General features: G+C 44.5%; 3 protein-coding genes across 3 annotated transcripts; 2 read left to right on the top strand and 1 right to left on the bottom strand.

The window, feature by feature from the left end:
- Positions 1-3047: 3047 nt before the first annotated feature.
- Positions 3048-19054, top strand: fam53b (family with sequence similarity 53 member B). The gene is made up of 5 exons (XM_071907809.2): positions 3048-3244; positions 10591-10821; positions 11779-11833; positions 13649-14412; positions 17988-19054. Exons 2-5 carry the CDS (start codon positions 10732-10734, stop codon positions 18348-18350), a joined length of 1272 nt encoding a protein of 423 aa, XP_071763910.2. The 5' UTR covers positions 3048-3244; positions 10591-10731; the 3' UTR covers positions 18351-19054.
- Positions 19055-23466: 4412 nt separating this feature from the next.
- On the bottom strand, positions 23467-40352 carry lhpp (phospholysine phosphohistidine inorganic pyrophosphate phosphatase). Its single transcript, XM_071907928.2, has 7 exons — positions 40222-40352; positions 39686-39873; positions 39194-39347; positions 39049-39112; positions 38850-38942; positions 38657-38748; positions 23467-25327 (listed from the first exon to the last, which is right to left on the bottom strand). Exons 1-7 carry the CDS (start codon positions 40350-40352, stop codon positions 25231-25233), a joined length of 819 nt encoding a protein of 272 aa, XP_071764029.2. The 3' UTR covers positions 23467-25230.
- A 440-nt stretch (positions 40353-40792) lies between these two features.
- On the top strand, positions 40793-50837 carry oat (ornithine aminotransferase). The gene is made up of 10 exons (XM_071907743.2): positions 40793-40921; positions 43418-43649; positions 45087-45311; positions 45453-45548; positions 45667-45794; positions 46586-46708; positions 48741-48869; positions 49054-49167; positions 49447-49591; positions 49940-50837. Exons 2-10 carry the CDS (start codon positions 43436-43438, stop codon positions 50098-50100), a joined length of 1335 nt encoding a protein of 444 aa, XP_071763844.1. The 5' UTR covers positions 40793-40921; positions 43418-43435; the 3' UTR covers positions 50101-50837.
- The last annotated feature ends 20488 nt before the right edge of the window (positions 50838-71325 follow it).

The following is a 71325-nucleotide window of genomic DNA, read 5'->3' as shown; positions in this document are numbered from 1 at the left end:
GCTTTGTAAAATGTTGACTTCAGTGTGCTGTATGTTGATAATGGATTTGCTGTTGAATCTCAGAGGTTACATGTTGCACATTTGTACCTTTTAAGCATGACTGAACTGACCAAAGAGATAAAACCGCACTGAACAAAGTGGTACAAAAAGGGAAAAGTGACATGGTGTACACGAAATGTTATTCTGAAAATACACTTGAAGTTGCATTATAAGTACGTCTTTGTCTTCACTGTATCAAAGCAAATTGGCATAACCAGCCAAATAACTCCAGACCAACTGTTCTTGAATAAATCTGTCATTCACAGGAGACCATGAAGAACAATTACTCTGCCAGAGACAATGTGCTCTCTGTGTTTCATAGAACGTGGGTGGGCCAAACTTCAGAGCATCAGGCCCTCTCTGTTTCATCTTCACTGAAAGCCGTCAGTGTCTTAAAGGAATGAGGCTCACCACTTCGTCATTAAATGTATAGTCATGTGTGCACTTGATCTGACCAGTGATGCTAGATTTGTGCCTCTACTGTATCCTGAGAAACATTACTCACGCAGAACCTGGGCTCATATTTGCGAAATCTGGAAGAATAGGAAGCCTGATTTAAGATTATTAGTTAGGTGGCATTACCATACAAGACAGAAACTTGTCCCAGGTCAGCACCTCTGTTCTAAAATACTTTACTCATGCAGATCCCCAGCTTACACAGTTGGAGTCGCTCATGAGCAGTTACTGATGGAACAGCTGCACCTCTTTCAAATGCTTGTAAGCTATGAGGGTTTAGTGATGTGCATGCTTTGGCAGAAAGATAGCTTTAGAGCCTCTTAGATGGGGCTCCCAAAATCCATTGAGACGTGCCAGTTCAATTAACTTGGATATGAACATTATGGGCTAAGGATTAGTTGGATAAATATGGGTAGTAGCAGTGTAATTTAGATGGTGTTCCATGAAAGCCATATGTTCTTTTCATGTTTCTGACTCTACATTAGTTTCACCACTCTCCCACTGAGCATCAAGCAGAGAATAATTTGCACAATATCCTGTACTGCAAGCTGCAACAAGTAAATTTGTAAATGCATGTGCTTCTGCATTTTGTCAAATGGTGTCACTGTTTTTCTTCACTTAGAAGTGTCACACTCTTGGCCAAACCGACTTTAAAAGACTTGACTGGCATGTTTGGGATTTGTGTACATTAATGGAAAGCTCATGAATTTCTATGAAAAATACACACAACTACATAGAATAGTTGAACTCCTCTCATAGCTTTGGAATCACTTTACAGCACAGTATTGACAGGGATCAAATGTCTATCTTAATTTAAATTATCATTCATTTATGAATGGAAAACAAACTTCTAAATCTTATGTAATGATCAATTACGTCAGGGATGGAGAGTATTAGCTGTTCTTTAAAGTTGAGAAGGGTTGGCTCCTGTAACAAGAGTCCTGTAGCCATCTGTCTGAGGCCAGTGTGAACCACAGATGGCATACAGCATTCTGCATGGGGTCTCCGGAGTCCGGACTGGGACTTGGAAGCTCACTTCCTATTTACTGTTACCCATATGGTAGCTGCAGGCTACATTTGATCAAAGAGAAACGACAAAAACAAGTAAATGAAGATTTATTATCCCTTGAACACACGCTGATTATGTAGCTATTACAATTCTGTTATATCTTGTGGTCTTTTCATTGCACCAGTAGGTATGATTGGTGAATACTGCCCCCTATGGTTTTGTTAAACACAGCACAGTCACATACTGCCAGACTTGTTGAATGCTGGGACTACTATTCTTGTATGACCGCTTAAGTATTCAAATTGTTTTGATCTCCCTTCCAAAGGGTCATCACTGTCTTTTAAGACTATGGGACACAACAGGCAGTGTTTGCCATGCCACATATTCTATATTTGGTTGGTAAATCTATCAGCCACCTTCCAGACGGGGTCTTGGTAATAACAAGTGGGTAACCCCCCACACTGTAGCCTACATAGTGGAAGAGACAAATCCTTGGTGCCCTTTAACACAAGGGGCAGACAGTCTGAACCTTTTAGGCGGACAGTCTGCCATGCTGGGGGAGATTAGTGGCACACAACAGATGTTACTCTTTGATTAACAATAGTGTCTGCCAGGGGTGAGCCTCAGCTCCCCGCCCCGCTGAGGCCTACTGTCTTAACTTCAATCCCCACAAAGTCAATGAACATATATGATGTGACAGCAAAGATGTTATGAACAAAATATATATGTTTGCTGTTCTTTTCAGTCTTCCACATTACAACTTTGGGGACTGTTCAATTAAGATCCAGTGGTTTTATCTTTTAAGTATGCAAAAATAAGTACAGTAAATGTCATGAGTAAGCTGTATATTGTTTTATTGAAAATCCCAGCTTGTTATAAAGAGTATATAACAGAAGAGTGAGAAAGCAGATGACAGTTGATGTGCAACTGTACAAATGTGATTGAGGTCACAGCATGTTTTGCTCTAATAGTAAATAAGTGCCTCCATAGCAGGCAGATCCATGTATACCATGATAAAAGCACTTTCTTTACTCCCTGGTATGAGAAACATCTGTTTGTAATAAATGTATTTATTTAGGACAGCCCCTTATAATTTGGATACTGGAACTCATTTTGTGTGGGGGAGTTATATGTAAAACACACACACACACACACACACACACACACACACACACACACCCTCTTATCATGTAACACCGTTGTATATTGTGAAAGTTCCTTGTCTATATGCACAGCATAAAACTGTGATTACTTTTCATTACTGCAGCGAGGACCAGACCACTAGTTAGGGGGGAGGCAGGGAAGTAAGTCATGCAAACGTCTCACAGGGATTAATCTTTTACTTTGTACATTTCAACTATATAAACTAAATCAGCGATATTAAAACAATAAACTACACGGAATAAAAGAATACACGTGTGAGTAAATCTTTAGTGTTAGAAACTAAACGGTCGGACCTCACCCCCCTGTAATAAGTGGTATGTCCTGGTGTATGTTGTCACAGCGTCATTAGCGTGCAAAGTTGGACAGTAGTGCACTGGGGCAATGTTGTAGTTGCAGGAGCTGCCTGGAGCAGGACGAGAAGTTACTGCTCGTCTAGCTTCCTGCCTCACGCCTTGTTTTGTCTTTGTGCAAAAAAAGAAAAAGAAAAAAACAACAACAACTCACGATGGTCAAGCGAAACTAACCAGCTGCTGGTGTGTCAGTCGTTGGATCCCCGAGATGTTCACCGTGATGCTTGTGAGTGATAGTTTTTAGCCTTAACGTTAGTTTCTGAGTTGAGTTAACAGTTACCTTAGGAACTGGCAGCCTCTGTGTTTCAGCCCATAGAGTGTGAAGTGTTAAGTTACTCCTTGGTGTTTTGAAAGTATGTGATTCAAATGCATGGCGATATGTACGGTGAGAGTTTGTGACAAGAAATAAACTAGTCGTCCACGATAGCAGCGGGGTGAAAACATGGGTGAAAAGTATCAACTAGCTTTGTGGGAATTGAACCTAGCTCGCGTTCACGCTTAGCAAGTTTTCCTCATGTGTCCACTGCCTTTGCTTTGTCCCCTTTTTGTCTTGTATGGGTAAAGAGGTTACTGCCTCTGTTTTATGCCTGCATGGAGGACTTTTTCTGCTCTTTCTTCTTTTATATGTCTGGAATACTATGTCATAGTTTGATAAGGGGATTGTGTGGTGAAAAGTTGCCTGTGTAGGTTCATTTAATAATACAGCACTGCTGTCAAAAGAAGGTTTGCTGAATCTGGAAAAAAAAGTTCAAAACCACAGTCCTAAAGACTTATTCCTGGCAGCTATCAGTTTTTTTCATGTTCATGTAAGTATCATAGCATCCAATGGACAGAGTATTCATCACCTTTGTGTAACCCCAGAAAGTATGCCTGTCTTGTCTAGGCAGCTGACAGTAACTTGTAAGCTTAAATTGTTGAATAAATCAGACTAGATGACAAGCTACTGAGTGTTCTGTGCAGTCTGCAACATGTTGCTCAAAAGCATTTTCCTGTGAACTGGCTTGCCTTGAAGTGCAGACAATCTGGTCTGAACTTGGATTTTCATTCGTGCATTGCACACACATGAAGATGGGTCAGTATACCAGCTACCCGTATAAGAGCTGTTAAATACCTTTTCCACAGCCATCGGGTTCATGGCTCCATATCTGATGCCGCAGTATTTGGCCATGTCATTTAGTCCCTCTTGCTGGTATATTACAGTTTCTGTAAGTTCAGTTGGTTGCAGTGGAATGTTGTCTTATCTCTATCTAGCTAACCTTCCCCTCAGGTATGAAGACAGGCCTGGCTGACATACAATCCAACAGAATCTGCAATTTAAGTGCTCAGTCGGAGCATAAACACAAGAGCTTGCTTAACCTGAACTCCTGTGAGTGTCCCATTGGCCATGACTGCCAAAGTGTATAAGTAGCTCAGAGTGGCAGTTTTTATCCTTAACATACACAAATGTGGTGAAGTGGCATAGAGAAAACATCGTATAGTAGGCTTTATTGTTGGTGTACAGAAGTGTCGATTTACCTTTTGTGGAAGTACATTTCATATTTTGTCATCCGTAGTTTGTGGCCTTTCTCTCGAGTTCAAAATCCTGTTTGCTCTGTAGCCTGCATGTAACATTCTGTGAGCTCCCGTCACACCAATTTGCTTGCCAAACTCATTTCCCTTTCATGAGGGATTTTGGAAAAGGAGTTTAAGGGACTGTTTGTGCTGGTTACTTGGACTAGCTCAGTTTTCAGGGCCTTTTCTCCACCTGGAGGTTTGGCAAGCTAATCTGCAAAATTGTTGAAGCAATTTAGTACAAAGCAAGTTGCCTATCAGACTGTGCAGATGATTCCCCCTTCCTTGCCCGTATTGCTGGAAATATTTAGACAATTCTTTGAGGTTCTCTGAGATCCTGTGTATCATAATGCCTAAGTTATGACATTGTTCAAGCACTATCTTGGAAAAAATGCTGTTCCTGTCTTTTTCAAGTTCCTATGTCTGGTCAGTGGAAGTGCAGTGTTGGGGGAGGGATGTGCTCTTTCTCATCAAATTCTTGATTTTGATTGAATGCAAATAGGCCTGTGTCCTGTAGATGTGACTTACTCCTATTTAGGCCTATTAATGTGCAATGTTGTTCTGCTGTGGAAGTAGAGGCATGCTGCGTCTTCGACCCTTTGTGATTAAGAGACTTTGTTAGATTTAGCATTCATGTGGACAACATTTCTCTCCAACTTGGACAGGTTTGCTGAAAGCCATGTTTACAGACCTCAACGAACCTCTTGTTCTGAACAAATGTATACAGTGCAAGTGATTATGTATGAGATAATTAAACAGCAGGCCTTCTTTAAAACGTAGGCCTCCTTGGCTGCCATGCATAGCCTTGCTGAGCCTTTGTGTTTATGGTAAGTGGGCAGCTGCATGCTTGTGAGACCATGGCTCTACCCCAGGCCCTCAACCAAGCTTGGTCACCACTATTGAAGCCTCCCAGCAATGCTCATTTCTGACTATTCACTCACTGCTTTAAATGTAGTGTATGCCTCCCGTTTGACATAGCCTAATTTCTGTGAAAATGCAGGCAGCTGTGGGCTAGCCTACACCCTATAATGTGTTTCATAAATTTCTTTTCAGTCAGTCAGCCGTAGCAAAACTCGATGGGGCCTGCCCTTTGTAGCCACTAATTGATCACAACACTAACAAAGAAGTTTTCAGGTTTCAGAAAATACCTCCATTTTCACAGTGAAAATGATGCGCAGTGCTGCAGAAAAAGCCGAACCGGTTTGCAGTTTTATCATTCAGTCGGTCTTCATGCACCCTTGGTGTCCTGCACTTTGTGATATGCCCTGTCAACACGACATGACATGGGAAACTGCCTGAATGTGCATAAGTCCAAATATGGATCATTCACAAGCCGTGACCACTCAAAGAAATAGGCCACAAGAGCCAATAGCTTGGGGACACAAACTTTTTAGGAACATGCATATTTTCTCTCAGGGAATTATTTTGTGGGGTTGAGCTAAACATGACTGTTACCCAGCATTCTTTTCTCAAGCGGCCCACTGATGAAGAGCAGCACAAATCCTTCAGCTAGGTTTCAGGTTGGGCCGTCTCAGGTGCTCAGCAGATGCTCGGATTACTGAGAGGGCCACAATCCTGGGATTGTTCTGAGCAGGACACAGATCCAACTGCCATGCATGCAGGAATGTCAAAGGAGAATATATGCAAATGCAACCTCAAAATTATGCTATTTGTGGGTGGGGGTGGTAATAAGTGTTTTGTATAGCTTTACACAGATAAAAGATGTAATTAAACTCTAATCTTGAGTTCTAACCTTTAATAGGGCTAAAAAGTCTATTGATGCATTATTGATACAGTCTTGTAACTAGTTAACAAATTGAGTTACTCAGTCAGTAGCCTACATTAGGCCTATAGCCTAATGGGGTACACACAGTGTTGTTTACAACTAGTTCTCCAAGTGCCATAAGATGGATTAGTATTAGCTCTAATTGTCAGAGTCAGACTCAAAGCTGCCAGATCCTTATGTAATGTTGGCCTAACCCATGGGATTACAGTGAGCAATGTATAGAAAAGCTGCTCTAATTGGAAAATTGCATTTTAAAGCTTTCAGGGGTGACTACACTTCAGAAGCCTGTTGTAATATCTAGGCTGAAAGTCTGTACTCTTTCTGGACTAGGAAGAGGCTCATTTACAAGATAGTACTCCTATGTCTGTTTTACAAATACAGAAGTTCAGCCAGTTCAGCCGACTGTAAATTAGGCCTAGGCTTCATACTTGACCCAATCGACTCTGTGGTTTTCCTCTCTTTTCCCATCTAGCATTTATTTATTCTATGCGATAGCTTGCAGTGTTTCCCCTAGGATGGAGTTGTAGCAGTGGAGGTGAAGCACGCACGCTTTTGCACAATTTTTTTTTTTGTGCGCTCGCAAAGCGCGCCCTGCCGGGAGGTTTCTATGTCTGCCGGCACCAGAAGGGCACCTGAGCCCTAAGTACATACAGTACATTTGTGCACAGTAATGAGCAGGGGAAATGTCTGTCTAGCTTACATATGAGGTGTCTCAAGATTTAGGAAAATACACTTTTATTGAACATAATAAAAGTATAATCTTTAAAACAATTATTGACATTTATTGTCAATTATTAATTCTTTCTTCTTTTGATCAGCCAGTCTTTTAAACTCATCTGAAAATTCAAACGTGATTTGACAAACAAGCTATTAGTTTATGTGTGACCCATATCACCCACTGGGTGACCGTTTACATCCACTGGGTGTTAGCTAGCGGCTAGCTAGCTGTCATTCATTCTTCCAATTATTCATTCTTAACTGTCCTTTTTTCCAGAATTAACTTGCATCACCACACTGTTGTATTATCAAACAGTGTTAATTTACTTAAATGTAATGACATTTTCAATGATAAAATAACTTACATTTATGACGTTTCTTTAAGGGAATCCTATCCAAATAATATGTAACGTTAATATGTCTGTGAGGGAATCTGTCAGTTGTCTTTGAGATTGCCAGCTTTCGCGCGTCACGGTGGCCCTCGCGCATAGTAAGGCCCGCCTCCAGGAAGAAGAAAACAATCGGTGCATGTGGAATACCTACTATCTTTGTATCAAGATGGATCTTCCAAATGTTGTTTATTTCACAGATATGTGTTTCCTTGCGTATTCCTATCAAATGATTGCGTTTGCTGTAACATTACTGTGCGATACTCACGTGAAGTTGCAGGACTGTTTTCCCTTTGGCGAATGATAATCCTGAATCCGTGATCAGCATTGCTTGCTTCATTGTTGACATCTACCCGGTGCTTGTTGTTATAATCGTTGTGCTGACATTATCAGGTAAGCGCAAAGTTTCTCGTTTATATGCTTTACTCACAGGTGTGTGAATTGACCTGGATATGAAGCGTCCGTAGCACAAAATAATATAACATTAGTTTCTAAAGAGATAAGACGGAGCCCTCTCCTCTCCTCTCCTCTCCTCTCTCCTTTCCTCTCCTCTCCTCTCCTCTCCTCTCCTCTCCTCTCCTCTCCTCTCTCCTTCCCTCTCCTCTCCTCTCCTCTCTCCTCGTAAAAAAAAATAAAAAATTCCGCCGCTGCTAGGTGCATATAGGGGAAACACTGGCTTGCTTTTGCAACTTTTGACACCCCAAAATAACGCGGGTTGAAAGGCTTGTGGTGACCGCAAAGGAAGTGTGGAGCTCAATCAACTAGTCCAAGATGGCACTATTGTAGTGCTATAAGAAGGCTGCTGTCACTGCTGAGTTCATGGCAGTCAATCTGTCAGTCAGCAGCCTGTTTGCATGTGGTAGAGAGCCAGATCCGAGGGAATGTCCTACAACACTCTTCCCCTACTCAGAGATTAGAGTTCTCAGTTGTCACGGTGGCTGCTGCCCTAACCCAGATAAAGAGCTATCGGCCCCCAGAAGCGTGAAGGTTCTCACTGATTCCAGATAACGGCAGCATCGTTATGAAGTTGAGTCTACCCTGACGTCAGACGGGTAGAAACATCCCTTTGGCAGCAATTCTAATTCCATGAACTAGATACCTCGGTCGACTTCATTGGCATCTTTTAACACAGAAGTGTATGCGATTTGAAGCGAGTGCAGTGGGTGTACCCACCAGGCATTGGAGACGAATGAGGGGCATGTCTTGGTATGCCTCATACGTTTGCTTTACAGTTTCGCCTGTGCAAGAGAAAGCACAGGCCGTTTGCCAAGCCCCAAGGAGAGTGCTTCTCAACACATGCAAGTTTTCCATTCACAAACTGTCACACAAGTTTGAATGGATTTCAAAGGCTGTGGGACTAGGTTAGGCTTTTCTTAATTCTATGTTGTTCAACTTCTGTCATGGAGCCGGGGAATGTTTATAATTACATTATAAACCTCTCCCACTTAAAGCGCTTGGTTTAGATTTGTGGGGAAAAAAACTTCATGCCGTCGCCTGACCGTGAGAAAGATGAGAAAATTGTTGGGATTCTCCTCAACTACAAGTAATGGATCTTGTTTACAGTTTAGAAGAGTGTCAGACTACATTCACTTATAGTAGCCTACATTTTTCATCCCTCTATTGAAGGAAAACAGAAGTGCTCCTCAATGCTCATCATTTGGTGTCGTTTGTGTAGTATAAAGATGGTGTTAAAAAGCTTTTTTACCCCCTCCAACAATGTGGTTTCTTGGGCGAGGTTTCTTTCTTTCCTTGTCAATGCCATCTGCATCCATCACCAAGTCATTACGGGTAATATATAAACGACCGTTTCCTCCACTCCAGCACGTCCCTAGTCTGCCTTGGAACACAGATCTGTGTGGTTAATGGTCACGCACAGTATAGACTGGCCAGACCTATTCCAGCTCCATGCTTTGATCTGTCCTCTTCTATTCAGAGGCCTCCTTGAACTGTATTGCTCTCCTTGTGGAACTCAGTTTATAGCTAAAAACATCCCAGTGTTTAAGTTGTTTTCCTGATGTGATAAGTGTTAGTAATGGAAATCATATGCTGCACGCAAACATCACCTAGTGCCGCCAGTCCGTCAGCCCCCTCAGGGTCTTGTGATGCTGCGTCCCCCCTCAACCCCCCCAACCTCTGATGTTGCCTCTTTTGTTTCCCACGGTGTCTCATCATCTGCACACAGCACTCTTTTGTTTCACAGACACCATCTCTTTCTATTTCTCTCTTCTTTTTTTCTCTCTCTGCAGTTGTTCTGTCATTCAACTGGCTAACAGACACTCTAGCGTCTCTGACCTTGCAGGCCTACCACAATTCTCTGTACACCACACGCTCATTGTTTCATTCCCCTACCTGACTTATCGGGCGGTAGTAGTAAAATCATCTGTGGTGATTATACTCTATAGATTTACATCTGTGGCTAATCAGCTGTTTTACTGTAATCGGTGCGGCACTAATGCGAAGAGGGTTGTTTTGATAACCGCAAGGTCAGCTATTCCCAGCCAGCCCCTGAGGATTCAATTACACAACTTTGACTTTGCTCTGCTCTGCTCTCTGTGTTCCAGTGTGGAACACTTTGAGGAAACTTGCTCTCTCAGATGACCGATAATCTTCCAAATGGACAGGCAAGAGCAAAAACAAGGTATAGAGTTCCACTTTTGGTGACACGGCGGAGAAACCCACGGGCGAAGTGAAAACGCAGCGTAGTTCAACTTACAGACTGCTATATGGTGACATAGGCTATGCTCACACACTGTGACACTGAGTGAGTATTTGCGGGGAATATTTGCTTGCTCACGTGAGAATTAAAGGATGTTGTCAAACCGCCGACCTCCTTTGAATTTCCCCCTTCACAGCCAGCCACGTTAGTAGCTGTTAGAGGGTTTTGCAAGAGTGTTTGTGTGGAGAGTAAACTTCAAATGCCGAAAGACTGAGAGGGATCTGTGTGCACTGAGCTTGAGGACTTAAGAGAGCATTGGGTTTGGTCTGCAGTGATGGTGTGTCTTAGCGCTTGCACCCAGGGGATCCTTGTTCTCCACAATCCAGCTGGATTGCGCTCTGCTTATACGGTAGACAGAATGTTAGAAATGTACCGAATCCTAATCCTTTGCTCATCTTTCTGTGTCTGCCCAGGATTGGACCGAGGAGTGAAGCGCATTCCTTGAGGGGTTGAGGGGTGCTGCCTGTGCATATGAGAAATCAGCCTGCTCACACCATGCCCATCAAGATGGCCTCCAGCCTTATTTGCCTGCACTGGAATGGCTTGGGACAAAGATGTGTGTTGCCATGGTGATCATTTACAAGAAAACACTGGAAAAGAAGGGTGTTGACGATGTAACATCCAAAAGGGCGGATTTGGGCCCGGTGAGAGGTTATTCTCTACTTGTGCATGAATTTTTCAGAGGTTTGTGTTGAGTGTGTGATTGCATGTTTATGTGTATCTCTGCCAACAGGCTTCAGCTGTGCTTGTCAAGGGGGAAAACAACAGGGTGCTGTTATAAATCAAGAAAAATGTTGCCTGCCACATTCATCATGCCACAGCATTTTTATGGCCCTATATTATATTTTCCTATTTTGTCAAAGTTAATCAGAGCTTGAATTTGACAGAGAACCAATAATCAACTTAACTTCCCCTGAGTCAAATTTGTTGGAAAAATCAAACGTGTTGCCTTACGAAATCCCAGGAAATACTGTCAAAAGAATTATTTGGATGTTACGCACTTGACAGAAGGGATGTTTTTGTTGCAATTAATGATGATTGCATTGTAATAGCTCCCAACCGTTATCACCGGGGTGTTTGTCATCTGGTTTGAATCCTCAATGTTCCATTTACTACACTCAAAACAACAATGGAGTATTTTAGTTCCACCCGGCTGGGCAACTCTGACTCATTTTCTAATCAGCATCCATGCAGTAGAAACCTTCTCCCTGCCAGCATAGAGTGAGAAAATTCCCCCAGTAATGTGGACCGTGTTTGCCCTCTCGGCCACGTGAAATGAAGTCATCATGCTCTGGGCTGAGCATCAGTCATAGACATTTATGGTGGAGCTCTCTATCTGTCTCTCTCTGTCTCTCTCTCTCTCTGTTGACTGGCCATGCTTGGTCCTCAGCTCAAAGCAGCTAGTGTCCTCCTTCAACATACACTCTAACGGCACATTTATACATACACAGGCTTTGACTTTGTTAATAGTTTGTGGCTTTTAGACTTTTATTTGTTGATTATTAACTCGTCCCCACAGTGCTGGTAGTTGATGCTAGAATGTCCTATGTTTGCGAGTTTGAGCGGTGAGCTGACGGTGGGTCCTTTCTGCATTTCCGCAGTTCCAGGCACAGACCATGAGCCAGGGGACTGCCCTCTTCTCCTGCGGACTCATGGGTAAGAGTCAGCCCTCTCTGTGACCCCTTTCAGTCAATATACACATTCACACATGCATACACCTCACCCCCTATACTCTCACGTTACATTCGTTCCTTCTTGGCCCATTGTTGTCCTTCATTGTGCCTCACTTCCCATCACAGACTGGGTAAGACCTGTAATTATGTACTCATGACATCCTTCAACAGCTTGCGGGGGCCAGAAAATGTCAGGTGTTTTGCGACAGCCTTGGTTTGGAGGGGTGGTGCTGCATTGTCACCTTTCAGAGAGATGATTGATATAAGAGCAGCCAGCCAGTCCCTGCTGCATCTGGTCGACGATCACACACTATTATGTCAAACATGCCTGACAGGTGTTCCTGCTAAGATGACTGTGCATTAATGACCATGTATTAGCGCCTTATCATTAGCAGCGTTCTCATGGCGCTCCTGCATGCTACAAAGCTGTGGACATTTTGTCACCAAGTTGAATATCTGTTAATGATTTAATTATAGGGTCCCATCCTCCATTCATCTAGCAGTAGTAGGAGTAACAGCCTCTACAGTTTTTGTATTGTAGTTATGTACATGTGGCACATTTCAGATTAATGGTGTTTTATGCTCACAGTAACTTGGCACTGAGTCCATAAGACTGGCAAGGTCCTGGCAGAGAACACCACACAACCAGTAGGTGTTGTTCACGCTGCCCTTTGTTCTTCGCCCTGCCCATGTAAATGGTATTTTGGGGATTTTATCTCCAGAGGAGAAGAATAGACCTTTTGCATACCAGGAGTGGGCAGCGGCCTTGTCGTTCAAGATCTGACTCATGGTTTCTAAAATGGCTGACCCAGTCAGTGATTCAAGAGTGTTTCTGCAAGTGGGGTAGCAGGTGGTGCGCTGTCTGGGCATGGTATCTATGGTGTTGCTGGAGTGGTTAGGGTTAGGGTTAGTGAGTGATGGGTGAGTGATCAGTGTTGGCACATAGCTACCTGGATGGATCTCTGATATAGATCTCTTTAAAAACTGGCTTCCTAGTGCAATTCACACAAGGTAGACTTCACCGATAACCAAGATAATAAGCCTCAGTCACAATGTTTATGATGGGCTATTGACATTTGGTCAACTATGTCTCTGTTGGAACAAGGCTTGATATTGAGTCAGTTAGACATTGAGCCCCATTCTCTTTCCCCAATCAGCTGTGCTGACAGACTGGGTACACACTAAAGCAGTGCCTGGAGCCAGAACAAGCTTTATTTATTCTTGTTTTGGATGCCCTCTCTTCTCTAGGTGGCAGGTGCAGATTACATAAAGCAGTGCATACTGTCAATACAAAGTACACATACTAGGACCAGTGCAGTGACCCAGACTGGAGCAGTCTCTGTCTAATGGGCGTTTTCCATGTTGAGGCTACCACAAATGAAATTAAGTGCACTTGACCTCCCAAGATCATAGAACCCTGGGACTCTGAGCTATTTTCTGTCACCTCAGTTTTGAGGGCAAATGTTGGTCAGACCTCCATACCTAAAATGCTTCTCATACTGAGTTTAACTATTCTAAGCTGGAGAGACCTGCAATTAACTCTCGATCCATAAATCATTTAGGGTATTTGTGGTCGTCGTGTTGATATTCAGGTCAGGATCTTGACTTGTTTGGTCCTCGATCATCTGATCTGATTTTTATTTGGATTGGATTTATTTGGATGGAATTGAATTATTCAAAGTATTACTTTTGCTCTTGTACAAAGGGCACATATGTAAGTGGAGGTTCTCAGTATTTTTCCCTTGTTTTTTAGGATAGTAGGTTATTCAATTGAATTGAATCTGGCTTTTTGTTGCAGAGACGAGCCGGTGGCGTGAGGTGGGTCGGGGCTGTGCCATACAGCAGAGGCCAGTGGGGGCCAGCCTGGAGAGCCTGTGGGACGTCCTGCCAGAGGTGCATCAGAGTCCTGCCCATTGGGGTTGGGAAGTTGGCACTACCTCGAGCACCATCACCAGCTTGCTGCAGGATCTCAGTCTGACTGAGGCCGCGTCCTCGCCCTCCACCGCGCCCCCCAGCAAGCGGCAGTGCCGCTCCCTGTCTTGCTCAGAAGAGCTGGGTGGTTGCCGCTCTGCCTGGCGCCCCCAGGGCTCCCGGGTGTGGACAGCAGTGGAGAAGAGGAGGTGCCACAGCGGGGGCAGCGTCCAGCGCGGCGGTGCCGGGGCCGCGCAGGTCGGCTTCCCGGCCATGCAGCGCAGCTCTAGCTTCAGCCTGCCTGCCCGCTCTAACACCCTTGAGTTGCCGTGCTTCGCCCAGCGGCTGCCCTGCCCCTCTGCCTTCACCGGCCTGACTCCTTCCTCCTCCGTGTCCCTGTCCTCCGAGCCCCCAGCGCAGCCCCTCTACCTCTCTCATGAACAGATCTGCCTCCCTGAGCCCCGCGGGCCCTCGCCGCCCAGCTCCCCTGACTCCACTCCAGAGCTGGAGCGCCGTGGCGGGCAGGGGGGGTTGGCCCGCAGCCGCTCACAACCCTGTGTCCTCAACGACAAGAAGATCGGCATGAAGCGCAGGAGACCGGCCGACACACACAAACAGAGGCCTTCCCTGGACCTGGCCAAGATGACCCAGGTTGGTATTTAAAACTGCAGCTTTTGACTGTAAAACAGATCGTGCAGCAGATAAAGTACAACCTCTGTCAGTTTGTTTTAAAAGGTCAGGAATATATGTATCCTTTGTAACATCATCTGATGCCTGTTATATAATCTTTATTATCTTTTTAAGTTAACAGTATATTTAATGTCGTACCTGAGTATAACATTTTATTTAATTTTCCACAAGCTATCTTCATAGTCCTTTCCATTCCACATTGTAAATGACTTCTTCGTCTGTGACATTTGAACCCGTCATAGTCCTCGTTTCATGGTCTGGGCCAGTTTACCTCTGGATGGCTCTCCTTGGGTCAGAGACAAGACCCTCAGGAAACGGCCAAGCCAGCTGGAAACTCTGCTAGGTCAATCAGTCTCACTAACAAGAGCTAGTAGTTGCAGCAATTTGTTCCTTCCATGTTGGATAAACAAACACTTCAAAGGTCATGCCATTGTGTCCTGTTCTCCCCCAACACACCTCAAAGTGTTTCTGCAGGCACTATCATTAAATGAATGCAATCTTTCATGCAGGCCTGTTCTGGGTCACATTCCATTATGTGGGTGTGTATTTGTACTTGCTGAATTGGACAGAGTGTGAAGTAAAGCATTGCCTTTTTTTTTATTTGTGTTACTGGAGTAAGAAATGGTTCATCAAGATCAAAGTGTCAGCGAAGAGGTAAACAGCAGGACAGATGAGCTTTTGTTCATAAAAAGAGATGTGTGTAGTACTGGATCATCTTGGCACATATTCCTCTGTTTCCTCTTCATGGTGTTATGTAACCAGTGACTGTGCTGAGTTTTATCCACTTATGGAGTAAACCATGTTTCAACCGACAACCTGTTATGTCTGTACATCCTGGCAGGCTTTTGTCTGTTTGCCTCATAAGCACACACACACACACACACACATAGTAATGTTTCACACGTACACTGACTGGATCGTAAACACAGGGCTGGACTTGGCCCCTCTGAGAAAGTCACCCAGAGTTCAGCAGTGTCTTAACAACAGGGCTGCTGTGACACGACAAGCGGACGCCACACACACTCCAAACAGGGAGGAGGTCAGCGTGGAGAAAAGAGGCGAGGCAACCAACAATATTTTTACAGCGAAACTTCAGGGTGCTGAGATTGTTAGCACTGGGTCTTTTCCTGCTGTTCATCATCTCAGTGCAAGGTTATCTGCATTGTTTTTCTCTGTTCCTCTATTTAGAACGCACAGCTGTGACATAGGCTTTCCGCTCAGGTAGGAGAGCGCTGCCTTTGAAACCATGAGACGCCGTTTTATGGCTTCATACGAAATAATCAGATTTGCTTTCATTGATACGATTATGTTTTTTTTCAAAGATCTTCTTTAATTCCTGTCAAGTGACTCTGGTTTTAGAGGCAAGCCCTGGGGAAAATGATTTCCAGACATCTTGGCCCGGATACATGCAACCAAACCCAGAGGAATATACTGTAGCTCTCATCTGGTCTGTAGAGCTACTGTGGCATGCAGCCTTTTAGTCCGGACAGAGTGTTTAAAAGTAGAAATCGGAAAAGTATGCAGCCCTGAATAGCCAGGGGAGTTCAGTGGAAGCAAAAAAGGAGTACATATTAAGATGAGGGTCAACTGTTGGCTAGTCCTATTGTTCATAGCATAAACTTGCTTGTCACTCAACATAAGTGCCTCACTTTTACAAAGTCACCCTACCATTCAAAGATTCGTCATAGTGCTGAGTGTCTCTGAAGTGTCCTCTCATCCACACCCCATGGTGGTATGGTTTACCCAGGGTGAAACTGCTACCCTCTGTGTGGCTGGCTGCGGCTCTGTGAATGTCAGGAAGTAGAGCAGCTGTGGCAGAGATTATAGATCGTCGCACAGGGGATGCGTGTTGGGTAAAGAGATATTGATTTCTGTAAATTCAGCTCAGTGGGTGGATTGCTGCCACAACCGGGCCTCATGAGCTATTGATCAGGTTTTATTGACGGAGAGTCAAGGTCATTATGGATGAGGAGCCTTTCTGCTCTCCTCTCCATTTCACCATTCAAGAGGGATGTGATAGTATGATGCAGGCAAACTGGACACCAGCAGTGTTTGTTAATGACCCTCATTCTAATGTGGTACAGTAACTGTGAGATGAAACTCTATCGAAGAGCATAGCCGTCCCTTTCCTTTGCCCTTAATATCTAAGTATAAAAGCCCAAAACTCTTCCTCTGTAGAACACTTCCTCTGTTGTAAGATAAAAGCTATTCTTGGTATGGCTAAACACAGCATGTTGGTGGCCCTATTTTGCTAAGGCCCGGACTATTCATGGCCTTTATCAGTTTGGTCCCAGGGTCTGGGCCAGAAATCTGACTCTGTCCAGACTGAAGAGCTAATGCAGAGGGCAGCGATGCGATGCTGGCTTGCTCGGTGCTGACAAATGTACCATGTTGACCAGAGCCAAGTAAAACAGCAGGGCTCCTTTGATCTACTGCTGCTCCGGTGCAGAGCCCTTTCTTACTGCTGGTGGCTCTGGGACATGGATCATAACTTTCCACTGACACCTTCCTTCTCCTCCAGCCTTATTCATAGCTCTAGCCAACTCAGTAGTCTTCATATTCCAAGATCTGAGCTATTGACGAGTGATAAATCCTGAATGTGCACACATGGCTCTGCGTGAATGCATTTTACTTTGTTCGTCTGCTTGTCTGTGTCACTCTCCTCAGTGTGAGTTGCATCCCTTACAGCTCCACGCCTGTTGAGTATTACATAAGAACACAAGTGATGGAGGTTTTATAGAGGGCCTATTCTCCTGTGTCCTTTTGGCCTAACACGGTAGAGGTCAGGCATGAGAGACAGCTGTCCTGCCTACTCCACATTAGCTGTCCAGAGTGCATAGGCCTCTGTAATACAGCCTCCCACTCCGCTGAGCCCAGCTGTCGTGGGCCTTGATACGCCTGCAGCAGCGCTGGCACATGTGGATTTGCCTAAGGAATTTGCTGGGTTCCCCAGATGTATGTGTTCATTGTGCAGCACCAGTGAAAGGCCAGCAAAGTCGAAAGGCTGACATGAGTGATGTCTGCCCTCCGGGTATCTGGCCACTTGCTGCCTGGACTCCCGCTGGACCTCAATTTGCACGCTCAGTTCACATTGCTTCACTCATCTAACTACCAGTTGCTCCAGTATGTAATGCAGGCTAAATTTATACCCTAATAGTCTTGTTACTTTTTTTTTTGTATTATATTGGTTGTTGCCAAATGTCCATCTTTGACATGTCGGTCACATACTGTATGCATACAGTAGAGGAATTGTATTCAGAGGATGGCTGAATGCAGTTAGACTTGTGTTTGTGTCCTAGTGAGGGACATAATCTAACATGAGGGAAATATTTTTTTGATTTGCTAACCAAATAAGCCATTACTGTAGAGACCTGTGTGGAAACATGCCAATAGACAGTATGGGGACTGACACTATGCAACATGTTTGATTTCCTACCAGTCCAAAGATTTTACATGCATGTGAAAGTTTATGCTTGCTTCTCTGAGAACCACATAATTATTTTTCTAAACAAATTGTTCTTTCTGCCTTTCCACAGAAACTTCGGAATTTCCACAGCCTTAGCTGCCCTGGAATCACAGGGGAAGACAGCTGCCAGTCAAGCCAGGCCCTCCCCATTCTCAGGAGCACAGCCCAATGTGAGACCGACTTCTTGTCTGTGAGTGAACAGGGCTTGGAGGACGTTCAACCCCGGACCAAAGAGGGCGAGATCATCAGGAGCGGGGCGGCGGACCCCACCATCGAGGAGCTGGACTGGAACTCCCCAGACTACGGCGACGTGACGGCAGGGACAACCAATGGGAAGGACCGTGAGCCCCTGTGGGCGGGGCTGTGTAGCACAAGGAAGGACATGTTTCAGCTGGGAGGCGAGCTTGACATTGAGCAGATTGAGAGGAACTGAGCTGAACTGCCTCCCCTCCAGGGGTTAAGGGACTGTGAAAGTTGATCACTAGGTGGTACAGTCAGTAAACTGTGCTGATAGTCTTAAGGACAAAGCAAGTGGATAGCTAATGCGGGGAGCGCCCCAGCACTTGCCTTGACTTTTTCCTCAAGGAGAGATTGAGCAGGAGCTTTGTGGGGACTGTGTGCAGTCAGAAGCTACTTCCCCCTGTGCAGGATCTCAGATGTGTCTCAGGACAACAAGGAAGTCTGTGGGGTGGGGGGGTGAGGGAACCGTTGTACTGGGGTCTTAAAGCATTTCTCTGTAACCCTGATTACCTGTCATTGTACTAGGTATGGAGAGAATACACAGTAGGTTTGTATAAATTCTCTGCACTAGAAATAGTGAATGTTTCTCTGACGTTCTTCAATAGTACATGGGTACATGATGGACAGACACGGAGACTACTTTGAGAGCTACTGTTAGTAAAGGCCCTTTCACTCTTAACTGAGCAATGAGCTGCACGCACACACAACCCATAAAGTATATTGATGAGCTTAACATTTCACACAGTAACATCGGACTATCCTCCAAGATCTATGCTCCTCTTTGTTTGAGAGAAACTTAGTGATGCTAATAGCGTTAATATTCTTTCTTTTTACAATTTGTAACTACAAAGCTATGTAAAACATGAACATATTTCTATACAAATAAACACAGTTTTAAATGTGTCATTTGTAATCATGTTATTTCAGTGTCTTTACTCACAAAATTTGGGATGCCAAGTGTATGGGCTGTACCTTTTTTTTTTTTTTTTTTTTTTTTTTTTTTAGGGGTTTATGGAGAATGTCTGTATTAGCAGAGCACATGCATTAACAGCAAGGTTATTGTTAGAGATGTCTTTAGTGCAGCAACGCAGGCTGACCCAATTAAGCAGCAGGAAAAGACAACAGTAGTAGTAGTAGTAGCAGTAGTAGTACTGTGAGAGGCCTTCACTTGACGGACACCCTCTGATGAGCCTGTGTTTGTGTGCTGAAGCGGGGAGTCGGCAGGGAGGACGCCAGGCAGGGGTGGGAAGTCCGGTCCCCATTTCTTTTTTTTCTTTTTTCTTTTTTTATGGCGGGGTGGAGTGGTGGAGCTTGAGCGGTGGTTCACCCCAGAGACCTCCCTCCCTCCCTGGGCTGGGAAACAAAAGGGGCTTTTTCTCTGAGGAGCACAGTGACGTGGGAGGCGGCTGTGAATGTGGGCCATGTGTCAGGACTGCTGCTGCTGCTGCTGCTGCACTGTTTCTCTGCTGCCTGTGCAAACCTCTAGCCTTTTACTGTCTCTGGTTTTTGTTTTGTTTTGTATCACTGCTCCACTACAGCTGCTGGTTCAGAAGGTGCCATTGGGGAAACGAAAAAAAAGTCCCCTCATTAAGGACTGGCTGAGTAATTTGAGGACTGGTTGACACACTATACCCCAGGCTCAAATACCACACAAAGCATAATTGTGGGCTTAAACTTGCCTAAAAGGCCAACGTATTCTTGTAATGGACTAGATTATGCTGTCGTCTGGAGTATCTGTATGCCTGCACAGTGAGGACGTCTTTACGCTGTCACCGAGCTGCCTGCGGTGCACACAAGCCGCCTCTTTTCACTGGTTGAGCCTGGTCGGGGTAATGAGTTGAGAAGGAAGCGGGTAAACAGAACCCTTGTAAACGTGCTGCGCTGCAGACAGAGAGACCCGAGGGCCCCCCAACCTTTAATCAGCGGAGTGACAGAAGTGAAAGGAGGCTGTGTTCTGAGAAGAAGATAGGAGCACAACAGGAGGGGCATGCCATGGCGCTGTTCTGCAGCATGTCTGTCCAGGACCCCCACCAGCACTGACAAAACAGGGTGGGGGTCACTGTTGCATTGTTGTTGGGGGGTTATGCACAGTGTTATGTGCTCTGATGAGAATTCGTACCACATTTAATTGAGCTGTTACTGACAATATATACCCCACAGTGCTGATGGGGTCAGATTTGTCAGGTGTATTGATACTACATAACATATTAGCGGTGTTGTAACTACAAAATTGATTACAACAGTTTTCTTCTGCATGGCAACAACTGAAGAGTTCTATTCAAATATGCCACATATCCAGTTAGAAAAAATACAGTACCTGAAGTTCATCAAATCCAATATCTCAAGTACAGACACAGCAGCACCATAATTTGTTTTCATTTTGTGCTATCAGTCATTTTGTAAGAGTAGCTTTTTTTTCATCTCATTTTGGAACTAAACTCTTAACATAAACACAATCAAACGCGTGTATGACATGAAACTGAATGTAGGCCCTGGTTCTTCCCTCATGCGGTCGGGGCGAACAGACACTCTCCGCCAGAACCACCCGGCCACAAAACATTTCCAATTGAGCAAGTGGCGTCTGAAGCTTTTTTCATGAAACTGAGGAGCTGTGTCAGCTGATTCCTGGATGCACACACTCTACCTTGAGCTCCACTGGAGGTCTACTGGATATTTGCCTCCATATACACTGTGGGTAGGATGAGTCATTGAGCATGCACATTAAAAGTCACCGTATGGTTTTTGAAGATAGTTGCTAGTTGCTGCTAGTTTTGATTGGCTCATGCAAGGCCAAACCTGAGACTAAGTGTGAAATTTCACAAAACATTTTTTTTTAAAGTTCAGTCAGTGTTTTGTCTGAACAGCAACAGTCCGCACCCAGAGGCAAGAGATGTGTCAAGGTCATACAAGCCTACTCCCATCAAATGGGGGTTAACTGACACATGCTCTGTTTGATTTGTTGAGTTATCTAGGAGGTGTCCCTTCAGTGAGGGGATTACTGGATCTAGGGTGTGAGCACTCACCTTGAAAGGCTTGGCTTTTACAAAAGGCAATCGGACACCTCCATGGGAGAGAGCAACGCCCCGCCGTATTAGAGATGCAGCCTCAGATCTGAGGTCAGCTCAGCTCTGTTTCAGAGATAAGCCTTCCAACCTCCTGCAGACTGGTGTCTACACTCCCTGGGACAGTTAGTATACACTACACGTGACATATGACCGCCCCCTTCACCCAAATCGTACACACACGCTCAAGGATGACATCACGGGGTCGCGCTTTGTGTCTGGGGAGACGAGTCTCCCAGGCTTCAGTGGACAGTTGAGTAGGGGGTCGTGTCCCTCGAGGGGCCCGTGACGCCCGCGACCATGTCAGCAGAGTACAGACCGCTCTCTGTATGAACTGAGACGCTTCTCAGATTGCTTGTAAAGACACTGAGGGAGAGGGAGGGAGAGAGAGGAGAGGAGAGGAGAGAAGAGGGCAGGGAGGGAATTCGGGCCTCCCATCCAAACCCAAAGAGTTCTGAAGTCTCCTCCTCCCACTCCATAGAGCGTTGTCAAAGTGTTGTTGGCACAGCTGCCCACAAGGGAAGGAGAGTGATGAAATGTGGGGAAACCATGTGGCTTGGCGAGCGAGAGCAGGAGGCCTCCTCATGGACCATTGCTCCACACACAAAAGGGAGGGGACAAATAATGTGCTGCTATCAAAACAAGCGCGTGTTTCCACGGGTAACGGCGGAATCCGAGCTGCAGGTGCGCGCCGCCGTCTGGTCAGCTGACCCGCCGTTTCCTGTGGAACAGGAAGAGCCAAACGAGTGCAGATGAAAGCTCAAGGTAACACACAGCTGGCAGTTGTTAAGGTGGGTGAACGCAGGTGCGTTACAAGAGCAGCAGTGTGCGTGCCGTGTAAAAGGAGCCCAACGCAAACAGATGACATAAAAATATATATGAATGTTGGCTCAAAGACACACTGCAGCAGTGTGTATGCACTCTGCAGACTTGGAGAGCGATCTCCAGGGGCCCCATCTAAAAATGTTTGACTTTATCCTAGATTTCATTGTATAAACATTCCAGCAAATAAAATAAAAACAAATTTAGGTTATATCTATGGCGTTCATACCATGAATAAAGCTCTAAATTAAGTTTAGTTTTGGATATATCGCAAAAATTTTAGAATTTGGATATTGGATTTTAGCATTGACATCTTTTCCACATAAATCACAACTGTTATAAATGAGGCCCCAGGAGAGTGTTAGGGCTAGATGCTGGAGATTAGGCAGGACACATTTAACACAGAGCCACATTCTCCTGTTCCTCCTGAGAGACACGCTACGGGCTCCGTGTCCCCGAGGTGTCAATCAGCATAAAATGGAAATGAGATCATCAGCTTAATGACCTGAGGTTGGAGAGGGGAGAAGAGGAAAGCAAGGGTGGGGATACTCTCACAGACAGAGAGAGTCATACTCGTGTTATGCTATGATTACAGCAGCAGATATTTAAAGATAAACATCTTGCTGAAGTGTGCCCCTACTCAATTCCACTTATTGAGAATGACATTTCTGACGTGAATGCCAATATTGGATCGTGAAGCTGAGAAATTATATATGGTCAGATACAGGAGTTCCCAACTACTGCATTGTATCTGAATACAGACTTTTGTTTAAATTTGCAGATAAAAGAAAAGCTACCCCCCCCTGAGTAACACTAAATAGAACTGTGCGCACTTAGAGGAGGATATGCATGTCAACAGTGAGGTTAACTGCGGTCATATAATAGTGAGTAAACAACGCTCAACAAAATTCTGATGCGAAAAAATGAAGTACAAAGGTCACAAACTCCCAGCAGGAGAATCACCAGAGCAAGAACAAGGGCTACGGTCAGCCGAGGACTGGACCCAGTGTGAAGGCTGTCAATACTGGCCAGTAGCAGTGAGGTCATACATGCCCAGACATGTCCGCCAAAATGAGGTCATCTCTGTTATGTGAAAGGTAATCTTGCCTTCAGTCTACTGTCACAGTGAAGTAATCAATTTGCTGCACTCAAGGAGGAATAGATCACTGTTTACCTGTCATGAAGGGCCTCCAGAGGTAGACTGGCCCCAGTTTGTAACTTTGCTTGTGTGAAATGGGTGGATGTGTGTGTCAGACACCCAGTGATGATGGACCTGCTGAATGTGCACCTAGTGCTGAAAACTGTGGCCTGCATCACTCAGCATTGGTGTCCTCACATAAACTGGAAAAAAACATGAAAAGTTCTGATTTAGCCAAGTGAATTCATTTAAGACCAGTCAACCACATGTTTAATATCTTACAACAACATAATGGACACAACACTGGGTCAAACAATGTGTAATCTGTTAGAATACTGGGTACCACTGTGATGAACAGCTGCTAGTACTTTGCCGTGTACATTAATATTTATTTCCCAATCAGAAATAGGAGTGGTGCTCTAAGGTTACGACCGGGCCCGGCTCAGACGGAGTTTCATAATACTTTGTAGCATTTCATTACCTTTAATTGCCCAATAACATTCATGCTTGTGCCAGCAAATGGTGAAGTGAACCAGAAAGACCTCAATAAATCACTTGGCAATGTTCTTTTGTTCTTGATGAATCTATTTGGTGCGCTGAAACCTTGGGGGCACCGATGGAGAATCATTTGTTTTCTGCCCCAGTTCCAGAGGCCTCAACGACCCAACTGGCGTGGACTGGAGCCCAACAACCAATTTTTTCCCCCCCTTCATTATTTGATTCAACTTCACTGGGGATATTGTGAATGCATTACACTTGCCTATAATTAGTAACAATTAAATTAACAATTAGTAATATAACAATTATATGACAATCCCGGTCTGAAGCTTACAGTGGAGCAGATAAAGGGAAGCAGTTGCAGATTTGCGATGCTACAGTCTGATGACAGAGAGCTCATTTTGTCTTTGTTTTCCAAGTGGGAAACGTGAGCTCAAGGACCGGCATAAATCATCACACTCTGCTGGGTTCTGCCTTTATCGTCTCTCAGCCCCACTCATTTCCCATTCCCAGCGATCTGTTTTTGTAAAACAAAAGCTGCTCTGATATGAATTCCACTAAAAATCAGGGCCAAGGCTATATTTTCCCTTAGCACGTTGAGACCTTGAGCTCTTGTAAAAACGTTCTGTGACAATGGCTCCAACAAAGATTTGGCAAAACAAATCAAAACAATGAGGAGAGAAATATTTTTAACAGCTCAAAATTGCATTGTTCTCCTTTATTTCAATACTCTTCATGGTACTCAAAGTCAAATACACTAAGGACTCTCTCCACTACATTTATTAAGGTTGTGATGATTTGTGTGAAGGGAGTGAGTGATGATTTGACATACATATAATAGGCTGTGACATTGACATTGACATTTAGTATAGGTTCACAATGCTCTACAGCTACATTTTAGTTTGACTTCAAAGAGACGATGATTGAGAAGAAAGATGATTGTCTTTTCATATACAGTAGCTCAGCAAGGAGCTGACTGAGTGACAATTAAGGAGGGACTCCAAACACACATTATTACTTTTCCCTTCTGACTGTCAGTCAACCGGTTATAGGCACATTAAGTAAACATGAGGTATTTTATCTATGCCAATCATCTACTGACAAATGCAGAGTACAGCTCTACAGTGTTCAGGACTATTTCTTCTACCTTTCTCAAATGGCTCTATGTCTAGACCTGGGTATTAGTATTTTGCAAAAAAATAAGTTTATGCTTTTTATAATCTGTTTCTAGATGGGTGGGGTTTTCCATATGGACAATACAATAAGTGCCAGTTTTGACAATTACAGAACTGTAAAACTCATTTTAGGATACTGCTCTGCAATTGACAAGTTACCTGAATTGTCCTGAGACAGTTCACCCTACCCATCTGGCACTGCAATTAGGTTTAAACAAATGCTAAGAACTATTTGCAAATACTATTGGGCCCAAGTCTATGTCACTGGGTCCCACTCGGCCTCCCAGTGTCGAGGACGTAGGGGGAAAGGGGGACGGAGTGAGTGTTGAGGACGAGGGGCTCCAGTGTGGTGTGGCTCCGGACTCCGCTGCCTTGCACTCAGTGTCCCCTCTGACTCAGGATCATGTCCACAGCCTGGGCCAGGTTGTCTACAGTGCCATCGGCCGTCACCGTTGGGTGCCTCTCATCACTGGGCCTGCAGGAGGAGAAGCACGGGCATGCTTTAGGACGAGTCACATAGGAACAAATGGGAACAAACAGCAGCCACACAAGGCAGTAGACAAGGAGGCAAAACAGCCTGATGCAATCAGACACATTAACAATACTGAAGACAGAAACCATCAGAATGGATCAGGATGGGACAGTGTAAGATGGATCAGGATAAGACAAGATGGAACAGAATTGAACAGAATTGCACTACAGAATGGCTTGTTAGCTTATGGGATATGTCCTACAAATGAATGGGGTCTAAATACGTTCACTCAGAATGATTATAAGAGCTCACTTCAGATCAACAAAGAGTGAGCAATGCACTAAAACTGTTATGGCTTTCCAATGTAAATTTTTTCACTGTTGACATCTCCTCACTTAAGAGGTGTCTGTGCAGCTGCCTGCCAAATAGCTCCTGCAGTGCGGTGCATCTGTTTTCTGTCTCTATCGCCCACCCTGTCACACACTGTTCCAGTGTTTTCTAATATGTCTGTAGGCAACTGAAACAGACCAACTGGGAACTTAAATGAGAATTGCTAATTCCAAAAATAGTGATACTAAAAATAGAACTAAAAACGAGAATACTTTTGTGAACTAGGCTAAAAACAATCTGGTTTCAGCCTGGTTTCCCACATAGTGGAAAAGCTGTTACAGGCATCAGGCGGCAGTGCCTATCTCCCCCTGGCTGCTGCCATTGTTTGGCCCAGGCCCCAGTGATGGATGCAGATACGGCTGTTTAATCAGCTGGTAGGGGAAATGTGATCCATTTGGCACGGCACCAGGCCCAGGCCAGCATGCAGGACCCTCTTCCCCCCAATCAGATCAAAAGATGGAGACGCCCACTCCATTCATCTGCAGGACTGCCCAGGTCTCCTGCCCATTTATGAAGTGGCGCCTATAGATCCCCCCCGACCGGGCCCTGTGTGCTGCCTCTGTTCCCCAGTCACGGGCCGTGAGCAGGGCCTCTCCGAGACACAGGAGCTCCAGATGGGGAGGCTTTGTCTGGCCCTGGGCGTGCGGCACACAGCACCATTAATCCTGCCCTCTGAGAGCCTGCATGGGCCACGGCAAATATTTGTGAGCTGCCCGAGTGTAGAGAGGGAGAGAAAAGGCAGGGGGATGAAGAGAGGCGGCGAGGTGCTGAATACTGAGGCGCTGGTGAATATGGAGGAGCTGTGCCATGTGTTTACGCATGTCTGTCAGCCACCAGCGTTGAGGTTATGTGAGCTGCTCCGCTAATGGTCAGGGTGTTATGTCTCCTGTGCTGGATTACTCCCGCACCCTTTTCTACCCGGGGACTGATTGAGTTCACACACACACACACACACACACACACACACACACGCAAGATGGTCAGATGGCTATTGTGTTTCAAGCAGCAAAGCCAAGAGCGTCAACCACACCGTCTCCCTCTCTCTCCGACCTGATGCTCCTCTAAATCTGCCATGGCCTCTTCCTTTAGATATGCATGCATGCCTGTGCGTGTGTGTGTGTGTATGTGTATTCATTTTGCCGCTTTCCTCCCATTGCCATGAATAATGAAGGAGTAACCAGGTCAATGTGACCATGCAAAATTCAGCACAATGCAGCTAGTGTTACTGATGAGGTAATGTTCTGTGGCTCACGGCAGGTCCTCCAGGTCAATGCAATATCAATACACGTGAACAGATAGGCTCGGTCCCCAAGCCTGACTGACACAACACAGGCTCGCTGTCTACACGCAGGGATGAAGTCAACTATGAGGTAAGGTGAGAAGCAGCCAAGAATTTAGTTCAACACAGCTGCCACCATGTTGAAAGACCTCACAACTTTACCAGAAAGTTATCAGTAAATGATCATGGGTTTTAGGGGGGTGTGGGCAAAGGACTGGGGAAGCAATATGGAATTTTGAATGGACTTGGTTTCTGTTGAGGCGTCCGTCCTTTAGGTTATATGTATGGCTGTTAATCATGGGTTGGCTTTCATAGGATGAGACACTACCACTAAAGCCTTCTCATCCCAAACAATCACAAATCAGAAATTCCTGCTCTATCTGGTTGTTATTTCTGGAACAAGACTATCACCCAACAAATCATCTTGATCATTATGCAGTGTGCTACATACGCCCCTAATCCCCTACAAAGGCTACGATATGACAGTGGATTTAACAGTCGTGCCAACTGGCCTTGGGTAAGTGGGTGTGATGTATATACTGCTAAGGCAAGGGTTAGATTATAGTGGCTTAGGGAGTGTCATATGGGTAGATATATACTGTGATACACGGCTCTATAAAACGTTGGCATGCATTTTTATGAGGGCAGACTGTACCTCCTTTGAACGAAAGTGAATAGGAACGGCCCATACAGTCAATGTGTTTGTGTGTGCTAGTCAGCTGGGAGATAGAGAGAGAGACCGAGAGAGAGAGGGGGAGAGAAAGAGAGAGAGAGAGACGTGTGGTGTGGGACAGAAAGAAGGGGGGCGGTGGTATTCAATAGTATGACTTCAGGGCAGCTCCTCCTTTGTTTTCCTCAGTAAGTGATATATTCAGTCCATTGTCAAGGTAGCTGACCGCAGGGTGAAAGGCCTGACAGCCTTCACTTGGGTTATCTGTTAATGCTTAACACACACACACACACACACACACACAAAGATGCACACGTGCTCACACACACATATAAACACAGACAGACACACAGAAGGAAGCAAAACTGTAACGCAACTTACAGTTCCCTCGACCTTTTCACCTTTGCTGAGTATGCTGTTTACTTGACACACCACAGGTGTGATGGGACTACAGATAAAGCATGTCATGAGGGGGCCGGATGCCGGATGATAAGAAAACAGTTCAACCTCAGTCAGCAATACAATACACTTTTAGGTAAATTTGATTGGCAACACAGTCCGTTATGCGGGAGCTGGCTTGGCACACATCGCAACACCTTGTTTTCAGGAAACATTTGAATAGACTTTTGACCCCGTGTCTCACTTTGAATGCCTGTTGCTGAAAGTGTTGACCCAAAACATTGCTTCGTATATCATATAATGATGATGTAAGATCTATGTAAAAATGTAAGATCTATAATATGTCTTTCCTAGTCTGTGCGGTATCCTGGCTTTGCAGTGGGGAATCACATTTATGAGGACCACGATGCTGAAAGGAAAAGAGTCCGCCTGCCAGGGAGAGACGGAAAAACACTCAACCCAGTATGTGTCGTAGAAGTGTGTTTTTCATACCAGGCCAGTGAAGGCACGTTTAGCCAAAACACCGCCTTTTCTCACACGCATGGGTGAACTTTGGCATGAAGCGTGAGATAGAGTCCAATGGGCACCGAGCAGACTGTATAACCATAACACGGGGGAAGGCGAACGCGGCCACGGCCCTTTATGTTCGGCCGAGCCTTGTGGGTGACACCAGATACGAACTAACACGAGACAAAGCTTTCTCTCCCTGCCTGCGGGGGAGAGGAGGTGTGGAACTGCGTGTGTGTTTGCTCCTCCTCCTCCTCCGTGCCGGCGCAGGAGTCTTGGCCTCGAGGGTGAGAATGTGATCACAGTTTGACTTCTCTGTTGTAAATAAAAAGCCACGGGAGAGATTGATGGTGTATCAGGATCCTCGGAGAGAGAGAGGACGACCCCGGCCAGTTAAGATGTTCCAGACTGGTTTTATCATTATCCTCTTCTTCTCTCTTTCCCTCTCTGTCTCTCTCTGCCTGATATTAATAGAACCCATACAACACAGCAATAACACCCGTAAAATATTACAGCAGCTGCAGCCTCTTGAGCAAAACAGCCCAATTGAACTAGAGGAACCACCATATTAGTGTGGATTAGATGCATGTTATGGCAACAACAACAGCAGATGCGAAGCTGGAGCCCTGCGTAGCCTCTAGCGAGTTTGCACCCATGCGGTAACCGTTATGGCTTTACTGTACAAAGGCTATATAATGTTGAGTCATGCCCGGCAAACAGCTGCGCTACGGTTTTCACACATTAGACAGATAACGGTTCTTTCCAATCGAGGAGGACACAAAGGGGGATTCCCCGGTAGCAGCAGTAAATAGAACCACTCGCTTTTTCCATCCCGTAGCTCTCTCTGAAAATCTCTTGTGAGCCTGAGTGGTGCGTGTGTGTGTGTGTGTGTGTGTGACAGAGAGAGAGACACAGAGAGAGAGAGAGAGAGAGAGAGAGAGAGAGAGAGAGAGAGAGAGAGAGGGAGAGGGAGAGAGAGAGCACGCTGAACTATCAAAACCACCTACTGGAAACTTTCTGTCCTTCCCGACCACAAACACATCCGAGGTTGAACGAACAGGAGGTAAAACCTAAGCGTGCTTTCTTCCTCTCCGAGACATTGCACAGTTGCACTTAACACCGACTATTCCTCAGTTTATTCTCAGAAGACAAAATCCCCACAGAACTGAAACTCGTGTCATTATTTTTTTTTTTTTACGGCTGTCCTCTCTGTGTTGCGCTCCTCTATATGCAGGGCCCCGTGTGACCCAGATCAAACCACTCTCTTTTCATCAGCATGTTATTAGCAGAGCTGCTGAAGAACTGCTGAGTGTGTGTGTGAGCATATGAGTTTTGTTTGTAGAGAAGTTAGTGCTAAGGGAATGCTGAATCACCCACCTCCTGCAGAGAGTGCACATCTGAACATTTTGCACACAAATGCACGTGCAACCAAGCTCACACACACACACACACACACACACATACACACACACCATTAGAAAAGAAAAGGCTCCAGCAGAAACCAGGCAAGGGCCCAAGTCCCCCCAGCCCCCCAGCCAAGCAGCCTGCCTATTGGTAATTGCAGGAGGGATTGGATCCCTATTGAAACGGCTAAGGGCCTGTGTTCATGTATTTAAGAGGCAGTGCTACGTTTCAGCCTGCCATCTGTGGGCTTTAGCTCTCCGTTTCTCTTCCTCTACCCCTCTGACTCGCTCTCTTTCTTTCTCTTTCTCTCTCAGGGGTGGAAAAGTACCGTCGGAGGGGCTCGGTGGCGCAGGCCCGCGCTGCTCCTTTGTCTCGCCGTGGGAGTCTGGTCTCACTGTGAAAAAAAGCTCCCGTTAATTATTAATATCTCATTGACTTATAACACACGGCAGGCTTTAGAGGAGCCTGCAGGCGGGGGGAAGCTGTCACCCCGCGGTGGTGAGGGATGGCAGGCCAGGCTCGGGGCACCCAGAGGAGCCTCGTCAAGCTCTTTAACCTCTCCGCGCAGTTAATGCCACATCCATCTCCGATCTGTGCTGGGTCAGCGTCACGTTGTTATCAGAAGTTAGGTTTGATCACAGTTACATCTGATGCAAATTGAAGGTTCAAGACACAGCTAGAAAGAAAAATAGAATGATACTGCCGACACAGAGGGAAGAACTAGTCTATTTACTACTTAAGTTCTTAACTTTGTTGTCCCTTGCTTATTATTAGTAAACTAGACAACATTTTGAAGGCCTAAAATATAAAAATATGAATGTAGGAAGAGAGAGAGAGAGACTGAGGAAATAAAGAGAAGGCGGTGTTGGGTCTGAAGCTGATAATAGAGCGCTGGCTGGATGAGGGAGTCATTCCCAGAATTGATTGTGTTTATATTCAGCACAAAGCTGCCGATTCCGATCCATGGCTACGGCATGAAAACACAGATGAGATTGTATGTAAGTTAATTAGCGGGACTGTATGGAGATGGGATCAATGATGCCCTTGACCACCACTCTCAATGTTATCTCTAGCCTATATGTTCATGGTGAAGAATGAGGCTAATTGCTTTATCTCATGAGCAGACATCTGGACTAGCTGTAGCACATATGACATCAGACAGGAGGAAATGAACCTTGTCTCCTCTTCTCACAAACACATTTGAAAGTCTACTCATTTTTGCCAGGACTTCAATTGCTGCAGCCTTGAGGCGCTACAACACACAGAGATGTTAAACCAAGGACATACTCTCCTCTGGAACCAAAGTGATAATGTGGGCGCATATAGGCCGAGAGCAAACTCAAGGAGAGACAGAGAGAGAGAGAGATCCAACCAACAAAACCCAGCTTTCATCTGGTAAAAACGAGGAAAATCCAGAAGTGGAAATAAAAGCCTTATGCGACATGCATTTCCCTTGACTATTCAAATATCCTGCCTAGACCCAGCTGTTGACTGACAAAAGGAGATGGTGAGAACGGTGAGAGGATGGTCAGAGATCGGTGGACAGGACCGAACAGAGGGGTGATGCAAGAGAGAGATGAGGCAGGTGAAAAGATGGATGATGGATGGAGAGACTGTTTGGATGAAAGACGGATGAATTGGATGGATAAAAAGCAATGCAGTGAGGCTTGTGGCATCCCTCTACTGCCCTGAAGCTGCAGCCCTCTGCCTTGGGGACAGTGACATACCAGACTGTCTGTTTACTCAGTCTGTCTGTTTGCTGCAGCACTAACAAAACCCAGCTTGGTCACAATGCTCTTATTTTGGGTTCTTCTGATGCTCCGGGAGGAATTGGAAACAAAAGAGGCTGCCTGTGGTTCCTGTTTCAGTTCAAAGGCCATATTTCGGACATTGCACGGTTCCCTGGCCTGGTGTGAAAGGTCTCTGGGGTGAAGCCGGGGCAGGCAGACCTCACTGACACATTCAGAAATAGCTGTCGGGCTTACAGGCAGGCTGCAGCCCACGGCCACAGCAGCCGAGGGAGAAAACAGAGTGAAATGAGATAACTTTGCTTCCTTCCCACACAGACAAAACTAATGTGTCAACAGTGGTTAACAGGACAGGGCGTGGGACTGCGCTCTTGTACTACACACTATAACATGCCCAGAGAGAAGCATTTCAGAAAAGGTCAAGACGAAGTAAAGCACACGCTGAAACTGCGAGCAAGTGCTTGGAACTGAAAAGAGCTTCTCCCTAAAACACTTTTTAATATCTCAGTCGGGCCTAACCTGCGCAGGCGTAACCGCAAATGAAATCCAGTTCGACAGGAGTGCGCTCCAACAAGACAGCGAAAGCCATAATCACAACAGAAAGGGATTTCATAATTGTCTGGGTCATAAATAGTTACAAAACAAGGCCTTGAAACACCAGTGCGTCAAATACATTCCAGACTATCACTCCCTGTCTGACGGGCACACACCTGAAACCGTGTATATTATCATAGGGACTGGGGCTACAGGACACCGGTGGAAGGCTGAAAGATAAGCTAGGCTGAAATACAGTATGTACCGAGAGCCATCCCAGGGGCAGCGCTCGGCTTGTAAAGGAGATTAAGCTACAACCACAGCCAACAGAGCATGCACAGAATACATGGCCGCCCTGTCAAGGTTCAGTGTCACAGATCTCCAAAGGACAAAGCCAATCCATAAACCTAACACTACAGCGGTGCGTTCACGCCAACCGGTGTCTGTTTGGTTCAGAAGAACGGCGATATACTGATAGGTTGTTTGTGACAGAAAGGGAGAGCATCACCTTTCCCCACACACAGAGATAGATAATGCAGAGAAATGCTCACTCTCTTCCGTGAAGCAACTACTCCTGGGGGCAAAATTGTATACACATCTCGATATAATGGCACGCTAGTCCAAGCAAATGGTTTGTGTGTAGCTTTCAGAAGCAGGGAATAGGGCCTGTGGTGACTTGAGCAATGAGAAAATAATTAAACCTGCGAAAAGTATTCTGCTTTGACACAATATTGTGGCAGCAATTAAAGATTTATTACACAAATCAAGACCAACATGACATTATGTTAAGCTGAGAGCCTTTCACTGAGGGAGTTGTCCGTCGCCTCCCTTCGAATCTATTTGCTCAGTTGGATGGGACATTTGCTTTCCTAATGAGCTGTCCTTCCTCCTATGCGCTATACTGATAGCGTATGGCGTTATTTGCATGGCTTCATTACAGGGAACAGTGGAAATCTGCTCAGGATATCCCCACTTATCACAGGCTGCATACACAGCATGTCACTCACCCACTCAACCCAGTCTGGGCTGCTGGAGGTGGGTTACATTACTCTTAGCATTTTTGAGAAATGCACTGCACTATCCAGTCCCACTGACTGTTAACTTTAAAGACGACTTAATAGGTCGCATAAGTGGTCTTCAATACGCCATCAAACCACATCCTTTTGGCTTGTATGTATCTTTCATTTCACATCCGTCGCACAGGCCCGCTGATTCTGACGACTCTCTGATTGCATGAATAGCAGTTACAGCGATGGTGGGGTATTTGCATACCGACCATCTGGTGAGAGCTGTGTGTTCTAACTGATGTTAGTGTATGTGTGTGTGTGCATGTGTTTGTGCACGCGTGCAGCAGCTAAAGTGACAAGGTGTGTGCTAACTGCTGCACTTTACACTGCATGCTTACACAGGCCAGTTCACAGCACAGTCATGGGAAAAAACCCACACAGCGCCGAATCAATGCATCACCGGTCGTTGCAGCTGGTGTGGCAGTGTCCCTGCAGGCCTGGTTTTGCAACAGTAATCTGGTAAATGTTTGTTTTTCTCAACTGTGTGAGCTTAGATAGGCAGCGCGACCCAGCCACGCCACAGAGAGATATTGGAGGAAGGCTAATCTGCTTGGTGATCACATGGCTGCTGACCCGTGAGTAAGGGTCACTTCCTGTTGCGTCCCTGAGTGCGGGCTGCAGACAGAAAGGGCCTGAACCAGGGTGGGGTTTCAGCAAGCCAGTTCACAGTTTGTCCCATCGGGGACTAGTTGCCTCCGGAGAGGTTTTTTCTGGCCTGGACTGCTTGGAAAACAACGTTCCAACATTCACGTTAGCAGTGAAGCATGGGCCACAGGGAGAGGTTTACACAGTAAAGCATTTTGAAGATGGTTGCTGCTGTGTGGAAATGTTTGCTGTGCGCTCTCTGCCAGAGTCTAACAGGAATCCAGCAAGAACTTCCTCTAACTCTCTGGCCCTCACTCCAAGAGATAACAGCAATGAAAGGTTTACTGGCTAAGCCTAACAAAATTACAGGAACTTAAGAAAAAACCTATCAATATCGTGTTGGTGTCTCAAACACCACAGTGTTCTCCTCTACAGAATCATATAAATGTCAATAGTGAGGCTGTATCCTAAAATCAAAAGCTTGAGATTCAACTCCTTCTTTGATCCTCACAGAGGGAGATATATTTTCATGGAAGAAGACAGCATTTAAGACCAAACGGTTCAGAAACCATTCCCTTCGGCTAGTAACAGCAATTAAACTGATTTACAAAAAGTGCATGGAGGGACAGTGTGCTGTGAACCTGCTTTCATGAAGCTTCAAAGCTAGCCTGCTCTGTGCCAATGCGGTTCCTTGAAGATAAGAGGACAGAGACAAGAACAGGGGGCCGGTTGCTCCTCAGCTCGCAGACCTTTCATGGGAGGAGATGACTATTTAAAAAGAGAGCATACACGAGTGAGCACCAGGACAGAAAGAACTAGGGCAGCATCCTGGTAATTTGACTGCGCTGCCAGCATCATACACTGGTAACAATTTAACCACGAAGATAAAGAAGTGCGGTGCCGTGACAAGCGTTCAACACACAGCTCCACAGTTGAAAGGGTGAGCGAGGATTGGAGCAGAGGGTAGGCAGATTGTTCCCATGCCGCTGATTAACATCAGCAGTCGGCGCTCCAAACTGCCAGTCTCATTTCCAAGCTCTTTCTGGTGTAGGCCCCCTTACGCAAACCTGTTCTACATTAAAGAGCAAAGGGTTCTCCAGCTCCCCCGAGGGAAGTGCGCTTCGGTTCGCTCATTATTTTAGAACAGGGAAAGTTGACTGCAAGCAGAACAATCTCCATCAGCTATAGAGCTCCACCCGCCCATTACAAGGCCTCCACAGTGTCTAAACAGCCTTTATCTGTAGGCACTCTGATGCCACTTTTCCTGGCCCAGCCCTCAAGTGACTCTAATCTCCTGGATCCATCACGATAACATAACATGCATACACATGTACTGTGCATTAGATGAGAGAGTACAAGGAGCATTAGTGTGTATAATCCTCTGAGAATTCTTACATGATTAGGACAACAGGCATCCATTTAGCCTGGTCTGACATCCTCAGACACTGTACATTTTCCGCTCACTGTAACAGCATAACTATAAAATCAAATTACGTTACATCACATTATCTAAAATGTGAACACGCGTTATGTGCCGTCTGATTAAACCAAGGCATATTCTTTGACACTTTCATTCTGGAGCGACCCACAGAAAGATAGCCTGCAGCTCGTCAATGAAAACAAATGATAAAAATGAACAGCTTGAGTGCCATGTCCAATGCATGAGCACGTGTGAATTTGCCGAAAAGCATTCCAAGTGAAGTTTGTGGAGATTTACCTACTGTAGATTTATTTGTTCCAATGAGAGTTGGCTGTGCAGATGGTAAGAGAGGAGCCAGTGAGAGCGTACTCACTGTGAAAACAACTCTCCCATCTGATAGATCTAAATAAGGCTTAAAGAATTTCATGTCTTATGTGGTGTTTTACTGCTAACACTGTGGCGAGTCAAAAGCCTTTTAATATCGGCTGATATGATTAGATTTGTCTGCGATTTGTATCTCTCTCCCTTCCTGTGTTGTCACTGGGCCTGGGTATTTGAAGCAGTCTTTTCCCCGAGCCTGTGGGGAACTGGAGGCCTGCGCAGCATCTGGTTGACTTGGAAACAGCTGTGTTTTCACAGATCTGACTGAGGTTTATAGCTGCTCTCAGCTAGCCCGGGTTCACTGGGCCTGTTTGGCTAAACAATGTTAAATCTCACGTCTCCCCCTCACTCACAGGCTCACAGAGACACTGTTACTGTCATCATGTCCGTTCGTGTTCTCAGGAAATGTACATAGTCTATCAAGATAACAGATCATTTTAGATGCCACAAATCTAAATTGGACGGAGAACATTGCTTAGCCTATGCTTTAAGAGTGAATCCATAGCAGAGAAATCCGAAAATCTGCACATCCAAAACTAAGTAACATCTGTAATGACTGACTCATGAACACGATGCATCAGTTATTCAAAGCATTTAGGCAGGTAATACGCGTTGATTCATAACATTTGTGTAATCAACGTCTAATATCAAAGGCTCTTTGTTTTGGTGCAATTTGGTAATCTTGTGTTGCCATAACAAGTTTCATGAGATGAGACACTAAAGGCCTAAGGGACTAAAACATTCACAAATGGAACAACTTACAATACATCATTCAAGTTCAACCCCTTGAATGCGGTTCTGCAATAGTACTTAGGGCTTGCTGAATGAAAACACCGCAGCATCATTTTACATTATCTGAAAAATGGAACTGAGTAATAGTAAACACTTCTGCAGCAACTTTTTTATGCGCTGGCGCCTATGCTATGTGTGTGTGTATGCACCGCACAAACTCCACGCACCAATCAGTCCATAAATCTAGACCACCAGAGCTGTAACGCAACACTAGATGTAACACAATATTGATTCCACATATGTTCTTATGTGGGATCCAGCCCACTACTCCCACTGCTTGCTCTCTTCTCCCAGAAACCCATGGGGAAGCAGTAACATGATTTAATCCGGTTTATCTTGTGTGTTAAGTTGAGCATCTTAGACGCTGCTCAGGGTGTTTCCCATGCACACTGGGACAGGCCGGGGCCGAACTGAGCCAGCGGGGGGGCGAGTGTGATGTCATCGAAAGCAGATGGCCGCTGCTCAGTCCACTGAGATTCTGCACTGGACAAAGTTCTGTCTCCTACTCTTCTGCTGACCAAGACAAAGCTTACTGTTGGCTCCCAAATGCATGGACTGATATGCAGAACCACAGGTCACACGCATATTCTCTCTTTCTCTCACACACACACACGCCAGGGACATACAGGTCATACACACACACACATAGACAGTGGATAGGTTTTACAGCATGCAGTGGGCTAGTGTGCTCTCAGTGACAGGATTAGAGCTGAGTGATGCTCAGGCGGATTACTCAGCATTCTCCGGTCACATGACCCAGACCTGCATGCCGGCCCGCAGCAATGGAGCAGGTCATCCAGGGTGGTACACTATTTACAGTAGGACTAATGGGTGCTTCCCAGCCAAACCCAATGGCAGCAGTATTATGCAAGAGTCCTCCACAGAAAGTGGAACTATGCTTGAGTGGGGAAAAATGAAAAGGAATTATCTGGACCAACACAGTATAGATTGGCACCAAATAATCTGACACTAACTCAATGTGTCAATTACAAATCTTCAGGATTTCATCCCAGATCCAGAAATATCTCTGAAGTGCGCATATAAAACTTAGTGCTAACAGTATATATGCAATATTACGTAAAAGAAAAACCAATAAAAACACCACTTATGGCCATGAGCATACATTATACGGCAATATAACATATAGTTCCCTTAACAGCGTCCCCTCCTACTCTCAGTCCCTGTTCTCTTTCCTTCCAGCCATAAGCAGAACATATTTCTTCCTAAATAATTGACCATATGTTTCTGTAGTTACACCATCAGAAGGGCACCCCAGTAATCTCCAGAGTCAGGGCCATAAATCCTTCTGTGACTATGGCCTTGTGGGCGACTGGCATTCAACATGTGGATAGAATAAAGCTATTTTCGGTGTATTCTCAATCAAATAAACAAAGCTGGTAGACTGAGGAGTGAGCTGGTTGGTTCACAGGAAGCCTGTGTGTGTTATGGAGGAAACTTTGATTCACAAGCATGTTGTAAGGGCGTCCTCTTGTGGTAACTACTTGAATAGGTTTTCTCTCGGAATGTAACATAAAAAAAATATTCTCATATACTTCAGAATATGTTTAGAGATACGTTTCACACAATAGAAAAATGAGCAAAAAAATGAATTAGTACATTTTCTTCCTATGTGCTGTTGAGAGCGCATTGTATCTGCAAGTATATCCAAAATATACTTTGGCCACTCAAAATATATTTTGAATAAATGCCATCTATCTGTACAAATGCATTTTTGGCCAGTTGTTTGATATTTTGGATCATATCTCTAAACATATTAAGTATATGTTGAAATGTGTATTTTCTTTGGTTTCCAACACATTTTCAATAATAATGACTTTTCACTATTTCATCTTGATCAAGATTTGTCAGTGTCTACACTGAAATATTGAATGTTTTCATTAAATAGTTGATTTAAATGTTCCAAGTCTTGCTTTGCTTAGCTATCCTTTGGCACTTCCACACAGCAGATTTGTTATTTGGACTATTATTCCTTCAAAAAGGTACAACAGCCAAGCCATTTACAAAAAAATTGGATATGCACTATTTTGCATAACCCTACCAGGCTTGGAGAACACATTTTCCAAATTCCATGACTAGGAACCCTATTTTATTTTATTTATGTGATACTTTAAATTGTATGTAATATCACCACTGACCTGTATTTGCCGGTCCTGACTTGCACGCCTTTCATTCCACAGTGTTGGGCCCCACCCACATCATTCACCAGATCATCTCCAATCATCAGTGCCTGCAAGTGAGGGGGGAGAGAAAGGAAGAGAGCGAAAACATTACACTCCCCTAAAGCCTGGCTACAAGCCTGTAGTCTGGATACATGTCATTGTTTGGTACCTCATGTGGTTGAATCCCCATGTCATTGAGAACACTCTGGAAGAAAACTGAGGCTGGCTTTCCTATTACCTCAGCCTCTACATCGCAGGCATACTGCAGGGAACAAAAGATTAACGATAATTATTCAGTAATTATTCACTTGTACGCAGTCGCTGCTATCAATTCTCAATTCATGTGTCAATGCAAATTAAGCACCCACCTCCAGAGCCTTCATGTAAACCCCTACATCCAGTTTCAAACCATCTGTCTCCTTATAGTACCTCCTATGAAGAGAGTAGCCACAAACGTTTAATTGTCTGGTGTAATTATTATTGACTTGAGAGACAAAGGGAACACCCTCTTACCCTTTGCCCAGAGAGAACAGCACTGGCTTCTCCAGGCCGATAAGCACCCTGAAGGCCTCGTTCAGGTTCTGGTAGGAGAAATTATCGGCCGCGTCTGCTATGACCACACAGTTTGGGCTGGTCTTGTCAACGCTGTCGAACTCGGGGACGAGTCCTGCAGCAAAGCAAGCACACTGTTCACAATCTAACACTGTAAAGTGTCACAGCAGAGACCATATTTAGATCCAAAATGGCTGTCTCATACAGATTTTGGATATCTGGATGACAATTTTGCAGATATTTTACATTTGACATTTGCATGTATTTACATCTGTAATTCAAATGTATAACTGTAGCTGCACAATGTACAGAGTCAAATGGTGATCTGTGGCCATGCTTGGTGGGGTCAGAGAACATACTGGGGCCCCTACAGTGATAATCTGGGCATGTTTAGGTGCTAACAATTGTCAAAAGTTCTTGTTATGTGAGTCTACCAGCAGCAAGAAGCACTACCATCATAGACCAGCAGGTGAGGCCGCAACCCCCTCTCCTTGAGGACAGCTACGGCTGCCGGGGCTGGAGAGAACACCTCAGACACTGAGATGTCAAAGCCCATTCTCTGGAGCTTGGCCACAAACTTCTCCCTGGTGGCCTGGGTCTCATTGGTGCAGAAGCGCAGCTGTAGGTCCGATGCCTTGAGCCTGGAAAGAGTCACAATATGGTTAAAGGATGGAGCAGTCAGTGAGTTTCTGCCAACATGGTGAAACTGTGAGATACAGATAGAATTCTCACAGGCAGTTCAAATGTCCAATCCGAAACAAACATGCACACACACACACACACACACACACACACACACACACCTTATCAAACTTGCCCTAACATGCCCAAACCTGCAACTACCGTAGGCTTGACCCTTACACTAACAACTGCCATTATCCATGTCAACAAAGCAGAGCGGCATGCACCTTACTCTATAAGCTTTGACAGTCAGGTCAACTAGACGTAATATCGATAACAAAGTGTTAAACGACTCGCTAACGACTCACCTTTTCACTGCTTCAACCGAGCCAGGAATGGGAACCCCGCCGCCCTCTCCGCTGTCATATAAAACGCCACACATGTCTAAAATGACACCTTTCAAACTCTTTGCAGAATCTGCCCAGCTTGTGTCGGCCATGACGAAATATTTTTGCTCAAAGCGCATGCGCAAAATGATGAGACATGTTTGGACGTTTGGACCATGGATGCATAACGGGTTTATTAATGTAACAGTCTATGGTTTGGACATGAACTAGACCAGTGCTGCCGGTTGATATCGGCCTCAACCACCCATTTAATTGAGTTTACATTGTTTCACGTAACGTTAATTATTTATATACAGTTATATATTATTTATATGGAGTCACAGGTATAGCCACTGCAATACTATCGGTCTTTCAATAACACGCATATTACCACAGCTACAGTCGGTCGAAATCGTAGCTATTACTGATGAAACCAGACTGATCACTGCAATAATCTGGAAAGTTTCAACATGGGGAGTGTCTTGTCTTGGCTGTGACATCAAACGACGCAGATTAGGTCATATTTTCACCGCCCAGTCTGCACACGCCTACTACTGAGATCACTATAAAACCATTGGGTGAGATTAGCGGCACTAAAGTGTTCAGTTTCAAACATCGGACAGGTCGTAGATCACTCGTGTTTTCAAGAGGATTCTGAACTACGTTTCTTTGGGATTTTGTGGTACTGTTTCCACTATTTTCGACCTGTTTGAAAACGTTAGCATGAACATTTGCTAGCTAAAATTCTGACAGCAGTGGTCAGCTAACGTTAGCTAGCTAGCTGGTACTAAGTAACCTAACTAGTGAAATGAAGTGGCGTAACGCTTTATGTAAAGTTAGTGTTTAGTAAGCCACCTGCTGTGAGAAGGTGGTTTACTAAACACTAACGTTACATAAATATATGACTGTCTAACGATTTTCAAGGATATAATTACCCTAAAAGTAAGGGACTTTGTTTGCTAACTAATGTTGGCTCTGTGACTCGTTCTGCCAAGTAACGTTAAATTAGTAGATTAGCCACTAGCTAGTTAGCCAAACTGGCTGCAGGTACTTTTCCATGATGGGGACCTTGCCTGGCAGACACTGGTAATGTGTGAATGTGCCTCCCGCCAGGCTATCGCCTCACCTTGGTGATGGTTTTAGTTTCTCTAACAAAGCTTGGCCACATCAATTAAAACTGCACAGTGTCAACGTGTCATAGCTAGCAGGGATTTTCCCCAGGGCAGGGACCTTTTTTTTACTCAGTGGCTGGTACATCTCACAGCTAACCAGTCTTCTACACTGTTTTGTCAGGTAGCTAGATGTTCTGTGTAATGATGTAGTAGTAACATGTGATAGTTGGCAGCTGAGGTGAACCTCTAGTCTTATTTTAGCCACTGGCTGTGGTGCAGGGGGTGTGGCGGGGGAGGCAGCTCCACACAACCTATCATCTTCCACTACCAAATTTCCTCGGAGTCGTCCTTGGGTGTATTCCAGCCAGGTGCTGTCTGTTTGCTTTGTGTATTTATTCACTGTAAAATATTACTGATTATCCAAAACCACCGGTGCTGTATATCTCGCATTCCCATTGGTCTTTTATTTGTTTTTTAGGATCCCCATTAGCTGTGCTTTTATGCAACAGCTGCTCTTTCCAAAATGTCACTCACTACTATTTCAAAAATATATTAAAAAAAAAACCCAAAACTTTCTTGTACTAATTGTTGTCATGCAAAGTGAAGCATGCAGGTTTTTCTTTTCTTTGGTTAAAAAAACAAAACACATAATGTGAGTCAATATTGGTGCTAGTCAAATTTAATTCAAATTATTTAGGTCTGAGAGAAGTTGGTCTGCAGTGCTAGCCTTGGGGATAAGCATCTGCTGTTATGAATTGCAACCACAATTATGTGATGGTAGGCTTAGGTAACCAACTTTACCAGGCACCGCCTCAGGCATTTTGGGTTGTCACAACTGAAAACTTGATTTATGTCAGCCAACATGGAAGCCAAAAAGACTGTTGAATGTTGGTGTAAGTCAGCGCTTAGCCATTCAGCCTCACAATGAGATCTCTGCTGGACCATAATGAAGGTCACTCTCTGTGCCACAGATATTTTAACATTTAAAAAGTAATATACATTCTAAGATAGCAAGGTCAATAGCAAGAAAAGTAGTAGGTGCTTAAATACTTGAAGATGGTGAGTGGAAATCTAAAACATTTTAATGATTATGACCAGACAGAAAAGTCTGGAACATCATAGTTGAGTAGCCATGGTGCTGTGGGATTAGTTTATGTAGACTCAGGGCCCAGCAAAGGTCAGTCGCTCTCACTCTATTGTGCTGAATGTGAAAGAGATGCGTTGCTCAGCAGGCACATAAAGCCTATACGCTGCGTAGATGAAATCTCACATTGCAATGGCTTGGTATATCACAGGCCTCACCCTTTGTGGCTTTTGAGGTTTTTTAAGGGGGCGCTTTTTGTCACAAAAGCTTAAGTGACATCCCAGAGCTAAATGTAATGATTCTGATGTAAAGGTACAAACACTATTTTCTTTGGCCATCATTAAGCACTGGTATCATTAAGTAATGGGTTGGGTATCATTAAGTGATGGGTTGGGCTCATCTGACGCATCAGTTTAATAGGAATAACAGGTTCAGAAACAATGCCTGGCAGACGCTGATAAAATGTGTCACCGCCACACTGGCTGGTAACTTTTTGAAACGATAACATTTGAATGCATTGGTTATAGACAGTCTTTGGTCTTGATCCATTGTATGCATATGTTCAGTACCTGTTTCTATAAAAGAAATAGCATTGAAAACAGGTAGGGTGACATATTTCTATTCATTATTTTGGATGGTAAAAATTAGTTATTAGTTTTCCAGTCAAAAAGTTACTTTCAGACACTGGTGGATAGACTTGCCAACAACAGCAAAGTCCCTGTGAGAGTGGAAAAGCGAGTTGTCCTCTGTGTTAAGTATTGAAGCCTGAGCCAGCTTGTTAAACAGTTGCACGATTCGTAAACTAACAGGAGGGCTGTTCTGTCGGGCCCTTCATGTGTCTTGTTTTGAACCTGTGCCATGCGCCTGCTGCTCGCAGGTTAATCAGATCTTTGCAAACCTCAGTGACAAATTTGCAAAATCTAATCTATTATCTAATCTAAAAACCTATCTATTTCTCTCTTTTTTTTTTTTACCTGTGTAGACGTAGAAACGTATCACCATGAACGGGATGATGTCCAAGCTCAACCGCAGCCTGAGCTGCGTTACGCCTCTGCTCCATCGCAGTATCCACTCCGGCACGCGTCCCGCTTCCACCGCTGCCTCCAAGCTGAGGTCTTACCTCCCCCTCACCTCAGAGGAGGTCTACGCCCGCGAAGACAAGTATGGAGCTCACAACTACCACCCCCTCCCTGTGGCCTTGGAGAAAGGAGAGGGTGAGCACATTCTGGACATGAATAGTCTGAAGAGGATGGTCTGACTAATGGATACATTATAGATAAAGATTGTACATGTTTTGCCATTGTGTAAGCTCTAGTACAGGGGTCTCAAACTCAATTTACCTGGGGGCCGCTGGAGGCAGAGTCTGGGTGAGGCTGGGCCGCATCAGGTATTCCACAAGAAAAGCTTTGTTAAAAAAAATCCAATCTTCTCAAATGTCTTTATTTTTATTTTTTAACACAAAATAAGATTTAAACGTCTTTATTAACAGTTCTTTAACCTCAATGGGTTCTTCTGAATATGAATTGTCCTGAACATGAATGGAACATTGAAGAACATGAACTGTTCTTCTGAACATGGCTTTTCGGCTTTTTGAACGTCATTTCCGCTTCTTTTTCCTGTGACAGCAGCACGGCGGTCGGCGGATAATAGCCCGGTAGCAGTCTCCTTTGTTTTTGCGCTCGATGTTCATGTCTTTCATGATGACATGAACACCATGGCATTTGTAGATGGTAGAAAGTACCGGGATAGCGAGCGCAAAAAGGCGACTGCTCCCGGAGTGTTATCCGCCGTGCTGTTGTTACAGGAAAAAGAAGCGGAAATGACACCGTGCTGTTGTTGTTGTTGTAAACGTAGTCATAGAAACAAAAAAAATAAATGACATCATATAGAAATATATGTAGTGTTCATCGTGTGAGGCAATGCAAATAGCGCGATGCAAATAAAAAATAATGACCCACAAATAACGGTGCGACCCTATAATTGGTCCGGGTTACCGGGGACTGTTATCGCCGACGGACAGGTGTCGCTATGTGACTGCAGACTACATTAGGCTACATTGAGTTCCTTACTTTTCTTTTATCCCGCCGCGTACGCATCACTTTGATTTATTTTGTCAGAGAGAGACATATATACGTATAATGTCCCGCTGGGCAGCAACTTAAAAAACTTTTTTTTGGAAGTGTTGTGAACGCAGCGCGCTGGGACGAAAGTCCGCGTGTGCCCAATAGAAACGAGGCAGCCAGCCAGGCACGGAAGAAAACTCTCCATGGCAATGCTGCTGTAACTTTCACTCATTGAGAAATGTTTCTCTGCTTGCATCAAGCCCGGTCGATGTCCCACCCCCGAGAGCCATATACCCCACCGTGATTGGTAGGTTCGTTCAGCTCCGCACACAATACTGTGAAGTGCCATCCATATAAAACTTGCGGGCCGCACTAACATTAAACTTTCATATTAAGGTGGGGGCTACAAAATATCGTCTCGCGGGCCGCAATTGGCCCGCGGGCCGCGAGTTTGAGACCCATGCTCTAGTAATTTTCCTCAGAAGGTTACAAAACCTACTCATGGGTTACAAACACCTCCCAAAAGTGACTCAGAAAAGACAGTATCATCTTGTGACCTGTTTTCTCTGTTTGTCCTCTTTACTCCAGGCCTCTTCGTGTGGGACGTGGAGGGCAACAGATACTATGACTTCCTGAGTGCCTACAGTGCGGTGAACCAGGGCCACTGCCACCCCAAGATCATCGCTGCGCTCAACGCCCAGGCCTGCAAACTCACCCTGACCTCCAGAGCGTTCTACAACGACGTGCTGGGAGCCTACGAAGAGTACATCACCAACTTGTTCGGCTACGACAAAGTCTTGCCCATGAACACCGGTAAGGAAAGCATCAGGGATGTGTGTGTATTATGGCTACGGCTATTTTAGAAACAGCAAAGTGTTTTAAGTGTGTACTGCGGTACATCTTCAAAGGTCGTAATGATTGTATTTAATTACATTTTTTCTTTTTGTACCCAAGGTGTTGAAGCTGGTGAGACTGCCTGCAAGCTAGCCCGTAAGTGGGCATACAATGTAAAGGGTGTTCCCAAAAACCAGGCCAAAATCATTTTTGCAAGTAAGTAGCCTATGTCCTAACTAATAGATCCCAATTTTCAAATTATCTACATTATTTAATGATGTAAACTGAATACAATCCGATAACCATGCCATGTTATTGACTCTTCTTTGATTAGATGGTAACTTCTGGGGCCGCACCATGGCAGCCATCTCCAGCTCCACCGACCCCAGTAGTTACGAAGGTTTCGGTCCCTACATGCCAGGCTTTGAGCTCGTCGAATACAACGACATTCCTGCATTGGAGGTACAGGTTTTGATCCTACCTTCAAGATTTGTTTCGGCCATAAAGAAACATTACAATGGATTTCCAATGTGACGTTTTTGAGTTTGACTCTGTCATAGGCAGCAAATGTGTGGAAATGTTTTGTGACCCTTGGGCCAACTCACTGGGCAAAGTGCACTGTAAAATGTCAACAATGTGGGCAGAAATGTATGCTTCATATGCCAGGCTTTGAGCTCATCTTCTACAACATACCTGTACTAGACGTACAGGTTTTGACCTTGTCTACAAGATTGATCTGTTGTTTTCTTATTGTTGCGCTCGTAGAGAAACATTACTATGGATTTCCAATGTGTGATACTGGTACAGGCAGCTAATATGTCAAGGTTTCATCATCATTTCTTAGCCATAACTATTATGTTGTATTCATGTGCTGGTGGCAAGGTCTGCATCCTGGACTTCCAAGTTGACTGCTAAACAGTATTGCATTCACATGCTATTTTCTTGAAAATCAAACCGGGAGGAAAAACAAAAAACAAACATAAATGATTATGCAGGCTGCAGCTATGCAAGGTGGTGAATTGGTCCTTATTTTGACAACCACATTATGGTGTCCTTATCTTCCAAAACAAGGCTTATTTATTATCCTCCAAAACTAGCTGAGCTGACTCCCTGCTTGTCTATGTAAACACAGGAACCTAATGATTGACTAGGTTGACTACTAAGTAGCATGTATCTATTGATAGAGTTATCTTGGACATAGATAACAATGTCTGACTGGTTGGTCTTGTGGTCTTTTGTTTTTGCGTCCCCAGAAAGCCCTTCAGGACCCTAATGTTGCAGCCTTCATGGTGGAGCCCATCCAGGGGGAGGCTGGGGTGGTGGTGCCCGACCAGGGCTACCTGACCAAAATCAGAGAACTTTGCACCAAACACAACGTGAGTCTTGACAAACACATGCAAGCATGAATTCTTTAAATGATAGCCAGCAGTTACTCTTGGGAATTCACACATAACAAAACAAGTCTGCCAGAATCTTTATAGGTGCTCGGGTGGAGGGAGGTGGTAGGCATGATTGGAGTGAGTGAAACTATGTTGACTTTCAAAACTCCACCTGTTAACACCAAAGTGCTGTGGTTGCATAGTGTTTTTGGAACTAAGAGAATTGCTGAACAAAATATTTGGTTAATGTGTTGACTTAGCCACTGAAGTTCGAAATTCACCGAGCTATTTCCTGGTATGTGGATGTACAGTGCACCAACCTAGAGCTGGCTCATGCTTGTAAGACTTCTACTGTACTGTCTAGTGGACGAGCGCACACTGTATTTCCCTCATGCAAAGCTCTTGGGCCTTTGTTTGGCTTGAACAGTGCATTCCGGAATTCCAAAGCAATGTGCATTGCAAAAAGCCTTACACATGAACGCACTAATGAACGAACACACAGAGCCGAGCTCTTCTAGAGGTGCTCCTCCCAAGCACCTATCCAAACTCTGCCCAATAAACCAGCTATTTGTGAGTCCATGTGACATGATTACAAGCCCTGGTTCACTCGTAATTGGACAGCTTGAACCCAAACAAACCAAATATGAAAATGCAACAAAGTAAACAAACTGTAGGTGTGATCACACCCTTAGGCCATCTCAACTTTATTTTTATTGGCCAATAGCAGGCCAAGTACAGGTTTACAGTATAACAATCATTGAGCTAAACGGATAGTATGGTATGATACTATACTATGCAGATGTCAAAAAAGTAAAGTACAAGTAGATTGTCTATAGTCCCACGGTGCATTTGTGGCAGTGACATAATTATCAGTTTATTTGATTGTGGTTTCTGCTCTCCAGCCTCCTAGTTGATCAGCTATGGAGAATACACTCACATTAGCCTACTTGACTAGTCAACATGAGCAACTAAGCTGTTTGCTAACATAGCTTATACTGTAGCATATTCGATACATAGAAGGACTGCTTATGCAACAATGTGATTTATTACAAAATATCAGAATATGTCTTATCAAAGGATTTAGCTATATATCATCATATGTCACTGTATGGCAGGAGTCCATGTAAACTAATAAGATGAAAAACCTAGAAGTACGTTCTGCCGTTGTGTGGTGTCATGGAAACTCATTCCCATATGAAGAGGATTATGGGAGTTTAAAATGGCAGTGGTCTGTGTGTGAGGAGAATGTAGACACCAAAATCATCCACGTGTCCCTGGTAGATCATTAAGCTCTGGTGCTCGATGCTAACACTTACGCATACACTATGCTGAGTGATTGTTGGCGACTAGCATTATCTCAAAAATGAGAGCTTGTAGCAGCTGTAAAGCTAAATGGAAAGTCATTTTACATGATATGTGGCTAAGTCTGGCAGTTTTGAGTATATGATAAAAATGTATGTACTGTTTTGAACTACCAGGGACTACCTTCCCTGTTGGAAGGTCTCTCTGGCCACGAGACTTGGAGCATGACTTGTTCTGTTTTCATAGGAAGTGAAGGTGTACAGCCAAAAGTCACAGTGGATGATTATGTGGTTGCTCACCTGAAATGGCTTCAAAAATAAACCGTGGCTACATCAGCTATGCTGAGTTAATGATATTTCATTTTTAAAATTCAACCTTTTACTTCTAAACCGCCAGTCTTCTTATGCCAGTATCACTCAACATAGTGTATGCATAAGAGTTAGCATGGAGCACCGGAGCAAATGATCTATCAGACACTTGATCTGGATCATGTTGGTGTCTATGTTCTCATCACGTAATCGGTAAGTTGGCCAATGGGCCGGTATCCCAAAAACTCTTTAACTCCTTTAATAACTAACAGACTTGATTTGTGGAAAATGACACAACCATGACAAATAGGTATAGAGGAGTGAAGACTCACACTTCCGCTTGCTGTGGCACTGTGGTAAAATCGAGATTTTTCAGGATTTTTTAGATTTCTACTGTGAATCCCTGTGTGTTTGTCCAGGTGTTGTGGATTGCCGATGAGATCCAGACGGGCTTGGCGCGTACCGGCCGGCGCCTAGCTGTGGACTACGAGGAAGTGCGTCCAGATGTGGTACTGCTGGGCAAGGCTCTCTCCGGAGGAGTCTACCCTGTGAGTATCTTTTTAACCTGCTGTCGTTCAGTCACACTTTATCACATCACATTATCGATTTGCTTTGTAAGGGAGTCAAAGTTCGGTAGACTGTATAGATCCTAGCAGTCCAGTTTTGTTGGATATGAGTATAGATCCTAGCAGTTATGTAACTCTCTTGTCTATTTGTGTTTGTGTGCTTTAGGTATCTGCTGTGCTGTGTGATGACGAGGTGATGCTGACCATCAAGCCTGGGGAACACGGCTCCACGTATGGAGGCAACCCCCTGGCCTGCCGCGTTGCTATTGCTGCACTTCAGGTCAGCGTCGGACTGACCTTAATTTGCCTTTTGCTCGTCTGTCTACCTTCAAGAATTCATTACTTTTATCTATTTTCTTCCTTTGGTTTAATTAATTTGATGGAGAGTCCTCCAGTTTTCTAATGCACCACATCATTAAGTTAAATCATTTTAAGGCCTCTTGCTTACAAAGTTCAACATTTGTGTTAAATCACTAATAGAAAAATGTACATTTCACTTTAATCAAAAATGTCATAAGCGCTTACTCAAAACAGCAACTCATCCGTTCCTCTTTTGCAGGTCTTGGAGGAGGAGAAGCTGGCAGAGAACGCCGACAGGATGGGGAAGCTGCTGCGGAGCAAGCTGAGACAGCTGCCCAAAGACATCGTCACCACAGTCAGAGGGAAAGGCCTGCTCAACGCCATCGTCATCAAGGAGACTAAAGGTACAGTACAGCACCGCTGGTAACACTGCTGTCCTCTCAGTGGGTATGATTTTGTAACTTTTTCTTGTATCTTTGAACGTTTAGCAGGGCAGTAATAAGCTTCTTTGTTCCTCAGACGTGTCAGTTTTGTAGATCAAGCAAGATCTGAGCTAACTTATTTTGCTGCACTTCAGGCCTTGGGGCATAGCTCGAATCCAGGCTGAAATTTAAGGCAGCTCCACACATTAGTGAATTCCATGTGCAGGACAAGATTCTTGTTCAGCTAAAATGAAGAGTAAAGCTTCAGTAGCTAGTGGGATTTCACCCTGCAGTCAAGTGTTCTGACCCGTGATAATATAATTCCCCTAGACTATGATGCCTGGAAAGTGTGCTTGCGTCTTCGTGACCACGGACTGCTTGCCAAGCCCACCCATGGTGACATCATCCGCCTGGCCCCTCCCCTCATCATCAACGAGCACGAGGTGCAAGAGTGCGTTGATATCATCCAGAGAACCATCATGTCCTTCTAAATTACAGCACTATAGCTACTCAGTCATGCACAGACAACCTTTGATCTGATAATCTATACTGTCAAAAAGTCAATGTAAGCATTTACCAATTGATGTTTCTCCTTTTTTTTTTTTTTTTTTGGTGTTTCTCTGAAGAACATTACTGTAGAGATACAGTATATTAGGACTGAAATCGAGGATGTTTCTCAGAGGTTACACTGATACTGTTTTGTACAGTGCTGCATCATTTTCTTTTTAGAAATGGTGCAGTTTCTGCCACCAGAACATATTTTCTCTCTGAAGTGCTGCAAGGGAAGGGTTCTGTTAGCCTGCTGCAGAAAAGGCTGTAGCACAAGGTTGTTCACTGATTTTATTTTAATTGTCCTAAATGGGTGTTAATAATCAATTGCATAATTCATCTAAACTGATGAATTTGGGACTAGTTAATTCCTTTTTTCTTGGGTAACTTATGCAGTAAAAAATGCAATGTGATGTCTTTAGTCGAACCTTCTAATTCTCAAAAGGGATCAGTGGTTTTACCAGGGAAGCATACAATCCAAAGTTACATAGGCTTTATTTCAGTTCTTTATTTCAACAAAGGCATACAGTTATGTTTGTGTGACCTATGTGCAGGAGAACATTTTGCACTAACAACCTGATAATGGTGTTGATGGATGAATACCACTTGTTTGAAGTGAAACTTTGACTGCAACTACTTTATCTATCAAAACTACTTTTTCTGAAACCAATTTGTTACATTTGAGCAGTGTTGGGAAAAGAAACCAACTAGTTACTTTACTTTTGTTACATGCCCTAAATAGTAACAGTTACTTTACTAAGTTAGTCTTTATTAAAAGTAACTCATTAGAGTACTGTCAAGTTATCCACTTATCCAGGCCAAAACAGGCCTTTAAAATGTGTCTTCTGGTGATGTCCTCACTCTTATTGTATAGAAATACACAATCTACTGTTATCTAAACAGTAGACTGTGTACCTCTGAAAGATAAGATAGCTTTCCTTTATCTGGGTACCACTGATATACGGTTAACTAGTAGCCTTAGTTGATCGTGTCTGGTATCAAAATTAACAGCAGATGGCGCTCACAACACATTGGCAAGTGCTTTCAATTCCTCAATGCACAGCTCATAGTTAACAATAGTGTTCTTATCCTTTTTCTTCAAAGTAATTTGAATATTTCCAAGTTCTGCAGTTTATCATTGTGTCCGTTCTGAAAGCTAGTCTTAGCCTGCAAGCCTCCACTGCGCTGCCAGCCTGCTGCATCGTCATGTAGCACAATGCTTTCTTTTTTTTTGTTTAACTAAAACTTTAACCATTTAAAAGGAAAATAAAAGTAACAAAATGCAAATTTGAGAAAATAACTAATAACGGATTACATGAATTGAAAAACGAATGTGTTACTCATTACGGTGCCCCCAACACTGTCTATGAGGAATTCGTAAATTTACAGGTCTTGAAAAGTTTGGGAATTGCACAAAAACTCTTAGTTCACCAACAGTTCACCAATCAGTCCCAATACACATGACCACACACTTTATGTAGTTGTAGACCCACTTTCATTTCATACTGTGATATACATACTGTGAATAATACTTACTGGCAATTGTAACCCTGATTGCAAATTTTTGCTTCATGTTGAATCAAAGGTTTAAATACTCCCACTGAAACAGAATAGAGGTAAATCTCTGTTGCTTTTTATATTGTATAATTTGGGATATATTATTTCTGCAAGGGGCGTATCAGAAATGACTTGAATGAAAACTCATGTTCTGCTCGCTAAGGCTTGTTTGGTTTTGACTATCTGTACAGTGTTTCTTTGAACTTGCTGAAGAATATTTATCTGTTCATGCTGTTTCTTTGAACTTGCTGAAAACTTGTATGTTTTTAAAAACATTTAACTATTGCGCATTGAATGCTCATTCAAAGGCAATATCTTATTTAAGTTGTTACATCATTGTTCTGATAATAAATGATTGCAGTCTTAATTTTTGTTGTGTTGTTTGTCTGGACTGAATAAACTTAATACTTGATATTTGACACTTCAGACTTCTGTAATAGACCAGGTGCATAAAGATGCCAGCTTTGCACTTTCATGTCATTATTTATCCCATAATGCAAAGCAGCCAAATGTTTTGCCAGTTAAGAAGCTGTTAGAAACACTGGGAGAGCGTTGTACTGTGGGAATGAGTGGGAGGGCTGAATGACACCCATCCAGGAGGCAGACATTTTTATGCACTTGGTCCATTATTTTCTAAGTGATTACAGATGCAACACTAGATGGTGCTGTGCACTCACTCACTTCAAACTCAAGGTTCATACTGAAACCAGAACTCCAGCTTCATAGATAATACACCCATATGTTACAGAACGATTAGGTTTGTTCCTTAGATTTTGACACAATCTCCACTGATATATGACTTTTGAGGATGGTTGTTAAATAGGTATGAATCCATGAAATATGTAATCGGAAATCACATCAATCATGCACTTAACTCAAAAGCAGTAGCGTATAAACATATCCAAGTCTTGGATGGTCTGCTATGCAAAGGCAAAACAACAGTAAGAAATATGGGGATAAAAACACTAAAGGTGCACTGCAGGTATTTTTACTTTACAGACCCACCAAGCAATCTGGATACATGGCCCCAGCTTTGCTTTGTTTTTCCTACACCAACCTAAGTGGGCTATTTAACCTGTTCGACCATGGTGTGTAAATCAGATCCAACACCAACGCAGACAGCCATAGCTCCCGCCACCCAAGGGACCAACTCCCTCCTCTCCCTCCTCAAGAGATGATCCATCTATCAGCCTGTCTCGTCGCCCTCCCCCAGCCCGACATCAGTAAACTAACGACAGGGAGAGACGAGACAGACAGCGAGAGGGGAAAAAAGAGAGAGATGTGGGGTTCTGGGATGTTCAAGGGTGGAGATTTGACACATTTGACATTTGTCATAGCCAGTGGAATGAAGAAGCTGTGCAGCGGTTGACTGAACTGGATCTTGTGGCTCCAGTCTCAGGTGAGCTGTCAGTCGAAGCCTTTAACCAACATATCTGTTGGAGATAGTGTGAGGTTGTGACATGACGTGACCTTAGCTCAAGTTGAATAGGTCAAGAGAGATAAACAAGAAGAGAATTGTGTGTTTCTGCATGTGCATGAGAGGAAGATTCCTTATTATGCGTTTTTCCAATCGTGTGCAGCATTGACTGCAGAGGCACAGTGAGTGTAGTCGAATTGGAGTTTATTAATTTGTAGTTAATTAAGAACTTGCAGGCAAACCCACTTTGAATCGATGTAGTGTGGCAAACGTAACAGCGTGGGATCAACAGACCTGTTTGTAAAACAGTTGAGGTTCTCATTAGTCAGTAGTAATTAAGGCAACCACATGGCTTCCAATTTCCTCGCTCCCTGTTTGCTAAAAACAGGAAAGTCGTTTTGAAAAAGTTGACGGGTTTTTCATTATGAAACAGATGTAGAATAAAAACAACACACTGCGTGATATTAAGGTCGAATTAATCCACATGACAAATCACTTTAGTGCTTGACACTTTGTGATTTATGGCGTAGTTCTGTCTTCCTTGTTTGAAGGCTTCATATTCAGAGTGTTATGATCACATTGGATGGATTTTACTCTAGTCAAAACAGGCGACTTGTAGTTTGGGGCGAAAGTACACACAGCCCACAATCTAAGACAGGTCATTATTTCATGTGAGGCGGCACGGAGAGGTGAGCGAGGCCCGGCGTTTGCTTGTGAAATATGAGTGGAATCCAGCCTGGCAGGAGCAGTGAGGGTGATCACTGGGTGACACGGAGCAATGCGCTTGGGTCCTGCGCAGGCTTTGATCCTACACACTCGCCGGGGAGCCGCATCCCACTCCACAGCACTCCGAGGCTGCACCGTATTCCCACAAATGAGCTCCAGTCTTGGCAAGCGAGTGACAGGCCGCGGCTCTGCGAGGATCTTGGGAACGCGGAGGTCCGGCGGCTGCCACGGCTTTGACACACTCAGCCAAAGCTATAGACTTAGATGCACCTGTAAAAGCTTTTCCCTCACACGCTGCATGCCAACAGCCGGCCTGGCCCATTCATGCGGTGCAAGGCTGGCATCAAAGGCGGGAGTAAATCTGCTCCTCCATGATTCCCTATAGACCAAGAAGCAAGAAGGTCTCATGGTCAAGAGTGGCTCATCCAGACTGGTTGGCTCCTCTTGCTGCCCTCTCTCAGTTCTTTGGTTTTCCTTTCTCTCTATCTTTTCTCTCTCCTTCCCTCTCTCCATCTGACTTTCTTACATATGTTTATCTCTGTATGTCCTCTCTACTAGGGATGGGACGATATCTCACGATACGATTCAATACACGATATGGGGTTCACGATTCGATACAACCACGATACGATGTAATAAATAAGAGTTCAATGACAACAAAGTTTGACTGTGGAGAATTATGTTTATTTCTGAGCCACAAGTCTTGCTGCTGGAACGTAAACAATGATGTAAACAAAATGTCATTACAAAGTGTTTGACCTCACCCCACGACACGTATTGTCACATTTATGTATTGCGATATGTTGAATTTCGATATACCGTCCCATCCCTACTCTCTACCTCTAACTTTCTCTCTCAGCCAGCCTATTTGTATCCATTTCTTATGCAATGAAGAAATCAGTTTGTGGTGCTTAGTGAGGATGTAATCAAAGTACCTTGCCTTAATTTAATTCAGGTACAGTTGCAGTTAAGAAGAGGATAAATTAAAAAGCTTTGTATCCATTAAACCTGTGGAGAATAAGGTGCCAGCTTGAGAATTATTACTGATGCAGTGCTGGAATAGGGTAAGCTATTCGTTTTTCCCCTCTATCACCACAGATAAATCAGGGGAAATTGTTGGGCTCTCCTGCCAGGGCTCGTATTAATGGGCCTTTTGCATTAAGTCGCTTCAATTTATGACATCTGAGTGCATTGATAAAATGCACGTGCATCGTAAAGGGCAAAACGACACATAATCCCTAAAGAGTAATGTGCACTGACCATTTTCTCCCTCTCCGTGCGCCTCCTCCGGTTCACACCGGAGGGGATACGTATTGATCAAACGCAGCAAGGTCCTCAGAAGGACACGTCACTCCCTGCTGCTCCGAGGTACACTTGGCGAGTGTGACACTCAGAGCAATCGCCTGGGTTGTCACACCCTCACCTGATTTATTTGTGAATCGAAGACAGGTCTGCAGGCTGCTGCGGAGTCCGGTCCCTCCCTCTCTGCAATAAAATTAACATCTTAACAAGTCAGAAACTCTTGTGTTCAGTCTTAATGTTTTATCTCTTTAGTGAAAAAAAAATCAGCCTTCGGGGTGAGATTTCACTTTCAACTCAATTAATTTGCCATATTTCAACTTGCTTTCACTGTCACTTTCCTTGGAATGAGGGAAACTGCATCCATAACAAGTGAAATTATCTCTCTTTTTTCTTATCTTTCTTTAAAATAAGATTTTATGACTAACTGTGAGATTAAATAATCCCCTTAGATGCATATTTCTTTTGCAGTAATTGCCATGTTCCCATACAAACTCCTTTCCATACAGGCCCAGGATGGAGTTGCAGGCTGATCACACCGCAGTGATCATGGACAAAACAACCGACAGTATCCAAGGCATCATCTTTCTGTCTGCATTCCTGGCCCCTGTGGTATTGAATGCAGAATACCTGCCAGTACCAAACGATATGTGAGCAGAGGATGACTCATCTACCTGTTGTTCACATCGTCGGGCTTCTTCTCTTCATTTTCCATTAGAAAATAAACTTGATTACAAATTCAATGAATTTCATTGTCCACGGGAGGGAACATCGCTGTCTGGGTTTTTTTGACTGGAGAGGCATAATTAGAGTCAATGGACTACCAGTGGTAGAGCTTTGCTTCAATATAATGAATGAGGAAAGATTCACAGCAGAGGTAAGAGACGGTTAAGCCAAGGCCCTGGGCAGTGGGTCTGTTGCCAAGGTGTGATTCATTCAGCTGACTTTTAAATGAATGTGAACCAGCAGTATCACAATTTGCCTAAAGAAACTATAGCGAGGAAACCTGAGTTCCATAAATCCTCATGACCTCAAGACTGCGGGAGTGAGATACTTGAGGTGAATGAATGTCAGTGTCTCGAAACCATCGGTGGCAGCTCGACTGTGTTCATATTCATTGCCAGTCAAAGGTTTGGACACACCTGCTTGAATGTACTATGTTTTTCATTATCTTAAAGCCATTTTGATCTAAAGGCTTACGCTTAAATGCTTGAAATTAGTTTTTAGACAAATATAAATAGTGAAGTTGATGCCTATGTATGAATTTCTTTCCAAAGCCTTTGCCTTTCCATCAAGGCAAAGGGCGGCTACTTTAAAGAATCTAAAATATAAGATAGTTTTGATTTAACACTTTTTTGGTCAGTGCATAATTCCATTTGTGTTATTTCATAGTTTGGATGTCTTTACTATTATTCTAAAATGTGGAAAATAGTAAAAATAAAGAAGAATGTGCTGCGTCCAAACTTTGGACTGGTAGTGCACACTCCTAATGTGACTGGGGTTTGAGTTTAATTTAGATTCGGTTTGGTCAGAAGTGCAGCTACTATTCCAATGGGGAGGTTCAACGCTCACATATGGCAACTACTACACTGGGAGTGCAGTAAAATGAGAGCAGGCCACCCCCTTGTGGCCAGGAAACACGGTCATGCGGAGGATGCACAAAGCCGCAGACGGCACCAATCACAGTGGCTTCGCCTTTGTGCCGCCCTCTGTCTGCTCAGGTCAACCCCAAGTGGCTGTCCACCATATACACAAACTGATGCTCCGTAAGGGCCTGGCTGTACGCTGCGCGCCAACCACAACAGCTGCAGACAAAGCCTCAAGTGTTTACAGAGTTCAGCGCTGAGGCTAAGGCAAGAAAAGGACGGGAGGAGGTGGTGGAAAAGGAGGAGGGCAAGGGGAGGAGATGTGGGTCTCGGCTTCCACTGCTAGAGGAGAAAAATGACCAGGGGAAATGGGACCGTAATGGCGCCCACAGGAATTCAAAGCCTCAGGCCCAGAAAGCATGGAGCGGTCATTCTGCTCGTCCTAGGAGAGGAAGCAGACACACTTTACACAAGGAAGGAGACACTGTCTGACACCTGGGGGGAGAGGAGGGGGAGGGAGGCAGTGATGTGGGCGGGGGTGAAGGACAGGTAAATTCCCACTTTCCTGTAAATACGCTGCTTTTTCCATCAACACTGGGGCCGGGGTGTGCTGCACTGTACATAGCTCAGATGCGAGGTGGTGAAGCAGATGAAAAATGAGTGTTTGTGTGTGTGTGTGTGTGTGTGAGGGAGGACTCCCAGGGAGACCGGCTACAGAAACCATCACGCAGGGACTCGCAATGACAAGGAGGCTACAAGCGTGGGTTGGGCTAGCTGCCATGCAAGCTCTCAGTGTCATAAAGGATAAATCATGACACTAACCGTCACTGTGGCACTCTCAGAAGGAGAGTGCCACAGTGACGACTCTGTGAACAGCGGAGCTCGGCAAATACGAAATGTCACTTTTTACTTCAGCGGCTTCTGTCGGTGTCGTTCAGCGCGGAGGCCATCAAAGGTACATTAAAAAGGTGCGATAATGCACAGCGCTTCATCATATCTCTCACATGACAGGTATTGTCGATGGCAGCATGGTGCAACGCTGTGTCAAGAGGCTGCAGCTGCCCTTGGCCCAAAGGCAAAAAAGGCCTCTCCTCTCATTATGGAGCTGTGGTGAAATGAATCAGCAATATTATTCTTGCTCGTCGTCTGTGCAAATTAATTACTAATGAGGGATGTCAAATTTCATCTCACGGACCCAGTGATCTAAGCACAGAGGAATCAATGACTGGACTATCTTGGTCAGAGATGATAATTACACTGAGGCCAGTCGCTCATTCTTTCTCACAGCCAGGGGCCTTCCGATGAATTTCAGCCACCTGGGATCTAGATTATGAATCGTAACCATATTGCAATCACGTCTTTCATGCAACTTGGTTTTCACATTAAACAGGAGAAGACTTTTCTACATGCAGAACTATTTGTGATCTAATTACATCTATGCACAGTGGGTCCAACGCTGTTTAAAAAGTTGGTCCTAGCAGACTCTAGAGAGCCCTCTCTAATCGAGGAAGCAGTTCCGCACATTTGTCACAATCTCAGTTTTCTAGCCACGTATGGAAGGAAAATGGCAGCCACATCTGCAGCAGAGAGTGGCACAACCAGAGAGCGACGCCTTAATCAAAGCTATATGCCATTTCCTCAAAGGCGGCCGCTCCCGACAAATTACCCGTGGTGGGGCACGACGGAAGACACACACCGCGCTATGATTACTAGAGCGCTTGACATGCAAATGACAATTGAGCCTCAACCTCAATCTGTCAAAACATGACAAAGTGTTTGGCGTTCCTTATACGTACATGTGAGTGAATGTGTGGGACTTTGACTCCGTTTGAAGACTCTTGCCAGAGGAACTCGCCGCTATTCTCAGACTGGAGCACACACTCATATCGGGAGATACAATTTTTATTACCTGTTCTATTCCCAGAGTTACATTCATAGCCCTGGCAGGGAGGCACTGATGAGCACGACCGTGCAGACACTCAGAAAATCCTGTCATTGCAACTTCCGTGGACTCCTAACTTTTCCATTCAGCCTCATGCACCTCCAGAATTCAAAGAGGTTCCACGCGGCTTTGATCCCTCAGTGTCCGCCGTGTCCCTGCTGATGCTGCACATTCGGGCCTCATGGTATGTTAGCGGGCACAGTAGCCATCCGCTGGGAAAATTGACTGCCCCCCCCCCCCCCCCCAACCCCCGCCCCTCCTTGCCACAGCTCGGTGCCCGGGGCTCCGACGGCCCAGCACTAGACCTGGTGATGCTGCGGGACGTGTTAACAGTGCCAACAACAATATCCGCTTGTCTTTGCAGCAGCCTGGGGACGGATTACCCTCCGTGCAGCATGTAGGCTCTTCTGGGTTCATGATAAGGCTTCCATTTTCATTGGAAATTACTTTACAGTGTGCTAAACCTTCATCACCACCAGACTCTCCCTCTCTCTCACTCACTCTCTCTCTCTGAGTCTCTTAATGCTTATCCACTGGAACTGGGGAGAACATGTCTAGCTTCAAATCACTGACCTTATTGTTAACAGCAATTTAATGGGGTGATTAGGGCTACTCCGCTCTATTCTCAAAGTATACATCCATCTTCCTAAAGTGTTGACATTGCAATAGCCTTGCCTTTCAGTAGGCTATTCACAATGTCTGCTTACTCCAGGAAAGAGCCAGTGAGCCGCCTCAACAAGCACACCCTTGATATTTTTCGCGCGACCACTTTATGAAATCCATAAATTCCGTGTATTTATGTTTGGGCTGCTCGGCGCTCGTAATGAGAGTTGTGAACGGTTCGTGAGGTTTGTCTGGCAACGCTGTGACCCGCTGACCACAGGAAAACACACCTTCTACTTAGTCGAGGGGTGATGTCACACAATGGGCTTCGCTTGGATTGGCTCGTTCCATGTGCGCTGGCCTCGTATAAGTCTCAATGAAAATGCCACTCCAAAAACAGAAAAAAAAAACAGCACAAGGGCTAAACTGTGCCTGTCTGTTTTCGCATCATTCGTACAGAAGTCAGACAGCCGGAGGCGCGTTTCAGAAAGTCTCCGCTGAGTAATAAGCAATCAGACTCCTGCGGGACAGAGTCATACAGCGTTGCATATTGGCCGGTGACCTCTCTGACACGTGGCCAGTCACCTCCCTCACACACAGTTCAGCGGTTTGTTTCGGCGGACAGGGAGGCTCTGTAATGTTTCATAATCAACCTTGCCCATCCAGGCGTGCAGAGCAGCTGGACCGGGCTGATATTAGTATGCCCCCGGTGTAGCGCGGTGACAGAAGCATGGAGCTGCCCCTCCCTCTCATTGCACGGTGTCAGATGGAGAATTTTATGTGACAGAGGGCGGGATGAAACGCGCCGGCGCTCTCCGACAACCTCAGATTGGCTTTTTTTTTTTTTTTTTAGCTTTTACCCGAGCCGCGGACTGTTTGAGATAACTGACGGTCAATACACACATCAGTCTGTGCGGGGGAATACTGTTTCGGACAGCTTGTTTGCAGATGCAAATTTTGATCTGCTTCGCCCGAGGGCAAAGCAGAACGTGGCGTTGCGAGCCGCCGCATGGGTTGACTATAAGAGAGGATGGCAATTTCAAATGAAAATGTGTTTGAAGGTTTTAAATCTAGTCCCTAACAGTGAGTTTGGAAAAGCAGGTGGGCTGCCGGTGTGGAGCCTTGCTGTAATCTGACAGGCTGTGATAAAATCAGGTTTGGCATTTGGATTGCTTTACCTGGAGCAGCTTTCTCCCCCCTCCACCATGGCAGATGCCGCAATTAGTGACAGTGAAGATTGCCAACTGCTGACATTGCTTTGTACATCACCCACCCCATCTCCTCTCAGTTTGTACCTTCTTTTTTTTTGTACTGAACCATTACGTTATCTGGATACCCCATTTCCAACAGAGAGCAGCCAATCACAGAGGCGGCCTGGGCAGGGACAGGCACTCTCGCCCAGCGGGGGAAAGACTCGACGCCAGAGATCTTCAGGCCCCTGAACTCGAAGGAGCTTTATCACAAGGAAAGAGGTAAAAGGAATGGACTGTGTGAGCGTTTGTGTGTCCTTGTTCTAAATGCTGGAAAACACTTCCACTGCAGTAAATAGTCGCCCCTTTGGGAAATCCTCTCAGCCTGTGAACGGTCCAAGAAATCTTCTGAAATGTTATGGGGATGTCTCATTGTGTACAGTATACACTCTATCAATCCACTCGTGTGTGGTATAGAGGCTGCAGCACACACTGAAATGTAAATTATACAATAAATTACTGGCAATAAAGCTGAAACCATAAGATGAGAAACTATAACACTTTTTGTTATCCATTTTTTTGTTTGTTTTTAAATGTTTTTCTGTAATTTATAGATTCCATAACATAACTTTTACTTTTATGCTTCTTTTTCCGGCTGCTCTGTAGACAATAAATTTCTCTGTATAAATCTATAGCACACAATAGCAAATTTACATTGCTTTTGCTTGCCTTGACGCCAGTAAATTACAGACAGAGTCAGTGGCGGAGGAACACAACAAATGAAAAGCAATGTCCATAACATCTTCCACAAAAACTTGTTTTTTTCCCCCAAATGGCTTGTAGTTGTATTTGCATATAAATCTGCTGCCAGCAGAGAACAACGCAATTTGAGGAGCCGTGCATATAAGGGTTTGACTTCTTAAAATGTTTTTAAAAGTCATTTTAACAAATCCACTTATCCATTTGTAGTAGTAAAAGGCCATGTACTGTAATAGCTTGTTGTTTATTTTGTTTATGTATCTGTCGGTTTGCTGAACATACATGCTGTTTTTCCAGCTTCACGTTCATAGCGTTGCACTCATTCACACCTGTGAGCTGCACAGTCTTCTATTGTCTTCTATTGTTGGCCACTGTGCAGCTCTGCTGGTGCTGCTGGGGGTTAAAACCCTTTGATGCTCAAAGAATATGAACAGAATATTATCTGGATTATCCAACACAAAGTGGGTCTGATGTCTCCATTCACCCTTTAAAATCCCATAATCTGTTCAATGTCTTCACAAAACAAACAGAGAATACATATATAGTGTTTATAAACATCTTTATTATATATGTCATGTATTTTATATAAACAATACATATAATACATAAAAACATCCATCATGGTGGAAATATGTAATACATTCAATTTTGCATTTTAAACAGTGTGATGAATCAAAGTCCTGCACTCTTTAAAACGCCATGCTGAAAAAAAATCCTAATGAGCATTCGGGGACTAATTTCCACAGAATCAGATTTATAATGACTCTTTTTTTCCTCCTGCAGCTGTGAATCAGTCTGCTCATAAACTTGCAGATTCACTCAGTAAAAAACCACTAAATTACTAAATTGTTTTACAAAAGAAACCAAGATATATTTCCCAGGATTTACATAGAAAATTGCACAGCATGGTGTAACAGTTTAATCGTATCTCATTGTTGATCATTATAGTGAAGTTACAGGGGAATTCAACGGTGCAGGTTTAAGAACAAACTTACCATTGTGCCTCACAAAGCCCACTTTCAAGTTGATACGCTGAGCCTGAACATGTTCCAAGTGCTGAGGAAAAAACACTGGACCGAAAGGGACCTACAGTGGAAAACCTCTTTTTTTTTCAACCCCTCTTCTTGTTCATCCATTAATAGGGAATTCATCGGTTGCCAAGTCTGGGCCTGAACCCTCCAGATAGATAACAGGTAATGCTATCCACCTTGACATTTCCCCGGTAAAATGTAATCTCTGGAATTTAAGCTACATTTCTTCAGACACATAGGCTTTTTCCCCTGAAGACTGTCTTGTGTCCTGTTTTTCTCCTCCAGCCATTTAATAGAGACGAGGATGGTAAAAGCAGGGGATGGAGGAGGTGAAACAGCATGGCTTTCTAAAACATCTTGTGTTCGCCGGGCTTTTCTGATGATGGAACCTAAATGGGCTGCATTTGCTGTAACTTTCCACCTCACCCCAACATGATATGTGTGTGTGTGTGTGTGAGAGAGAGAGAAGGGAAAACAAGACTAAAGGCTTGGATGGGGTCAGTGGCGGAGTGAACATCAAGGTCTGTAATGATGAGTTGTGGAGAGGTAGGGATGGAAAATAATGACTGGTGTTGTTATCGCTCAGTCTCTCCTGTGTGTTGTATTGTACGGCACCATCTGCAAACCCGGGGAGTCGAAGGAATCCCGACTTACACAAACAAGGCTGAGGAACAAGACTCGCATCGACTCCATCTGTGTGATTCTGCCCTTGTTCATATTGACAGCTGTATCAGTCAAAGTATTTGCTAGTGTTTTTTTGTTTGTTTTCCTCCTAGTTCCTATTAGACTTCACTTATCTTTTTTTCTTTAACCCGCAAGAACATGGGAGAAAAAAAACAGAAATACAATTTCCAAAAGTACAAAGAACTTGTCAAAGTCCTCAGGGGGGGGGAGAGAGAGAAAAGAAAGCTGTCAAGCCTGTGCAGGCAGCATTAGTGCAACATCCCTCCCTGGAGAGTGGGGGGTGGACCGTGCAGCACCCCGGCTCTTTGTTGGGATGTGAGAGATGGACAATGCCCCCACTGTGTGCCGAGAGCGGGAGCCACGCCGCTCTCTTGGCTCCCAAAGACCGCCGGAGCGCGTCACATTTATGCTTTTTCCTTTGTCGTATATATATGCTCTCTCCTTTTCTATAATCTTTCTCTGCCTCCCCCTCTTTCTCGCTCTCTCCCTCCTCCGAGTCTCCCTCTTCTGCTCTCTGAAATCACACCTTTCACACCGATGATTTCCCGTCGACGCCTCTCCTCCATCACAAGCCGTTCCGCCAATCTCCAGTCGGCTCCGGCGCTCTGAATAACAGTCCGGCTCCCTCCGTGGCAGCCCTTCATCCATCCCACAATGCTCCACTGGTTGTGGACATCCTGCAAAGAATCCAATCATCCCCACAGTAATTGCCAATATTGTGACTTAGACACAAGAACAGTGCTTTAAGAGTGTGTGGTGTAATTCCACATGTACAATGGGCCAAGTCATTTCTCTGATTGTGATAGGTGGTTTGTGGCCACAGGCTTCTTGAGGTGTGTGTATCTTGATAGGGGCCGGCCTGTGGATTTATTTACACTCCGCATACAGCCCACAGTTCTCCACGAGATACGCTAACAAGAGAAAAACGAAATAACACCTACAGTGCATAAATGAGGTAGTGTTGGGTGAGCTTTCAGATGCACTTGATGTGCTAATGAAAAAAAAAGAGGATGCATAAAATGGTTCACATAAATGTAGAAGCAGCCAGCTGTGGAATATGGCAGCCATTAAAGTGGAGAGGGCATTTTTTATTGAACAAAGCCAGGACGGCTCTGGAGGACTTCATACTGTGGCTCAATTTCACTTCCAGAAACTTCTAGGAACAACCCTTGAGTCTTATATTCGGTATTATATGAAATATGAATAGCTCTCCCAAAGAGGCGCCATGGGAAGGGAAGATGAGAATGGATCTGAGGAAGAGGAGGGGGGACGGAGGGGTGGGAGGGAGAGAAAGTTTAATGGAGGGAGCGAGATCAATGACTTGTATATTCCCCACTTGCAGTCTAAAAAAATAAGGTACATTTAATTGAGTAAGTAAAATGAAATGCTATAGCAATATGCACGGTATTGATTTTCTCGGGGTGCTGCAGTCGGCTTGAGTGGCTATTTGTTTCAAATAAAAACAATATTGAGGAAAATAATAGAGACAAAATTGCCGGATCCTCAAAGACGGTGCCGATTTAAGCAGGCATCGCAGTCGCAGTCTTTGATCTCTCCCGGGGAGAGGCTGCGAAGCTGCTTTGTCACTGCTAAGCACCATTTGAATAGAGCTGCGGGCAAATAGATTAAGTGTTTGTTTTGATGAGAAAAGGGGAGAGAAGGAATAAAAAAGAAACAGCAAAAACTATGAGAGACACAAACAGGAGCGTGGCAGGGGCTGAGTGGGGAAAGACAGAGGGTTTATTGTAAGGCTCAGCTGCGGCTAAATTCAGCTCCTTCACTTTTGAGCCTCCTCCTTTCATTTTGGGTTAAGACTGTTGACTATTGATCAATACAGCTGTGTCACACAAGCGCGCTGTGCAGACGGAGTGTGTGTGCAACATTTTCACTGCTCCGCCATGCTAAAGGCATCCGTGTTGCCTTCCAGACGCCTTAGGACATGAATATTGCATTGAGTTCGACCTCAGACACTGACATTATTTATGAAGGCAATCATCATCAGCCCTGAAGTAAACCCTGTGTGCCTGTAGCAAGCAGCTGACCTCCAACAGTCTTCTTTATGTGCAAACCCAGAGCTCCGTTTGGCCTGATTGAAACATTCAATCAACACATTAGTCCGTATTATTACAATTATAAGAATACGTCAATCTAGTTAATTGCGGCTTGTTCACCTCCCGCAGTGTTTAATGATCTGTAAAATGAAAAATTTCCCATCATGACCAGCTGTATTATTATGTCCTGTTTTTTTTTGCTCTTAGTAGCCTGATGGAGATCTCACCTGTTCCTTTGCCCACAGACTGTCTCTATATCTTCATTGTGTGGTTGATGAGGCTGTCAAAGAGACAATGTGTGGCGGAGTGATGAGACGAGACAAGGACGATGACTTGCCTCAGTCGGCTCACCTGCAGCTGCTGGTGTGTGTGTGTGTGTGTGTGTGTGTGTGTGTGTGTGTGTGTGTGATTCATACAAGCGTGAATCTGTGTATAAATCTGTGTGATGGAAACCCCAGGTGCTTGCTTTTGTCTAAGCCGTGCTCCTCAAAATTACCCTTGAGAGCGTTTACAGGGTCTCAGTCATAGCCAAATAATTATCTGTCAGTGGTACGCGTATTTTAAGGAAGGTCAGGGAAAATGAAAAGTTGGAGTTGGAGAGTGCGATTGGTATGAAGGAATGAATAGAGGAGAGTTCAACTCAGTGTGAGTCATCATGGGTGGTGAGGTGCTAGGCAAACAGCTTTCCTGTGTCAATAATGGAGGGATTCTGTAAGGAGGGGAGCGATCGCCGGGCAAAGCTGGAGTTATCGAATCATAGCGGCTCATAAATGAAATGGAAATTTTCAGCATGCCCTCGCCTTTAGGTGGTGGGGATGACGCTGGTAACTTAAGACGAATCTTAATTAATTTCCACGACTTGAAAGCAACAAAAACACAAAAGCCACGAAGGTGTCTGGCCCAAACCTCCTTATTGACTCAAGGCTGTGAAGGTGCCACACTGGCCTTCGTCACTGCAAATAGCCCACCAGGCCTGAGCGCCTTCTCCTAATGAGCATCTGCACCGCTGTCAGTGTCACAGTACATGTTTGATGACAAACGCTGTAATGCATTATTCTGTTCAAGAACGAAACAACAAACACTGGAAAAAAAAAAAAAAAAAAAGTCCAGCGTACACAATCAGGCCCAGCGAAGCCGGAGCGTGAATAAAACATGAACATGCCAGGAAGGTTTTGCACTGTGAATATATTTAGAATCCCCCGGTCTCCCTACGGAGATTTTATTGTACACAGAGAAGCTGCAGCAGGCGATGGGTGGTAATGCACAATGGGAGACGTTATCAACAGCTCATTTTTTGCTCTGCAGGTAATATCATATCCTGCTGCACAGGCCCGTGGCTGCAGTTACCCTTGTCATTTTGACAGGAGTTTTGAGATCTGATTCTAAATATTGGATTTTGTGAGATCGCACTGCTGTGTAGCCGCACTCGGCCTGAAAATGGCTCTCCTGTGGCGGTGCTATTATCTAATTATTTAAATCTGTGCCTGCATTACTTTCCCCTACTCTCCCTCTGCATCTCTTTGCATTGCTGGTATGTGCATTATGCCTGGATTGTGTCCAGACTATTTGGAATTCCATGCGAACCTGCATATCTGGCTTTAAAGATCCAATAGAAAAATGAGCAAAATCTGATTTTTTTTGTGCATCCAGATCTGTCACTTAATGTCTTCTGGCAAGATCGGTTGATAAATCAGATTACATGATAAAAGCCGCTATGGGACGATGAAATATGAAGGTATAGCTGTGGCCCATGGGTGCTGTCCTGACTCTGGAGCCCTGTAAAGGTGCCATGATTCTATCTGCAGTTTTCCCCCAGCCCCCTGAAATCCGTGAAAAGTTTGCTTTTCCACTCAGCCTGCCTACACCTTGGTGACAGGCCCAGCCAGAGTTAACATCTATGAGGGGCCCTGGTTTTCGTATTACAACATCAGAAATTCCTGCGGCGTTGTTGCACAGTGCTGCGACTGTTCAGAGCGCCTGCCAAGTCCATAGTAACAGACAAGCCTATATTTAGCTGTGTTTTAGGCCTGTTGGAAAGCGCTTAAAATAGTTTGGAGGGAGACACTTCTATAATGCTGCCCCACAGGGGGCCACGGGGCTTGGGAATGCCACAACTGTACGGACACAGCCTTTATTGTGCTGCGACTGGATCTTGGCACCTGAACATGGATATCATTGTTTACTTGGGTTTGTTTGTGAACCGTCTAAAAAGAAAATTGAAAACCCTCTAGACCTCGTTGAATCGTTTAGTCCTTCAAGGTTGGATTTGTCCTACTTTGCTGGTGGATACTGGAGCTTTTTGGCCCCAGGCTACAGGCTCAGCTCAAGCCAAAAGACTGTGGACTTAACTCGGCCTTTGCCCCTGTCCTCTTTTCTAACAGGTTCAGCTCTCTATCCTTCTCCAGAGGGAAACCTCCAGCTATAAAAAAATAAATAGTGGTACCAGGTCAGATCCATACCTGCAGGAAACAAGCTGTGATTGACAGTCCGCAACACCAAAGGTTTCACCCATAGAGGGCTTAATGCAGGGGCTTCAGAAAAGCAGAGGAATATCAAAATGTGTGTGCTCCCGAGTCTCCAGCGTGAAGCACACACACACACACACACACACACACACACACAGGCACATGCACATACACATGCGCACATCTCAGATGGACGTGTGACTGACGACCAACTTTCTACATTTTAGATGAGACTTCGAACGGCCCGCAGAATCAAAGGCTCAAAGGGAATTATAGAACCATCCAGGACGCGTGGGCTTCACCTTCATCAATATACCAGCGGTTTCTGCTCAATTTTTCACACTCCTCTGTTTGCTGAATGGTATTTACGAGCTTTGAGAGATAACCCTCGGGAGCTTTGGCGAGAACCTATCTTTTAATGCTTGGCATCAGTGTGACATATTTACGCCAGACACATAGCGTACCATTGTCTCCTTCACTTTCTTGGGTGATCTTAATTATATGTTATGGCCTGTTGTGAAGTGATCCATCTAATGAACGATTATGTGCATTGTTATGCAAACACAGCGCTATAGCAGAAGATGTTGGAGCTTGTTGGTCCATGAGTGATAAACCCGGATCAAACCACTGAGACAATTGCTGTTTGAGTGCGGGTGAAATCAGAAGATAGCTGGAAGCTGAGATAATGATGTGGTATCAACAGATAAACTGGTGGTGTGAGGCAATAACAGAAATCCCCTCTATTGTAAACTTAGGAGTACACAAACACTATATTTAGACTGAATTCCATAGACCCTGTTTGGATTATGCCATCTCTTTGTTGATATTATGGATACGTATCACAGCCAGTTTTTCCACCGGCGGACTGGAAAAATGTAATCAATCCATCACTGTGCCGGCCGGTTTTCCTGACAATCCACTCCACTCCACTAATCCACGCCTAAATACAAAGACTCTCCCAGTCTAAGCATGGCATCCACAACCACAGTGGAGACCCAGGCCTGCAAAACACCTGCTTCATACATTCAGCGGCCCGGCTTTCACCAGGTGGAAACGGCAGCAAAATTCCACCTTAGCCACAAATTCAGTCAGAGAATTATTTTTTCTCCACCCGTATGAAACATAAAGAGGTGGTAATTCATAAAGTGGCCTCTGGCATACAATTAGTAAACACAAGCATAGGGAGCAGAGAGGTGGATAGTTGTTGGAAGTGCAGCGGGCTCAGAGCGGCATGGTGGTCCGAGCTGTGTGACCCCTGTGTGTGATGGTGTGATGGCCGCTTTTTTCCGACGGCGCCTCGCACCCAGCCAGCTGGAACGCGGTCCTCGAGCGTGCTTTGGCTCGCACGCCGCGCGGCTGACAGTGAAGCCAGCGCTCTGATTGCTTCCCTCCCGCCTCGTACCTGTTTGGGCCCAAATAGCTGTTCCTGTGCAGCGCCGGGAAACTGATTATGCTGAGCAACGCGTGCTGGGAGAACACCAATTACCCTGATGTGCCTTTTCATGTTTGCACATTGTTGAGCAGCGCACCGGCCGGTGTCCCAGGTGTACGCCACGGCGCACATGTCTGGCCGGGCAGCGGCGGTGACAGCAGAGGTGACTTTCTGTGAGGGATGACAGGGGAAGATGGAGGATACAGCCATGATTTGAGTAGGAACCGTCTTGCCTAGGAATATAAAACCTACTGAAATAGGTTTTGACAAGTCATACACCTAAATGTAATGTACTTAATAAAAAAACCTCTCTGATTCTACAAATGCTACTAGACTAGACTGTGATATACAGTTGGTTTGACTACTGCTGACAAAATGCACTTATTGTTAGTTGCTTTGGACAAAAGCGTCTATTAAATGACGTCATGTAATGTAATGTAATGTAAATGGATACAATTCAGCCTGTCAGTGTAGACAAAGGCTTTATTTTCCAGCTGACTGTTGTGACCCCGTGGCCAGTGAAGACACATTTGCATGTCAGGGTGATAACAAAGGGAAAAGGCCAATTAAAGGCCCTTTATGTTTCCCAAATATTAAATAATTTATTGAATATTTTTTCAGCTCTTGACTGCCAAGAAAAAAATTGCAGCTAATTTCCACTCCCCCCCCCCCCCCCCCCCCCCCCATTCTATCCTGGGGTTAAATATCCTGCCTGAAAAGCACATTTTCTTCTTCACGCAGCATCCAGCTCACACTAGAATTTCTGAGTCAGCATTCACAGAGTGTTTGTGGTTTGATGTAAATGCCTGCAATAAATAGATGACCCGCGTGAACTGTGGCACTGCACCTTGACCTCTGGGCTGCTCTGTACTGTTAATAGTCTCATTGGCACTAAGCTGATGCAGCTTCTCACATTCACCTGAACACCAGATGAAGAAGAAGAGATGGGCAACTGGAGAAAATACTGCAGGGTTTAAGTCAGACTAAGAAAGCTTATTTACAGCTGTATGCTAAGCTGCAATATAACCGCATTCCATTTTAGTGCATAACAAAATCTATAATCCATTTCAGGAAAACAACAAAATACTGCACCATGACGGTTTTTTATCTGTCTTCAAATAATAAATATATTAATTTGTTAGCAGCTATTGTATGCTGAGACATTAGGATGTATCAAAAACTGTTTCTCATCCACATTTCCTTTAATACCATCTGCTTGGGCTGACTCGTGGAATGCATAAATGAACAGTTACTGGAGGTAATCATGTTTCCTTTGGGGCAGAATCAATAGAAAGAACACACACATATGTCGGAAAGGTTTTTCTGTAAAAGGCCCAAACCTGTGATGATAAAATTTCCCAGCACCTCTGAAGGCAGCCCGTCTCAAAAAGTGATTTGCGATCATCTCTACAGGTCACCGTTCCAATCAAAATGTTCAGGTGTGCAGCAGGAGAACCTCTGTGCCATTTTTACTTTGGGTTGTAAACCCACTGATTTGCTTCTGGGCTTGTTTGAACAATATCAATATCATTTTTGCAGGTTTGCTGGAAGGGGGGGCAGACTTAAAGCTAGTATTCCATGGTGCTTTCCACTGGGATCCAGCCCATAATGCCTCTATCCAACCTCCCAGGCTGAAAAACAATCATATGTGAGCTGGAGGTCTCTCGGAGCGTCTGCCTCCAGTAATAGCAACGGCCTCTGTCTGCTACAGACAAATAAACATTGGCCATGGTGGAGGGCTTTATACTGCAGGAGCACCTTCAGCCACTACCAATCCTGGCCCAGTGCAGGCTGAGACACTCAAACAAAAGCCTCAAGCACAGGCAGACTTACAACAGTCTCAGGCTATGAAAAAGATACAGCGACTGGCCGTGACCTACCTACCAACAACGCTACTGAAGCACAGGCTGTATTGAACACAAATGGAAAAAAAAAAAATCTCAGTCAGGTAAAGTATGATTCAGGTATGAATGCAATAAGGATTTAATAAAACATCCTTAGCTACCATTTTAAACCAGGTTACCGTTTGAGATTCAAGGCCGAGAGCGTCCAAATGAAGCATCGAGGAGCGTGCTTTAATCACAGTGTTCATTAAAGGTGAGCAGCAGCATCTGAGGAATGTGCAATAAGGTTTTGGGCTATTGACCGAGTGCCTCTCCTGCTTCAAAAAAAAAAATGCAATGCGGTAATTTGTGCTGCGTCATTAATCAAAGCAACCACTTTGATTAAAGATTTCAGGTTAGGAGTGTGAAGTTGACAGATGATAGCTTTTTAATGGTCTGAGATCTGCCATCCCACATGTGATATTTAGCTATAAATGGAATATGCAAACACAAGGGATTATCCACAATTAGGGATGCATCACCATGAATATTCATGAGAGGAGGTTGTGAGTGTAACAGAATCTGGCTCTTTATCAGCACTC

This window comes from Centroberyx gerrardi, chromosome 20 (genome assembly GCF_048128805.1).
Source record: "Centroberyx gerrardi isolate f3 chromosome 20, fCenGer3.hap1.cur.20231027, whole genome shotgun sequence".
NCBI lineage: Eukaryota > Metazoa > Chordata > Actinopteri > Beryciformes > Berycidae > Centroberyx > Centroberyx gerrardi.
This window is presented reverse-complemented; position numbering and strand designations above follow the sequence as displayed.

Coding starts and splice junctions, on each gene's coding strand:
- fam53b (XM_071907809.2), top strand. CDS start 10,732: ATGTGTGTTGCCATGGTGATCATTTACAAGAAAACACTGGAAAAGAAG. Junction 10,822..11,778: donor AAAGGGCGGATTTGGGCCCG/GTGAGAGGTTAT, acceptor GCATTTCCGCAG/TTCCAGGCACAGACCATGAG. Junction 11,834..13,648: donor CTTCTCCTGCGGACTCATGG/GTAAGAGTCAGC, acceptor TTTTTGTTGCAG/AGACGAGCCGGTGGCGTGAG.
- lhpp (XM_071907928.2), bottom strand. CDS start 40,352: ATGGCCGACACAAGCTGGGCAGATTCTGCAAAGAGTTTGAAAGGTGTC. Junction 38,749..38,849: donor TGGGGATTCAACCACATGAG/GTACCAAACAAT, acceptor CCTCACTTGCAG/GCACTGATGATTGGAGATGA. Junction 25,328..38,656: donor GTCAGGACCGGCAAATACAG/GTCAGTGGTGAT, acceptor CTCCTCCTGCAG/GCCCAGTGATGAGAGGCACC.
- oat (XM_071907743.2), top strand. CDS start 43,436: ATGAACGGGATGATGTCCAAGCTCAACCGCAGCCTGAGCTGCGTTACG. Junction 48,870..49,053: donor TCTCCGGAGGAGTCTACCCT/GTGAGTATCTTT, acceptor TGTGTGCTTTAG/GTATCTGCTGTGCTGTGTGA. Junction 49,592..49,939: donor CGTCATCAAGGAGACTAAAG/GTACAGTACAGC, acceptor TAATTCCCCTAG/ACTATGATGCCTGGAAAGTG.